Source organism: Erpetoichthys calabaricus, chromosome 4 (assembly GCF_900747795.2).
Source record: "Erpetoichthys calabaricus chromosome 4, fErpCal1.3, whole genome shotgun sequence".
Classification (NCBI taxonomy): Eukaryota; Metazoa; Chordata; class Cladistia; order Polypteriformes; family Polypteridae; genus Erpetoichthys; species Erpetoichthys calabaricus.
In genome coordinates this window covers 263,039,189-263,111,277 of record NC_041397.2, presented here as the reverse complement: position 1 = coordinate 263,111,277, position 72,089 = coordinate 263,039,189, and positions in this window count along the sequence as shown.

The following is a 72,089-nucleotide window of genomic DNA, read 5'->3' as shown; positions in this document are numbered from 1 at the left end:
AATAATTAGAGCAATGGGTGACCATAGTGGGGCAGTTGTAGCGCTGCTGCCTCCCCGGAGACCAAGGTATACATCTCGGGTTCTCTGTTCATGGAGCTTGCACGTTCTCCCTGTTTCTATGTAGGTTTCCTTTCGGTGCTCCAACTTGCTCATGTAGTCCAAAGGTTTGGTGAATGGTTGATGCTATATTTTACGCAAATATGTGTGTGTGTATAGGGGGTATTCTCTCAATCATAACCATATGCAGACATTTGCATTGTTACACATTCACAAAGTGTGGACGAAATCTTGGTCCCTACTTGGCAAAACCTTTAAAATATATTCAAACTATTGTTGAAACCTCATGGATAAGGTTTATCAAAATAACTTATTTTGAAAAAAAATAAACGTCGTCCAGGAGCAATTTTAAAAAGACTTTACTCTTTGGCCAAGAGGTGACCTGAGTGGTCCTAAGTGTGTGTTTTCTTTACTCCACATTGCCCCTGGAGACCGGTCAGAGTACTGCATCCATTTCACATGCAGATCATTCACACACTTTAGCTTTGGTCTGAACGTGTTCTTGAAAAAAGGTCCTTTACTTAATGTGTTAATTTCTTTTAAGAGAAGAAAACAATTCCCTGTAAGGTTCAAGTTTTTGCAAAATGAATGTTTGGACATTTAAAATTTGCTCTTTTCTACTGACACAGCAATGCAGAAGACAAAAAAATCTAAGACAAAATTTACAGTACATTTACAATTTAACTGTAAAATATCAAAAATAAAGTAATTAATAGGAAAAATATTTTATTTTTACAAGGCAGCATTGTATATGACTGGCAAGTGAATTTTTTTACATTCATTTCATTTGTGTTTATAGTCATACAGAGTAATAAAAGCTTACATAATAGATGCGGTATGAATAAAATAAGCACATAATTTTCACATTTAAATTTATTGTAAGACAGAAAATGCTACAACAGGCTGTACAGATTCACACTTATTTAGGTACACATCATTACAAAACATTAAAAAATGTATTTTTAAAACAAAATTTTCTACGAGATGCCTTGTTTCAAAAAAGTGTTTGGAAATTATGGTCCCCACTTTGCTTATGTAGAACGATAGTCCCTGTTTGGTATGGTAAATGTGTATGTGTTGTGGCACCCGGCTGGGGTTCATGCCCGGCCAGGATGCCCAGGAGGACCGGAGGAGGTCTTGTGCCTCCTCCAGAACACGAGGGGGCAACCACCCTGGTTGCTTTGGGGGCCACAGGTACAGAGCTGGGAAGCTCAACCCTGGACCTCAGCACTGCCACCACACCCGGAAGTGCTGGGGGGAAGAGGATTGGGGACACCCGGAGGACTTCCGGGTACACAGCTAGAGCTTCCGCCACACAGGGGTGTGTCAACGGAGGCTCCTCAGGAAGCACCTGGAGTCCATCCGGGGTGTATAAAAGGGGCCACCTCCCTCCATTCAGTGGCAAGAGTCGGATGGAAGTGGACGAAGCCCGGTGGAGAGGAGTGGAGGCGGACCAGAGACTTTGAAGGCATTGTGTTGTGTGGCCAGGACTGAAGGGGTGATTGGTGCTGCAGCTCTGGGTATTGTGCACTTTAAATTACTGTAAATATTGTAAATAAACGTGTGTGTGGTGAAACCATCATGTCTACCTGTCTTTGTCCGGGCTGTTCCCCACAGTGTGTTTGTGTGTTCATCCAGTGATGGGCTGGCACTCTGTTCAGGGATTGTTCCCACCTTGCACCCAGATCTTGCTGGGATTGGCTCTAACCCAACACAACCCTTCTCAGGATTAACCATGCTTAGAAAATTGTATGGCATAAACAATTGATTACAAAAAAATAAATAAGTAAATAAATGTTATTAATATAGCACCTTGTAGAATGTGCCTATGTAAGTTTTTCTTTGCCTATTTATAAAGTCTTAAAGAGTTTCCTTACAAAAAATACATAAAAATGTGATAAAAGGAACATACAGACAGCTATGACAGAACCAGCTCACTAAAATTATCTGTTTAAGAAAAAGCCCAAGAAAAAAAACCAAATAGGTGACAGACTGAAATTGTGCTTGAGAACTGCAAATCACAGCAGTTCAAACTTTTACTGGGAGTCAAGAAACTTAATTCCTAAAGATGAAACATCTAAATATGTTAGAACTTGGACAGTGAGTGTGTATTAGAGCAGTAATGGGCATGTAGCTTGTACTAAACCTCTTCGCAACAATGTTTTGGCACCATCCTCTGGTCATATTTATATTGCTTTCAGTGCAGCCAAATCAGATAACTGTATTGATACAGAAGGTTTAAATTACAAATATAATAACTTTAAACTTGTGCAGTGTGGTAAATCAATTTGCATTGCTATCTCACAGCTCCAGAGACCTTAATGGCAATCCCAGTCTAAACAATGTCTTTGTTAAGTTTACACATTTTACCATTGACCGAAGATACGTCAGGAACCTCAGGTGTTGGATTTTAAAACACAGTTGTGTCACTGCCCAAATACTTGTGGACCTAATTTTGATAATTCTGGCTTTGTACACCACCACCACAATGTCTTCAGCTTTAATCCAAAGCAGTTAACAATAATATAGTATAACCCATTTAGGAATGACAGCCATTTTTATAAATGGTCCCCTTATTTTCAGGGGCTCAAAATTATTCAGACAATTGAGTGACAAGCTGTTCCATAGCCAGGTGTGAATAGGTTCTTCATTATTTCATTAACTATTAAGCAGGCAGAAGGTCTATAGCTTGATTCCAAGTAGGGAATTTGCATTTGGGAGCTGTCACTGTGCATTCTCAATATGAGGTCAAAAGTGCTGTCCATGCAAGTAAAAACAGTCCATCATTAGGCAGAGAAAATAAAACAAACCCATCCGAGAGACACCAGAAACATGAGGAGTGGTCAAATCAACCATCTGGTACATTCGTAAAGAAAAGGAATTCACTGGTGAGTTCAGCAACACCAGAAGGCCTGGACAACCATGGAAGACAACTGTGCTAAATGACTGCAGACCATTTCACGACATTTAGCCAAACCAAGACCAATCTATGGAAGGTAGGCCTATCATTGCCAAAGTCTACAATCAAGAGAAGACATTCTAAAGTAAATATAGAGGGTTTACCAAGGTGCAAACCACTGCTAAATCTCAAACATAGTAAGGGCAGATTAGATTTTGCCAAAAAACATTCTTAAAAAACAGTCCAGTTTTGGAACAGTTTTCTTTGGATAAATGAAATTAAAAATAATATGTACCAAAATGATGGACAGAGAAGAACATGGAGAAGAGAAGGAACAGCTCATGATCTGTAGCTTACTATATCATTTATGAAATATGGTGGAGGCATTGTTAGGGCATTGGCATGCATGACTGCCAATGGAAGTCAGTCACTTGTGTTTATTAATGATATGACTGCTGGCAGAAGTGATCACGATGAATTTTGAAGTGTATGGGGCTATTCTCTCTGCTCAGATTCAGACAAATGCTGCAAAACAGAGAGGATGACGTTTCACAGTACAGAAGGACAATGAGCCAAAACATACTGTGACAGCAAACCAAGTGCTTTTCAAAGCAAAGAAGTCATGCATTTCATTTGCTGAAGACAAAACTCAAGGCAGAAAGTCCAACAAACAAACAGCAACTGAAGACAGCTGCGGTAAAGGCCTGGCAAAGTAATAATAGAATGGAAACCCAGCACTTGGAGATGGCCACGAGTTTCAGACTTCAGACAGTCATTGATTGTAAAGGTTTTTCAACCAGATATTGAAAATGATCATTACAGTTATAATTATGTTAGTTTGTCCAAATACTTTTGAGTCCCTGAAAATGGAGGGACCCATTTGGACTCACCATCAGACTTGACAATGTTTTGCGTAGCACCAGTACATCAGACCTTTTCACCTCCAACAACAAAAGCATTTATTTCTATATCACATTTTCATGCAAATGATGTAGTCCAAATTTCTTTACAAGACATTAAAATGTGTGATACAGATCGGTAAAGCTGCATATCATCTGCATAGCTGTGATACCTCACCTTGTTTTTTGTGATAATCTGGCCTAATGGGAGCATATAGTTTGGAAATAAATGTGGGTACAGAATAGTTGCCATATACAATTTCATGGATCTCTAATCTACAATCATCACAAGTAATAAAGAATCTTCTACCTCTTAAATAAACTGAACCCAATTTAAGACACTGCCTCAGAGATCCACCCATTGACTAAGACCACAATATTCTAATTAACTGACTATGGTGTCAAATGCTGCACTCAGGTCTAAAAGAAAAAGAACAGATATGTGACTTCAGTCTGCATTAACCTGTATGTCATTTACAACTTTAAACAGTGCAGTTTATGTACTATGATTTGCTCTAAAACCTAACTGAAAATTATCAAGAATATAAGTTTATTGAAATAGTCATTTAATTGCTAAAAGACTACTTTTTGTAGAATTTAATTTTTTAATGGCAGGTTAGAAATCAGTCTAAAATCGTCAAGCACAGAAGAGTCAAGATTATATTTCTTAAACGAGGGATTAACTATTGCAGTCTTTAGACAATCTGGGAAGACTCCCCTATATAATGATGAGTTAACTTTGTGAAGTACACTATCAATTAGCACATCTGTGACTTCTTTGAAAAATTCTTTAGGACTGGTGTGATGGTGCAGGTCGGCTCCATGCTACCAGGTGTCACTGGGGGCCTCTTGAACCTGACTCCGTTGATAACATGACCAGATGATCGTGGCAGATGAGGACAAACACTCACTCGCAAGGGGAAGGTACAAATTGCTCAGTGCTTTTATTAACAAGAAAAAAAACCTCCAAAGTGCAGTGCTTTAAACTCTCAATAATTAAATAAATCTATATATATAAAATTCTTTTTGCGTTTGAAACAGAAATTACATATGACCACGTGATATGGAAATTACATATGAAATGGAAATTACGTATGACCAGAGCTGTCCGCCACCAGGCATGTTCTGTCAGAGAAGTTTATTTATTCGTCCACGTGACTGTCGCAGAAACTGCCACATTGTAAATTTTTTTTAATTGGCAGTACTTTATAGTAGAAGAGATGAGGAAAACAGCTTTGCGTCTTTCTACTTTTTAACTGTGCCGAGCTGTAAACAATGTGAAGACGAGACCACCTTCAGCGGTGAGGGGTCGTGAGAACAAAGTGGATGCTGGGAGGCGCGGAATGTCGGGCTGCTCCGCTGCGTCGAGAGCGTCGCAATTTTGGGCAGCGTCCTCTCTTCTCGCACTGTTTGTGACACTTCAAGTGCCCCATCGGCTCCTGGGAGAGTGGAAATCTTTGCGAATGAGTGTAATCGGCACCATCGAAGCAGGACTCTGTTTGTAAATTGCTCTGCACAACTACTTACTGTCCCTTAAGGTGAGTTCGGGTCACTAAAACCCCGCAACATTCAAGGTTGCTTTTGTGATCAATTATTTTAAGAAGATGGAGAGTTTACATCTAAGAAAATGTGCAGACCTCTTCATGTAAAGTGTTGGACTTGTGAATTGTTTGGACCTTCTGCCCGTTAAGCACAGAAGGGCAGCGTCCACATTTATCAGAATTATTTTTCTCTTAAATCACAGGCACATAGTGCAACGTTGTCAGGCAGAAATTTGAACGATTACATAGAAAATGTAATTTCTATACCACAGCGGTCGTGTAGTACCTTTCAAAAGGGATCTACTACCGAGAGATGATCCAAATACATTTTAGCTGCTGTTAGTACTACTTACCTGTTGTGTTATACCGCCTTTAAAATGTAGTTTACCCGAAACCACTCCAGAAGTGCTCAATGTATCTTTACTTCTTAAAATGTTAATGTTTTACTGTTTAATAACTTACAGACTACATTTTTTTTTCCCCTTGCACTCAGTGAGCAAAGCCACTAGGTAATCAGCTAGTAATCCATAAAAACATCCAAGTGTTAGTGGAGGTTAAAAAAATCCAAATAAATAATCCAATAAAAATTAGATTAAAACAATGTCTTATTTAAAATTCTCAGTCCCCGGTGCTTCCCCTTATAAAAACCAATGCCTCTCTTATCCTACTTCTTGCAGCACGGACAGACATCAACCAACAGGAGCAGACACCCTTCAATCTTGGCCTTTGTCCCCGCCACCTAATCCATGGGATTCCACGGGGAGCCACCGGACCCTGCTCCTGTGCCCACCCCTGTCTTTCCATGCTTGACTCGGCGAAAACACGCTGCCCTCCCACCACTGCCAATCACTAGTTCGACCCAGCGAGACGACACTCCTGAGTGTAATGGTCACTCCTGCTGCCTGGTTGCTCAACACGCTACTTCCAGGAGCTCCATTCCCTACTTCTCTCTCTAAACACCGGCTAACTACTGCTCCTTCCTTTGTCTCCGTTTTATTAACCTCAGATCCTCTTTTCATGTCTTTCGTTTCTCTTTTTTTTTTCCTTTTTCTCTTGTGCCAACTCATTCTTATAAGGCATCTTGAGAAAGACTACACCCTCATGTGCCGTTGTGTCTCACCCCAGTTACTCCACCAATTCCCCACAGCTGCGTGAGTGCGCTCATGGAGAATGAGCCTGCCAATGGATTATATATTAAAATGGCCACTGACCCTCTGTACCACAACTGGGTCAAGGACACGAGTGGAAGGTTTCAGATGAGAAATTATTTTATGGAGCTCAGTAAAACCTCTCAGTGAAGGAATTTAATTCTCTAAAAAGACCATGCTGAGCTTCAACAGGATTCATTTTGGAGGGATGTAGTATAGTATTTCTAATAGAATCATTTTTTGTGTTTAAAAAATGTGACAAAAGGCCTCACAAGTTTCACTAGACGTTTCATTCACAAGTTTCACTTCATTAAATGAACTGGGTTTAGAAGACAATCATTAGTGGAGAATAAAAATCTTGGATTTCAATTATCTATCTATCTATCTATCTATCTATCTATCTATCTATCTATCTATCTATCTATCTATCTAATCTATCTATCTATCTATCTATCTATCTATCTATCTATCTATCTGTTGTGTATTTCTATATTCATTAACAAGTTACATTTATATTGATCTTGGTTGACATTCCTGTTGTTGGTAATTTCCATTAGAATATTAGTGGGTGGGATTTTAAAGGGGAAAAAAGAAGTTCTTAAAATATTTTTTTTCCTGTTATACAGAGAGAACTGTAAAACGTGTTAATGTTTGAAAATACTGTATTTAATGTGGTTAATGCATTTTGAATCAGTTATATAGCAATCAAGTCTTCCTTCTGAAGGTTTCGAATAGGGTCCTTGAAATGCATCTCAGGACATGTGGAATGTTCATTTACATGCAGATGTACCATGCAACATGAACAATACCTGTCATAAAATCTTTTTTGCACAACTAAAGAGATACAGATACAATCCTTAGAATCAAAACAATTTCTCTACTGTTGAAAAAAACTGAACTTCTCTTTTAATCATTAAATTAGGATGTAAACTGGAGGCACGTAAAAAATGTTTCAGTTTGTAGGTTTATGATATAATGAAAATACAATCACTTTTATTATATACCATCATATTCAGAACATGTACTGCAGAACAATTATAATCCATAGCGAATCTCAGATTATTATCACATTCATTAATGTATGTTATTAAGGCATTAAACATCAGTAATTCCTCTGTTGTGCCTAATCAAAGAATGAAAACATCATTAATTAATATGAAATTGTCAATTATGTTTGAAGAATTAAATATAAATAATTAGTTAAAATATTTAACATAAAACACTAAATGATGCCCTGATTGTTCCTCCTCATACCAATTGAGTTCAATTGACAGGTGACATCAATATATTTTGAATGCCATAACAGAGGGACTGGCATCCAAAAGGAGATGGATAGTGATTCCTTGCCTGGATGGGATTATATAATGGGAGGATGGTGATTGACATTGGCACTTTTTCCGGCCGGGAGGTCTTAATGGAAGGACAGAGGGAAACTGCTACCTGGGGCGATAAATTTCCTTTATAAACAGGGTGGCAGCATCCTTCTGGTGTAAATCCAGGGCATATTGGAGGCTATAGTCCTGTTGGGGTACTTGGGTGCCTCCAGGAGGAGCTACAGGGAAATGCTACCACATTTTTAAGTGGGCCTTGCCCAGAAGTGCTTCCAACGTGTAATGCTGTGTCACCAGAAGTACTCCCGGGTCCAGCATAAAAGAAGCTGCCTCCTCAGCATCAGGAAGTCAGAGTCGGGAGGCAGTGGGCAACGCTTGCAGAAGAAGAGTAGAAGGAGACGTGCTGTTTTGAATATTATACAGTGCTGGACTGACTTAAACCCTTTGAAGGTATTGTAAAATGAATACTTTTTTGATTAACCTCAAATCTGTGTTCATGTCAGTTTTGTCTGGTGTTTGAGGTTTGGGGGCTCCCCCCAGTGGCCACCATATATGTAAGAAAGTTGACTGTTAAGTTAAATCAGAACAAACAGTGAAAATGTCATTCATCAGAGTGATGCTCATATATAACAATTCAGTATTAAATGAAACAAATATACAATTTAAAGTGCCCATAATACAATTGAGCTTATTTAAAAAGTCAGTTTTGTCTTTGATATATGATATGGTTGTATTTTGTTTAAAAATCTAATCAATAAACTGTGTACTGCAGTAAGGAGCCATTGGTGTACACAGTGAGGTGGTGGGGTAGGGGGTTAACAAATTCTTATATATGTATCTTAAGTCGTAGATATAATACTGGAATATGAGAGTGCTTATTATACAAAAAAAGTGACCATCATTTATCAGTGATTTGCCTGGTAAGAATTGTGATTTTGATAATGTGAGCAATATGATTTGCAGCAACTAATATCAGATAATTGTGTAAGGATGTCATTCATATATTGCACTATTGTAAGTCCATAATAACAATGGCCCCTCCCTTATCTGCTGGGCGAATAATGATGATCCATACTTAACCTTTTAACTACATCACTATCATCTGTGGAAACTGTGGACAGAGGGACCAAACTGGGAAAGATGTGAAGCAGGTAGGGTATTAAAGGATAAAGATGTAAACATACAAGCAAGGAGGGTGTGTTGAGAAGATGGAAAGAGTAATTTGAGAGGCTGATGAATGAAGAAAATGAGAGAGAGAGAAGGCTGGATGATGCGGAGATAGTGAATCAGGAAGTGCAAAGGATTAGCAAGGAGGAAGTAAGGACAGCTATAAAGAGAATGAAAAATGGAAAGGCCATTTGTCCAAATGACATTCCTGTGGAAGCATGGAGGTGTTTAGGAGAGATGGCAGTGGCGTTTTTAACCAGATTGTTTAATGGAATCTTGGAAAGTGAGAGGATGCCTGAGGAGTGGAGAAGAAGTGTACCGGTGCCGATTTTTAAAAATAAAGGGGATGTGCAGAGCTGTAGTAACTACATGGGGATAAAATTGATGAGACATTGCATGAAATTATGGGAAAGAGTAGTGGAAGCTAGGTTAAGAAGTGAGGTGATGATTAGTGAGCAGCAGTATAGTTCCATGCCAAGAAAGAGCACCACAGATGCAATGTCTGCTCTGAGGGTGTTAATGGAGAAGTATAGAGAAGGCCAGAAGGAGCTGCATTGTGTCTTTGTGGACCTGGAGAAAGCATATGACAGGGTGCCTCAAGAGGAGTTGTGGTATTGTATGAGGAAGTCGGGAGAGGCAGAGAAGTATGTAAGAGTTGTACAGGATATGTATGAGGGAAGTGTGACAGTGGTGAGGTCTGCAGTAGGAGTGACGGATGCATTCAAGTTGGAGGTGGGATTACATCAGGGATCGGTCCTGAGCCCTTTCTTATTTGCAATGGTGATGGACAGACTGACAGATGAGATTTGACAGTAGTCCCCGTGGACTATGATGTTTGCTGATGACATTGTGATCTGTAGTGATAGTAGGGAGCAGGTTGAGGAGACCCTGGGGAGGTGGAGATATGCTCTAGAGAGCAGAGGAATGAAGGTCAGTAGGAACAAGACAGAATATACAGGTACCCTGTATGTGTGTGAATGAGAGGTAGGTCAGTGGAATGGTGAGGATGCAAGGAGTAGAGTTGGCGAAGGTGGATTAGTTTAAATACTTGGGATCAACAGTACAGAGTAATGGGGATTGAGGAAGAGAGGTAAAAAAAGAGTGCAGGCAGGGTGGAATGGGTGGAGAAGAGTGTCAGGAATAATTTGTGACAGATGGTTATCAGCGTCCTGCGGTGGGTTGGCACCCTGCCCAGGATTGGTTCCTGCCTTGTGCCCTGTGTTGGCTGGGATTGGCTCCAGCAGACCCCCGTGACCCTGTGTTCGGATTCAGCGGGTTGGAAAATGGATGGATGGATGGTTATCAGCAAGAGTGAAAGGAAAGATCTACAGGACAGTAGTGAGACCAGCTATGTTATATGGGTAGGAGACAGAGCTAGCAGAGTTAAAGATGCAAAAATTTGCATTGTGTGTGATGAGGATGGACAGGATTAGAAATGAGTACATTAGAGGGTCAGTTCAAGTTGGACTGTTGGGAGACAAAGTCAGAGAGGCAAGATTGCATTGGCTTGGACACATGCAGAGGAGAGATGTTGAGTATATTGGGAGAAATATGTTAAAGATAGAGCTGCCAGGCAAGAGGAAGGCCTAAGAGAAGGTTTACGGATGTGGTGAGAGAGGACATGCAGGTGGTGGGTGTGACAGAGCAAGATGTAGAGGACAGGAAGATATGGAACAAGATGGTCCGCTGTGGCGACCCCTAACAGGAGCAGCCAAAAGAAGAAGAAGAAGACTATCATCTGTGGAAACTGTTAGAGAAAATGGTAACAGGGCATGCTCATAACACCAGTTCCTATTCTTATTATGGTTCTCTTTATGTCAAGAAGTATAAATTATATTTAATGAAATGAGATTTCGGATACATCTGGGAACCATAATAATGATGTTAAAAACTCAGTTGAAAACTTTTATTAGTTGTTCTGAAAGGAGGACTAATGTAAGGGAAAACAAGTTCTGTAGTACTTGAACCTGTGCCTGCCTGTTTAACTATGTTAACCTAACATAACTTGTACCAGCACATTTATAAATATAGATGAGATGATATGGACCTTTAGAAAATATTTGGCCATAAGGGTGCTCAAAGAAATATATTGTTTATTTGTGTGATGACTGGTGTACATTAAAATATATTTTAATATGTTATGTAAATTACTGATAAAAGGAGATGTTCTGTTAAGTTCCTTATCAGGATAATGTGCCCTGCCACACTGCAAAAATTGTTCAAGAATGGTTTGAGGATTAAGTCAAAAGATTGAAAGTGTTGACTTGGCCTGCAAATTGCCTAGATCTCAGTCTGATTTAACATCTGTGGGATGTGCTGGAAAAAAAATCCAATCCATGGAGGCCCCACCTCACAAATTACAGGACTTAAAAGATCTATTGGGACACATTCAACAGAATATTTCAGATAGTTATGATCACCTCTAGTGTGCATATCGTCACAATCAGTCTACAGAGGACGCCATATCCCTTGAACTTCATACCATCCCAGCATATCTAGATGATACAAAAAGCAATACAAAGTTTCTTTTACCAAACAACAGCATTGCATTTGTATCATCAAAGATGACCACCAGGCTCCTCAATTTAGGACTTAGTGTGACCATCATCAAACAGATTTTGGCCTTCCTAACCAACAGACATCAGTGTGTGTGGATTGACAGTATTACATCCTCCACGTTAACTCTCAGCACAGGCACCCCATAACATAGTGTACACTCCTTGTTCAGCTATGGCCTTTCACAGATCCAACTCCCCTAAATTTGCTAATGAAACTACCACCATTGAAGGCTTGACCACAAACAATGATCAGATGGCTTACAGATAAGAGTCAGAACAAGAACCTCACCCTTAATGTCAGCTTAACCAAGGAAATGGTCATAGATTTAAGAAAACTGAAGGCAGATAACACTGACATCCAAACTGAAAGGGATGCTGTTGAAAGGGCGAGCAGCTCTCAATTTCTTGGTGTGACTATAACCATTAAATTGAAGAAGCTTGTCAAAGAAGCTCACCAGCATCGCTCCTCCTTCAGGTACGTAAGGACAGCTTGGATTTCTCAGTTTTTTTTCTCAGTAACTATGACATGTGAACAGTGGAGTCCATCCTCAATGGTTGAATCAGATCCTGGTAAGGTGTCTGCTTCGCTCAAGAATGTATAAGCCTGCAGTGCAGAGCATGATGGGGGTGACGCAAAATATTCCTGGCACCCAGTTGCCTCCTATTCAAGACAAATACAACACTTGCTGACTTAGAAAGTCAAACGGAATAATTAAAGACCTCAGCCATCCTACACATCCTTCACTCCTCCCTTCTGGCAAATGGTACAGTGGCATTGGCACTGGCATGAATATGTTCAGGGAAAGTTTCTCCTAAAGTTACTAAACAGTGAATCTTAAGCTTGAATATTGTAACGTAGCAGTGTTTATATAGAGTATATATGTTGATCTCTATCGATATTTTTTGTGTGTGTGTGCTTCTGTGTCTATTTCAGTGATATTGTATTAATGTCAAATTTTCTGAGGAGACAAGCAAGTAAGTATTTCTTTGGACCATGTACACATGACAAAAAACTTGGCTTGTCTTGTAGTATAATATAATCAAGAGCTGTTAACACATTATTTAGACTTCCCTGTTATTTTTTGACTCACGTTGAATATTTTGACAAGCTATAATTTGACTGCTCAAAACACCACTACCCTTTACCCATGGGAAGTAAACAAAAAATGTTTACAGCTGCCTCCAGATGCTTATTATACTCTACTGGAAACACATCTGGGCCTGAACTATCCAATTAAAAAAGTATTTCCGATAAACAATAAACCAAAAAATGACCCAATTTGAAACCACTGATGTTTGCTTCACAGGAATCATTTTGTACTTCAACTCGAAAATCAAAATAATAATCTGTAACACTTTATGATGTCTGAAGCACCTTCCAAGTGCACATTACGCTTAACTGCTGTAGGGGAAGAGTCTCACTGCCGTTTTGAGACTTTCACTGGAGAAAAAAGTTCTAAAATTATAGTTTTGAGCAATGCTGTCATTTCAGTGTGGTTTCTTGAGAAATGTTAATTTTAACTAAATTGTGCCCGCACTGGAGCAATTAAATGAAAAGCTAAACAATATTGGGATGGATAATCATCTAATTTTGAGACACGCTTGGTTTCTGTGCAGGCCTGTAGATATGACAGTTTTATCCGCACAGTTGTAGAGCTGTCTGGCTCAATAATTTGCCAATAATGGTCTGATGATACCTTTGCTTTTCCTGTGTTTGCTCTGTGTAGGACAATATGTTGGTGTATAATTGAATGTTTTATACTTGAATACTTTTAATTTATGTCTAATTTAGTAACTGGCCAAAGTAAGAGTGTATGAGGTGGGGTTTAAGCATTTTCAGACATGACAATACGTATATGAGACCTGTTTTAAAATAAGGAAGAAAACATCTATAAGGAAAAATATACATAATGCAAAAAAGAAAGAAATGTGAGGGTACAACAGGAAAATTAGACTGCAAAGAAGAAAATAAATTTGAATATAACAAAATGTCAATAAGTTAATACACATTCATAATATCATAACGTCTGCAAACCTTTTAGGGCCCCACAGTGATGTCATGTATTGCAGCAGGATCAGGTAAGACATATGAGAAAGCACTGCTCAGGGCAGCATTCCTCTGCAAGGCCCAATCAAGCACACATCTACACAGGGCCAGTCCATAATCTCTAGCTAAGCTTCACGTATGGTCATGGAAATCACTTCTGATCGTGTCATTAATGTATCAATCATTGTTCGAGCCTTTGAATCCCTAACAATTCTTTCTAAGTGTCAAGTTTTGGTTAATGTTTGGTTTTGATGAAAGAGAGGATTGATTTTCTGGTTTTGTTATCTGCATATATTTTCACTTGTTCATCTTCTGACCTATTCATTTTGGCCCTTGTGGCTTGCCTTATTCCATCCTTGCCAGTACACCTACTCACCCACCTCAATTCTACACCAAAGCACTCTTCCTTTCAACTGTTATTCCTCTCTCTGTCTGTCTCTCTCTCTGTCCTGGTTTGGGCTTCTCCTCCTTCTGCTAATGAGACTTTACCCCACCTTTCTAACACGTTGGTTTTCAGGTTTTGATTCTGGATTCCAGCAGCAATATACCCCATCATGTAAGTGCTCCCAGGTCTACCTCCAACTCACGTTGGCTGCTCTTTTGCCTCAAAAAGTAATGAACCAGGAGTGCATTCTGTGATGCAAGCACCCCTAAAATTTGGACTTTAGAAAATGATCTATCAATCATCACTCCATTTTCAATCTTGCTTAATTCAGGTCAGGGCAGAGGGGAGCCAAAGTCTATTCCACCAGCATTGGGAGCAAGACTGGAACCAAACCTGGTAGAGATGAGAGACGATCACAGGACCCACTCATGTACACACAATAGTTACACACAGCTTAAATGAACCAGTTAACCTGCAAAAATGAATCAGCAACACCAACCTTTGCATCCCCATGCTGCCCCTTTAGAAACACCAATTTGACAAATGACTTCTGTGTGTGAAGAGGTGGCCTTTTCATAAGTACCCCATTTTCCTTCCTCATCTCAAAGAGCTACATGTCACGTATATATACTCTGAATGGTGTATGATTGGGTATACAATTCAAACATAATTCACATTAAATCAATAACTTTTATTTTTATTTAATTCTTTGAATCTCTGCTTTTCCTTGACAAGTGTGTGCTTCCGATAGGTTTCCAACAGGGCTACTTTATGAATGGAAGGTGGAATGCAAGACAAATTCAGCAGGGGGTGCAAAAGGGTTACTTATGGATTGCAAATGTGACTCCTGGAGATACAGTATCTTAATTTCTCAGATCATATGAAATAAAACAAAAATATTTGGATGCTTTAATACAGTATGTTCAATCTTGTATAGATTTTGGGATAGCTTTATTAGTGATTACCATTTACATTTTTAAGTACATGACTCATTTCTAAGCATGTGTCTACATATTTTAGCGCATGTATAATTTGTATGTGACAAATAAAATTGGATTTGATTTGATAAAGACATACAAAGATGCTGCGTCAGTTAAGCCTATATTTCAAGTCTTCTTGGTATATCATATGTTAAAACTTAAAAGACGAAGCTCCCAAAAGTAATCCATATTGAAGTGCATGGTTTAAGCCAGCAACTATTGGAAATAAAATATTTCAGTGAATGTATATACATACAGTATATGTAAAAATACATCACAAAATATCAGTTTCAGTTTGTGCTTATGAAGCAAGAATAGCTTTTTGTGTCCATAATTCACCAGATGCAGATTACTGTGAAAAGAAAGCTGAAAGTTTCATTAGCTTGCAGACGTGTAAGAGAAGGTCACTTTTTCTTAGAGGGTTAAAATGAGCAGAGTCATAAGATACTTTTAAACATAACAAAGTAAACATGCAATGGATAGGCGTATAGCACATAAATAAACAGAATATGCAAAATGAGAGAGGACCCACTGAAGTGGTGGAGGCAGAGATACAGAAGGGAAAACCAAAGATCACAATCAGTCTGATCGGCCTGAGACCAGGATAACAGAGGGGCCCATCGCTCAGAGAAAGGGTCTTTCTTGTCTCGATGGCCTCAGAGCAGCAGGGCTGCGCCCATGTGGAGCTTATCGGATTTTTGTCGCTGTCAGAAGAATGAAAGTCAAAACTTTCACTGGGTGAGGACTTGGAGCATGGCTGTTAAAGAAAGGTCAAATCGAGGGGCCGGTCTAAGTTCTGCTAAGCCCTTAATTCTACAATGTTCATGGTGCCTTTCTTTTTGTGCCATGACTAAAATCCTCATCTGATATTTCTTTCAAATGAGCCTGTTAGTTGTGAAATTTCCTGCACAACATTAAATTAGGATTTCCGGTAATAGGCTATATATTCCTAATGACCTTCTAATTGAAAATTACTTATACGATTAGATTATTAAGTTTTTCATTATAATTCAATTACAATGTAATGTAATGGCTAAAATTGCTGGTTCAGTCTCATCTCCTAGCATGTTTTATGACTCTGACCAGCTTGCTTAACCTGCTGCTGCTCCAGCTCTAACTGCATTGGCGTGAGGTTTTCTAAAGAAAAGTGCTGTGTAAAATATTATATAATTGTCCTGCTAGCTATTGTATGACTTTTCCATTGTGATGGCACAATGTGAATGTGGATGTCAGCTCTGACAAACAATATGTGAAGTGTTGATAAAGAGAAGCCTGATCTATCTTGAAATTTTTTAGTCACCAAATGTTTCCCAATGTCAAATGATTGTGACAACAGGGGTGTGATGCCTTGTGCCCATGGCCAGTGGCACAAAACCCCTGTGGGGCATCTTGTAGTTATAAACAAACAGGTGAGAGAAAGAAGAACTTAGACAACAAAATATGGAAAAATATTTAAAAACTGTTTATTCCACTTTGTGCTCCAAGTTCATAGCCCTAGTGATAAACAGGGTGAAGATATATACTTGAAAAAGATAAAAAAAAAACAACAAAAACAATCTGATCACTTGTAACTCCCCCTTCTTGTATGCTCTAATCAGGTCCAAGGACCATGATACGAATCCCATCACAGGACCAGCGCCTCCCACTCCATACAGATCATCAAAGGATTTCAATGTAAAATCAAATGAGTTGCTCACCACACCAGTCTTAGATTTATGTCTCCTTACCCGGCTCCACAAGCAACTTTCTCTCCAACATGGAACAGTCAGCAGGCTCATATCCATAACCACAGCCTTCTCTCCAACACAGAGTCAGAGCTTCATATCTGCAGCCACATTCCTGCCTCCACTTCATTAACCTAGGAGGGTTCCTTATCAGGCACTGCACACACGGCCTTTTTTCCAATCGGTCAAAAGGTTCCTCTCTGCAGCTTCATTGAATAACTTGAAGATGAAGCAATGAGAAGATGGAAAACGAGACAATAAAGTGTCAAGAAGACAAGAAGATGAACTGACGAGAAAGCTAAATGAAGAGGATCACAAAACAAGCACACCCACCTTGATTCAGCAGTGCCACTTTAATTTATCATAGGATTGCTGCAGCCAATACCCAGACTCCACGCCCACCACCCCCCACCAACAGGTGAACACACTGTTACCTCCATGACACTATGTGCTTCACGAATGAACAGACTCCTAAATTAGGAACTCAGATCTGCATGCATGTGCACATGCAACACGTGAACAGATCCACAGCTCAGGTCACCTCAACTTCCTAAACTCAATTCAGGTGACCTTCCTGAATTAATCTCAGTTACCCTTACTATTAGTCCACAGCTTTTTCGTAGCCTTGACTTGTCAGCAACTAATCCTGCACTTCTTCTCCACAGCACTGAGAAAACTGCGCCTCAACTCTCTCACAGACACGTGCCTAGCATGACCAGATCCACCGGACCTCCACACGGCCGCTTGTATGTGCCTCCTTCCTGGAGTATGCCTCTGTGTAGATCATCTGCCATTTTTCTAAAAAGAAAGCGTAACACAATAAACAATAAACAACCCTCAGGCTTTAACAAAGACCCGTGACATGACTTGTCACAAGAGGGCTCTCTCAAAATGAGCAAAAGAAATCAAAGCAGTAAAATTGAAGAGTTCTTTATTGAACTCAGAATAAACACAAGAAAGGGTTAAATAAATGGTTGGATGAGAAGTATCCCACAAAAACATGAAGACAAAAATTCTTTCTCTCTGAGCCTTTCTACTTGAGCATTCAACCCCATTCTATCCTGTGGTGTGGCCTGCAGTTTTGCCTAGGTTATGAACAATACCAAATATTCCCTTTGACCTCTTTCCCCTTTTTCATTCATTCTGTGCTCATGTCTCTCTTATCCTCCTAGCCAGTCATAGTGCTTGATAAAGTTCTCAACCTAAATCCATACTCAAATGAGTAAAGTACACCACACTGCTTCTTCTTCTGGTAAAATCCTCAGAACTACGTCCAGCCTAAGCAATGTCTCCAGAAAGCGCGGAGGCCATTTCTTCAGAGCTCTTTCTGATGGCCACATCTATTTCTGCCTCTTCAGAGTTAAAGGGCCAGAAGCTGTTGGTGTCTTCAGCCTAATAGCTATCATGATTCAGGGTCACTTCAAGAAATCAGTAAGAACTAAGCTTGTGCTGTAGCTGCTTAGTCATACTAACTATGTAAAGAACATGTCCCAACATTTATGTGAAATATACAATTAACCATCTCCCATTTGTATCTGAAGAAATGATCTTAAAGTGACGGTACTTCTTTATCTCCATTTTATAATAGTTTATAGTTGGTGTAATGTACTGTAGTTACAATGAGAGTTAGCATCTTCAGCGTTGAGATCATGGATCTCGCCTGTGAAAGTGGCTTGTTCCAACTACCCCAAGTACCTCTGGGTCTTGTTAATGAGTGAGGGCTGAGGTGATCATGAATCAGGGCTTTAGTGGCTCTAGTGGCTTTAGTTTTGCAGGCATTGTTCTCTACCATGGTACTGAAGAAGGAGCTCCCAAGAAATCTTTTGATTTACCTAACAGTCTACATCTCAACAGTTTGTCACAAGCTCTGGGAAGTGACCAGATGAGCTTTCCAAATGAGGTTCCTGCATAGGATTTCTGGAGTCTTTCTGTGTGATAAGATGTGCAACTTTGAATGTGTGAGGATCTTGGAGTAGGACCATTGCTTTCTTGGATCTGGAGAAATACAAGTAAGATGGTTTGGAGAAGCAGTTCGGTTGCCCTCAGGGTGCCTCCCTTGTGAGGTGTACCAAGTATGTCTCACTGGGAGAAGATCCTGGATATGCTGGAGGAATTATATCTTTCCACAGGGTCTGGGAGCATCTGGGAGCTGGAGAAAGGTTGGCCTGGTCTGTTCATATTGCCATCATGACCCCCATTAGGAAGCTGAATGAAGCTTACATCCACCTTATTTACTCTTTGCAAATTTTTAGATACCTTTATCATGTTAACACCTTAACCTATTTGACATATGGGTTAAAAAGATTAACCTCCTTTACGCTTTCCTCATACCTTATGCCCCACAGTTTTGGATTCAGTCTAGGAGCTCTCCTCTGGTCTTTCTATAGCTTTTCTATATCTCTCTGGAAATATGGAGACCAAAACTGTAAGAAGTGTACCAGAGGTGCCCCCAGCCACATGTGTTAGCCTGTTTATGCATAATTAGGAGTCCTGGAGCACTACAATACGGTATGTAACCAAACATCCCATTGGCCTTTTTTGACTATCTGGCTGTGGCCAATCATGAGTTCACTAAAACTCCAACGTCATTCTTTTTACCTGAAACACCCACTAGTGTTGCGGGATGCTTAAGCGCACTCTGTTAAAGACTGGTACTCCACACAGGGTTGGTTATTGTCTTTGTACCTGAAGTTGGATGGGTAGGCTCTTGCACCACACAACAGTACAATAAATGGATGGATATAGAAGGCAGGGGTGTGGCTGCATACTCCCAAGTATTGTTTAATGATTAAACCCTTACTTTTAATGTCAATTTTGATTTTATTTTGTAGTGTGGCAGTGGCTCAGTCTCCTTATAGAGGGAGAATACAAAGACTCTTGCTCTCATGGTTTGGTACCACTCAAGTATTAACTGGGATCAGTACATAAAGGCATCTGTGTGACTACAATATCTTAATGTTAGAAAATGTTTAAACATTATATCAGCATTTGGGCTATGCAGTGTAAATTAAAGAATCAATATAGTCCATGGTCTGAAAGGTTGGTTTCTGGTTCACTTTCTCCAGGCTTAATCAAATAGAACTCACTCTTAGGTTTTAGGCCAACTTCTTCCCAACAAACATTTTGGCACTCATGAACCAGCAAATAATTGTTTTCATGCACTGCCTCGACTTGGGCATTCACTCCATTATCACATCAATGCTGGAAAAAAATAACACACCAATAGTAGAATATTTCCAATTTTAAGAAACATGAACCAAATAAGAGCTCTCATTTTAGCAAACAAGGAAAAACCAAAAAAAAGAAAAAATGACCTTTAAGATCTTCAAATTATGTAATGTTTGTCCACTGGAAAATGCTTCGATAGAATAATATTAAAATTTGGCTAGCTAACTGAAACACTGCCCAGCAGTATACGTGCGGCAGACATCAAAAACAACTTGCCACATATATACAGGAATATCGCAATGCAGTCAGAAGAAAGGACCCAAGATCTCTGATTTACACACATACAAGTTTGACTGGACACACATTTAAATGGGACTCAGTGCAAGTAAAATTCAAGGCTAATACTAAAAGTGCCAGAGAACTGGCTGAAATGTGGCTATCCAATGAATATGCCATTAACAGACATTTGAACATGAGCCCAGCATATGCAGACTTGAAAAGAAGAGCATACACATTGTAAGAAAGGCACTATATAGCGCCTGACCCGACACAGATTGACACGGAGGCACGGCTAAAATAAAATAAACTGTTTATTATTCTTCATCTGGAGGGCACATCTTTCCCGTAATCCCTCCAGCCACAACACAGTCCCAAGCACAGTACAGATACACCAAGCACCTTCTTCTCTCACCACCACTCCTCCTTAGCAAGCTTTGTCCTCCACCTCCCGACTCTGGCCGCTGAGTGGTGGTCGCTGGCTCCCTTTTATTGGGCACCCAGAAGTGCTCCAGGTGGTTCATTGGCGACATCCAGCTGCACTTCCGGGTAAGGTGAAACCAGTGCTTACAGGGACCAGCTGCTCCTGTTGCAGCACCCCCTGGCAGCGCCTGTGGAACCCCACAGAGCTGCACAGAACTCCAACCCCCATGAAGCCCTGGGGGAGTCCGAGGCACCGCTGCAACCCAGGGAGGCTGCCATCTAGCGTCCAGGGGGAAATACTGGGCTTCCCACCCTTGTCCCCCTGGCAGATGTGATGGAGGGGCATCCCAGCCAGGCATGGGCCCCGTCCATCCATCACAACATATAAATAAGACTTTATTACCAATGCCCTCCGAACCACACCTTATGAATCTACCCCAACATTCACATATCGTCCCCTCCTTATTTGCTATATATTGCCTTGGGCTCCTATAAGTTTAATTATTTTCCTCTGATGATGACTCCTGGTAGAAATCGAAAGCTTAGGAATGAAAATAAATATTTTAAGAGATGTGATTGATTTGCTCCCTTTGTGGATTTCCATCTACACACACACACACACAAACACACACATTTATATATATATATATATATATATGGAAGAGAAGGTCTGTGATACGGTTTGCATATTTGCAGTTGGAGACCCACAAAGGGAGAAAAAACGAATCACGTATCATAAAATAGTTTTATTCCTGAGCTTTCAACCCCTATCAGGGGTCTTCATCAGAGGATAATGCTTAGACTTACAAGAATCAAAGGCAATATATAGCAACACATTCAGTATGGAGGGGGGGGAATGGGGGGGTGGGTGGAGGTGACTAAGTCAGTATGATCAAGGGGGGGGGGGGGGGTTGTATAGTTTCATTATTGTTTACATGTCCGTCTTAAGTTGGCATATGCTGGGTTTATGTCCAAGTGTCTGTTGATGGCGTTTTCATCTGATAGCTAAGACTCTGCCAACTCTCTGTCACTTTTTGTACTGGCCTTAAATTTTACTTTTACGTTATCCCAGTTGAATGTGTGTCCTGTCGATTTAGTATGTGCATATATCAAAGATAGTGCGTCCTTTCTTCTGACGGCGTTGCGATGTTCCTGTACACGTGTTGAGATTTTTTTTGATGTTTGTCCTATGTATACCGCTGAGCAAGAATTGCATGGAATACTATAAACTGCGTTTCTTGTTTCGGCTGTCGATTTCTTGTTTTTAGCATTAAACAGGACCATGCGCAGATTGTTGGTGGGTTTATGTGCTATTCTGATGCCACACTTGGTCAGGGTGCGTACCGTGCCTTCTGACACATTATGGTGATACGGGAGTGAATGCCAGGTGGGGTGGGGGTTCTGATGTACGTCGCTTGTATGCTGATTCCTTTGGCGTCTGCTGTGTAGACTCCGATTAATGAATGATTTTGAGTATCCGTTCAAGGTGAAAAGTTGAAACAGATAGCATCTCTCATTAATTTTTGTTTCCTTGGTATTACAATGCGTGTGGACTCGTTTAAATAGGGTTTTCACGCAGCTCCGTTTATGAGATACCGGGTGGTTGCTGGCGTAGTGTAGGATCTTGTCTGCGCAGCATTGCTTGCGGTAAATACTTGTGGTCAGGGTGGCGTCACTATTTCTTTTGATGTAAATGTCCAGGAAGTTGATGTGTCGATTGTTTTCTTTTTCCATTGTGAACTGGATTGCCGGGAATATTGTGTTAATATGATTGAAGAACTCATTCAGCTGGTTCTTTCTTAATATGACGAATGTGTCGTCTACATAGCGTATCCAAATTTTGGGTGTAATCTGGGATAAAGCTATGTTTTCAAATCGTTGCATTACCAGTTCAGCTAGGAGTCCAGATAACGGTGATCCCATCGGCATGCCTTCTTTCTGTGTGTAATACTTGCCGTTGAAATGAAAGTGCGTTTTTTGGCAAAGTGATATTAGGTGCATTATGTCTTTGATGGACAGTTTAGTTCTTGTCTCTATGGTGGGGTCACTATCCAGTTTCATTAATAATGTTTCTGTGGCCAGTTGGATCGGGATCATGGTGTATAGCGATATAACATCAAACGAGACCATGATCTCGTCCTCGGCGATGGATACGTCATTCAAGCGCTGTAATGCCGACTCCACGCTGTTGACAGAATAATCTGAGTCGTCCGTTAAATGTTTAAGTAGTTGGAAAAGTCTTTTTGACAAGTTGTATGATGGTCCGCCTATTAGGCTAACCACTGGTCTGTATTTTAGTGGTGTTTTGTGTATTTTTGGGAGTCCATAAAATTCCGGGCAGTTAGCATCATTGAATTTCATTTTGTGAAAGTTCTGTACATCCAGGCGGTTACCATTTCGGAGTTTGGTCAGAGTATAGTTTATTTTATTCTGTGTGGTTTTTGTTGGGTCATTATTTAGCTGTTGATAAGTATTAGTGTCCGAAAGCATTTCTTCCAGAGCTGTGGAGTATTGTTCTCTGTCTAGGATAACAGTTGCGCCTCCTTTGTCAGCTGGTGTAATAATAATGCTGTTGTCATTCCGTAAAGATCTTAGAGCTTTCTGTTCACTTGCCAGAATACGTGTGGTTGGTTGTCTTGTGTGTAGCTGGCTGGCGACGTTGCATCTTATTTCTTGTGCCTGTTCTGTTGGTATTTTTTCAGTTGCTAAGATATGTTCTAACGAACCGAGGAAGTTCATGTTAGATGCGTCCTTATAATTGAATATTCACGCCACATAATTATGTATTGATGGGTGAACACTTCCTGAACGACACAGTTGTCCAAATGGGGTGGGTTTGTGGATACCACTGTGAGTGAATGAAAAGATAGACCTCTGGAGAGAGCAACATATAATTGTCTATGACTGAAACCAGGATCGTCTGTGACGAAGAAGGCCACGCTGGTGAAAGTTACTTCGTCGGTAGGGATAAGTGTCAGTACTTGTAGATTAAGGTGTAGCGAGTCTTCGTTGTTGACGCTTAATATAGCTTGCGTACTGAGATGTTCCGGAGTCACAGTTGAGAAACACTTTTTTAATGTCTTTTAAGCAAAGGGGAAAAAATGAACATGTGAAACATACGTAATGTAATAAGCCACCAAGAAAAGTAACATTGCAACAATGCTATCTATGACCCTATCTCTGTAAACAGAAGTGAAAACAAAATCGAGCCCGGTGTATTCTTTAACTGCCTTGTGGCGCTGTAGTAGTGCTGCTGCTTTGCAGTAAGGAGACTGTGGAAGATTGTGGTTTCGCTTCCCGGTTCCTCCCTGTGTGGATAGCGCTTTGAATACTGAGAACAGCGCTATATCAATGTAACGAAGTATTAACAGGAAATTGTCTTTGTGTAATAGTAAAAGGCAAATCCGCGACAAACAAACTGTTTTACATGCTGCATACCAACCTGCGGCATAGTATACGCCGCATAATCACGATGCTTTTTAAATGTTTTTTAAGCAGAGGGAAAAAAATGAACATTTGCAAAATCCGTAACGCTGCTTTCAGTAAGTACAATGCACACGCGTTTAATTTGTCGGCCACTTTTTGCCAGCCGTCTTTTCTGGTTTGGGATGCTTTTGCAGTGTTACCGCTTGTGCATATTAAATCTTGAAATCCTTCGAGTACCTAATTAACTAACTAACACCAACCCACCCACAAACACAGCTTGTGTGAAACAAATGCGCCCGTACTTTCATAATTTTGTTGCAGCCTATAGTGGAGTCAGGCACAGAGAAGGTCAGCTGCTGAGAGAGCTTCTTGATGCAGGGCCTGCATCGGTGAAGCAGGTGAGATACTAATGAAACAGAGGCACAGGGCATATTGGTTTTTAAAGACTGCTTCCTTCATTGTGTTTTAACCTCAGTTTTAAAGGATTGTTTTAAGGATCCCATGGGATACCCCTCGCAAACTGTTTTAGACGCTGCATTCAGCAATTCACATCCGCGACAAACATGCCTCTTCTTACATGGTCCTGCTTTGGTGGGCGGGGAAACATTTTCCGTGTTCCTGCAGGACCATCTAAGAAGTCGCATGTTTGTCGCGGATGTGAATTGCTGTATGTAGCGTGTAAAACAGTTTGCGATGTTGCACGCGGTCGTGCGTCGTAACCGAAAAGTCAACGTGGTTCAGAGCTGCATGTGGACTGTAGCACAGACAAACAGAAATGACGGCGTGTTTTCTGAGGCTTTGCATCTGAGTTAGTGGGCGTGGCTCTGCGAGTTTTCGTCATATCCAATGGTCTTAGAGTTGGTGGGCGTGGCTCCTTCCTGCGTGCTTTCATGGGTGTGGGCGTGGCTTCTTCCTGCGTGGTTTCATGGGTGTCTTGCCCGCTCTGGCGGCGGCTTAGAGAATTATATATATAGATGGTTGAAATAGTTTACTGTCAAATAATGCAAAGAGTACGCGACACGTATTTCGCCCTATTTCTGGGCTCATCAGGCGTACACACTCACTGCACCCCCCTCTTGTGGAATCCAACCTCGGACGTCAGCGCTAGTTGCACCATGGTGTGTGGTTTGTTCATTTGACAGCATGTAGATCAGGGTAATTACATTCATGGCATTCGTAGTCTGAATCACAATCTGATTGTATGGGTGGTACCACCCATACAATCAGATTGTGATACAGACTACGAATACCATGAATATATATATATATATATATATATATATATATATATATATATATATCTCCATCCATTTTCCAACCCGCTGAATCCTATCACAGGGTCACTGGGGTCTGCTGGAGCCAATCCCAGCCAACACAGGGCACAAGGCAGGAACCAATGTTAAAGGAGACACTGAGGGCTGCAAAAACAAATGCATAATATAAAAATAATGCTGTTAAAAGAAAAAATGTCTTGAGTTGTAAACAAAATCATCCATTCTTGAATTTTCTAAACCTCGGCTTTTGTACTATAAGATCTTAGCAAGCTAGAAGAACAGGCATAATGCAAGAAGTAACCTTAGATGGGATGCTTGTCCATTGCAAAGCACATTTACAGACTCACTCAATCAAGAGAGGCTAAAGTAAAGATGACAATTAGCCTAACCTACATCCTGAACGCCCCTCCTCGAACCGCCACCTTATCGTGGTGGAGGGGTTTGCGTGTCCCAATGATCCTAAGAGCTCTGTTGTCCGGGGCTTTATGCCCCTGGTAGGGCCACCCAAGGCAAACTGGTCCTAGGTGAGGGATGAGACAAAGTGCGGTTCAACAAAACCTCCATGATGAATACAAAATTTGGACAGCGTTTTCCCTCGCCCGGACGCAGGTCACCGGGGCCCCCCTTTGGAGCCAGGCCTGGAGGTGGGGCTCGATGGCGAGCGCCTGGTGGCCGGGCTTGCACCCATGGGGCTCGGCTGGGCACAGCCCGAAGAGGCAATGTGGGTCCCCCTTCCCATGGGCTCACCACCTATGGGAGGGGCCAAGGAGGTCATGTGCAGTGTGAGTTGGGTAGTGACCGAAGGCGGGGACCTTGGTGGTCCGATCCTCGGCTACAGAAGCTGGCTCTTGGGACGTGGAATGTCACCTCTCTGAAGGGGAAGGAGCCTGAGCTAGTGCGCAAGGTCGAGAGGTTCCGGCTAGATATAGTCAGACTCACCTCGACGCACAGCTTGGACTCTGGAACCAATCTCCTTGAGAGGGGCTGGACTCTGTACCACTCTGGAGTTGCCCCCGGTGAGAGGCTCCGAGCAGGTCTGGGCATACTTATTGCCCCCCGACTTGGAGCCTGTACATTGGGGTTTACCCCGGTGGACGAGAGGGTAGCCTCCCTTCGGGTGGGGGGACAGGTCCTAACTGTTGTTTGTGTGTATGCACCGAACAGCAGTTCGGAGTACCCACCCTTTTTGGAGTCCCTGGAGGGGGTGCTGGAGGGCGCACCTTCTGGGGACTCCCTCGTACTGCTGGGAGACTTCAATGCTCACGTGGGTAATGACAGTGAGACCTGGAAGGGCGTGATTGGGAGGAATGGCCCCCCCGATCTGAACCCGAGTGGTGTTTTGTTATTGGACTTCTGTGCTCGTCACGGATTGTCCATAACGAACACCATGTTCAAGCATAGGAGTGTTCATATGTTCACTTGGCACCAGAACACCCTAGGCCTCAGTTCGATGATCGACATTGTGGTCGTGTCGTCGGACTTGCGGCCACATGTCTTGGACACACGGGTGAAGAGAGGGGCGGAGCTGTCAACTGATCACCACCTGGTGGTGAGTTGGCTCCTATGGTGGGGGAGGATGCCGGTCAAGCCTGGTAGGCCCAAACGTGTTGTGAGGGTCTGCTGGGAACATCTGGCAGAGCCGCCTGTCAGAAGTAGCTTCAACTCCCACCTCCGGCAGAACTTCGACCATGTCCCGAGGGAGGTGGGGGACATTGAGTCCGAATGGGCCATGTTCCGTGCCTCTATTGTTGAGGCGGCTGACCGGAGCTGTGGCTGTAAGGTAGTCGGTGCCTGTCGTGGCGGCAATCCCCGAACCCGTTGGTGGACACCAGCGGTGAAGGATGCCGTCAAGCTGAAGAAGGAGTCCTACCGGTCACTTTTGTCCTGTGGGACTCTGGAGGCAGCTTATAGGTACCGGCAGGCCAAGCGGAATGCGGCTTCGGTAGTTGCTGAGGCAAAAACTCGGGCGTGGGAGGAGTTTGGGGAGGCCATGGAGAACGACTTTCGGACGGCTTTGAGGAGATTCTTGTCCATCGTCCGGCGTCTCAGGAAGGGGAAGCAGTGCAGTGTCAACACTGTGTATGGTGGGGATGGTGCGCTGCTGACCTCGACTCGAGATGTTGTGGGTCGGTGGGGGGAGTACTTCGAAGACCTCCTCAATCCCACTAACATGCCTTCCAATGAGGAAGCAGAGCCTGGGGACTCGGAGGTGGGCTCCCCCATCTCTGGGACTGAGGTCACCGAGGTGGTCAAAAAACTCCTTGGTGGCAGGGCCCCGGGGGTGGATGAGATACGCCCGGAGTTCCTCAAGGCTCTGGATGTTGTAGGGCTGTCTTGGTTGACACGTCTCTGCAACATCGCATGGACATCAGGGACAGTGCCTCTGGATTGGCAGACCGGGGTGGTGGTCCCCCTCTTTAAGAAGGGGGACAAGAGGGTGTGTTCCAACTACAGAGGGATCACACTCCTCTCAGCCTCCCTGGAAAAGTCTATTCTGGGGTTCTGGAGAGGAGGGTCCGTCGGATAGTCGAACCTCGGATTCAGGAGGAACAGTGTGGTTTTCGTCCTGGTCGCGGAACAGTGGACCAGCTCTACACCCTTAGCAGGGTCCTGGAGGGTGCATGGGAGTTTGCCCAACCAGTCTACATGTGTTTTGTGGACTTGGAAAAGGCGTTCGACCGTGTCCCTCGGGGAATCCTGTGGGGGGTGCTCTGAGAGTATGGGGTACCGGACCCCCTGATAAGAGCTGTTCGGTCCCTGTACGATCGGTGTCAGAGCTTGGTCCGCATTGCCGGCAGTAAGTCGAACCCGTTTCCAGTGAGAGTTGGACTCCGCCAGGGCTGCCCATTGTCACCGATTCTGTTCATAACTTTTATGGACAGAATTTCTAGGCGCAGCCAGGGTGTTGAGGGGGTCTGGTTTGGTGGACTCAGGATTGGGTCACTGCTTTTTGCAGATGAAGTTGTCCTGTTTGCTTCATCAGGCCGTGATCTTCAGCTCTCTCTGGATCAGTTCGCAGCTGAGTGTGAAGCGGCTGGGATGGGAATCAGCACCTCCAAATCCGAGACCATGGTCCTCAGCCGGAAAAGGGTGGAGTGCCCTCTCAGGGTTGGGAGCAAGATCCTGCCCCAAGTGGAGGAGTTCAAGTATCTCGGGGTCTCGTTCACGAGTGAGGGAAGAATGGAGCGTGAGATCGACAGGCGGATCGGTGCGGCATCCGCAGTAATGCGGGCTCTGCATCGGTCTGTCGTGGTGAAAAAGGAGCTGAGCCATAAGGCAAAGCTCTCAATTTACCAGTCGATCTATGTTCCTACCCTCATCTATGGTCATGCGCTATGGATAGTGACCGAAAGAACGAGATCGCGAATACAAGCGGCTGAAATGAGTTTCCTCTGCAGGGTGTCTGGGCTCTCCCTTAAAGATAGGGTGAGAAGCTCAATCATCCGGGAGGGGCTCAGAGTAGAGCCGCTGCTCCTCCGCATTGAAAGGAGTCAGATGAGGTGGCTTGGGCATCTGATCAGGATGCCTCCTGGACGCCTCCCTGGTGAGGTGTTCCGGGCACGTCCAACCGGGAGGAGGCCCCGGGAAAGACCCAGGACACGTTGGAGGGACTATGTCTCCCGGCTGGCCTGGGAACGCCTCAGGATTCCCCCGGAAGAGCTAGAAGAAGTGGCCGGGGAGAGGGAAGTCTGGGCATCTCTGCTCAAGCTGCTGCCCCCGCGACCCGACCTCGGATAAGCGGAAGAGGATGGATGGATGGATGGACATCCTGAACGTCTTTAGCACAAAAACAGAAACTGACATGCAAACAAAAAATCTACAGAAATGCATTAAGAATCAGCAAACTCCACACAGTCTGCCCTAAAAAATAATGAGGGACATGAGAGCAGCTAGGCAGAAGCATTAACCGCTACATAAATGTACTATCCCAGTTCAAATCACATTTATGGAAACTTGGGTAGAGTATCTTTCTAAAAACCCAGGGAGTTAAGATGGATGAGATAAGGTTGAAATTGTTTTTCTATGGTATGTTACTGAAAAGATACATGTAATCTCATGGTCTGCCTCCACCACATCCATATGAGAATTCTTGTGAATGAAGTTTTGGTAAGTCAGCACAAAATGTAGGTGCTCTGGGCTATCATATACAGAGATTTAAAATACTTTTTCCTACACACGATAAATAGAAGTTAATTAACTGTGTATTAATTAAAAATATAACTGAAAATTGTAATCAAATTATTCTGTATTCAGTTGGCATTTACGTCATATTGCAAGGATAAATAAAATGAGTAGAGAGTTTGACTTGTGTTCCATCCATCCATTTTCCAACCCGCTGAATCCAAACACAGGGTCACAGGGGTCTGCTGGAGCCAATCCCAGCCAACACAGGGCACAAGGCAGGAACCAATCCCGGGCAGGGTGCCAACCCACCGCAGGACACACACAAACACGTAGCACACACTAGGGCCAAATTAGAATCGCCAACCCACCTAACCTGCATGTCTTTGGACTGTGGGAGGAAACCGGAGCTCCCGGAGGAAACCCACGCAGACACGGGGAGAACATGCAAACTCCACGCAGGGAGGACCCGGGAAGCAAACCCGGGTCCCCAGGTCTCCCACCTGCGAGGCAGCAGCGCTACCCACTGCGCCACCGTGCCGCCTTGACTTGTGTTCTTAAAGGATATTTTTTTCAAGTCAAAGTTATTTCTTCACAATCATATGTTCTAAAGTTAGGCATTTTCTACAAACTTTTTTAGATATCTTGCCCAAACTGGTGCTTTATGATGGTGGTTAATGGGGCATGAGGTACTACCAGAAAAAAAAGGCTTAAAAACTTGCCAAATACATCCAAGACATTAGTCAAGTAATAATCTGCACTTTACGATTACACACATTTGGTTAAATAGTTTATACACGTCATTTTTGAATAAAAACACCAATATTAGACTCAGCCATTTTAAAAGACGACCAACTGTGCGTGTCACCTAAACATTTGTCTTCTACCCCCTAGGCATGAATTTCCTCTTGAAGGACCAAAGCACAGTAAACTTTTCATGGCTGGGTTTGTTTTGATTTACTTCCGTATTTACTGTATATGGGAACTTACACAAGAGAGTGGAACATTATTCCTTACCACAACAAAATTAATACCAGGAATGATTATTTCCAGATCCCTTTTGTTGTCACAAACATGTGTTGGAAACAAAGAAGGCATGTTTTCTTATAGCAAAACCTTTGCTGCTTCATCAGCAAGTTTTTAGGCTTTTATATTTCAAAAAAATGCATAATTAATACTTTAAGTTATTACATTCTCTCCTAGTAACATTTGAAATCTTCTATGTTAAATGACTATTATATGCCTTTAATGGGATTTAGAAATATATATACACAGACTGTACCTTATTATTACAAAATACAAAAATTCCCAAGGTAAATAAAGTTAAGAGGTAAGAGGTAGAGCTCTTTGTCCACTGGAGCCCTAACCCCTGTAATGGCCTCGCCTTACTGTAAGGATTACCCCATCAACTCTCCATTCTGCCTTGGCTGAAGACTTGCATTTTGAGTCGAGTGTATCAATAGACCTTCATCATACTAGAAGCAGCACCTGGCACTGCACGGTTAAATATTTTTAAGCTCTGGTTGATTTGTCTGCCGGTCTGGCTCCAGTCTGTTCTTGTGTTTAACATGCTGCGAGCAACCAGGTGACACTGTTGTTTAAACTGTAGTAAAAAGAAAAAAAAAACTCAAAGGTACACCCAGGGGCAAAAATTTTGGGGTCGACACATAGTCTATGGTCTTCCCCTGATCAGATGAGTGAAGTATGCAAATGTAGGCAGAGATTGATCAAAACGGAGCGGTATATAGTGGAATGATAGTCTCAAAACTTAGGTTTGAGACACCAACTGGGTCGTCCACCACACAAAATACATTGAATGAAACAATGAAAACAAAACGTGTAGCTTTGCGCTGCTCCCCAATCCAAAGTTTCTCATATATTCTGGTGCTGTCTTGAAAATGGGACAGTGCTCCATTCAGTGGCTTGCTCTGGTCTTAAAAGACAACTCTTTTTGGGACGCCTGTCCTTTATGGCGGTTGGATCAGAAGGGGAGGGGCTCAATGCCCTTATTGGGCAGCTCATCGGCATTGTGAGTGAAGAAGACAAGGAGGACAAAGTTAGCGGTTGCACCCCCTCTTGTCTCAGTGGGTTAATACATAAGTTTACTAAGCCCATCAAGGAGTCCTCTAACATGCATGCATGACAGTATATGCAGTATGTGTGTATATATATACTGTATATATCCATCCATCCATCCATCCTCTTCCGCTTATCCGAGGTCGGGTCGCGGGGGCAACAGCTTGAGCAGAGATGCCCAGACTTCCCTCTCCCCGGCCACTTCTTCTAGCTCTTCCGGGAGAATCCCGAGGCGTTCCCAGGCCAGCCGGGAGACATAGTCCCTCCAACGTGTCCTGGGTCTTCCCCGGGGCCTCCTCCCGGTTGGACGTGCCCGGAACACCTCACCAGAGAGGCGTCCAGGAGGCATCCTGATCAGATGCCCAAGCCACCTCATCTGACTCCTCTCGATGCGGAGGAGCGGCGGCTGTACTCTGAGCCTCTCCCGGATGACCGAGCTTCTCACCCTATCTTTAAGGGAGAGCCCAGACACCCTGCAGAGGAAACTCATTTCAGCCGCTTGTATTCGCGATCTCGTTCTTTCGGTCACTACCCATAGCTCATGACCATAGGTGAGGGTAGGAACATAGATCGACCGGTAAATTGAGAGCTTTGCCTTATGGCCGCACCGATCTGCCTGTCGATCTCACGCTCCATTCTTCCCTCACTCGTGAACAAGACCCCAAGATACTTGAACTCCTCCACTTGAGGCAGGATCTCGCTCCCAACCCTGAGAGGGCACTCCACCCCTTTTCCGGCTGAGGACCATGGTCTCGGATTTGGAGGTGCTGATTCCTATTCCAGCCGCTTCACACTCAGCTGCAAACCGATCCAGAGAGAGCTGAAGATCACGGCCTGATGAAGCAAACAGGACAACATCATCTGCAAAAAGCAGTGACCCAATCCTGAGTCCACCAAACCAGACCCCCTCAACACCCTGGCTGCGCCTAGAAATTCTGTCCATAAAAGTTATGAACAGAATCGGTGACAATGGGCAGCCCTGGCGGAGTCCAACTCTCACTGGAAACGGCGTTCGACTTACTGCCGGCAATGCGGACCAAGCTCTGACACCGGTTGTACAGGGACCGAACCACCCTTATCAGGGGGGTCCGGTACTCCATACTCCCGGAGCACACCCCCACAGGATTCCCCGAGGGACACGGTCGAGCGCCTTTTCCAAGTCCCACAAAACACATGTAGACTGGTTGGGCAAACTCCCATGCACCCTCCAGGACCCTGCTAAGGGTGTAGAGCTGGGTCCACTGTTCCGCGACCAGACGAAAACCACACTGTTCCTCCTGAATCCGAGGTTTGACTATCCGACGGACCCTCCTCTCCAGAACCCCCGAATAGACTTTTCCAGGGAGGCTGAGGAGTGTGATCCCTCTGTAGTTGGAACACACCCTCTTGTCCCCCTTCATGAGGGTTGGAGTTCTGTGCAGCTCTGTGGGGTTCCGCAGGCACTACCAGGGGGTGCTGCAGCAGGAGCAGCTGGCCCCTTTTGGGCACTGGTTTCACCTTACCTGGAAGTGCAGCCAGATGTTGCCAATCAAGCACCTGGAACACTTCCGGGTGCATGATGAAAGGGAGCCAGTGGCCACCACTCAGTGGCCAGAGTCGGGAGGTGGAGGACAAAGCTTGCTGAGGAGGAGGAGTGGTGGTGGAAGAGAGGAGAAGAAGAAGAGTGCTTGGTGACTGTACTGTGCTTTGGGACTGTGTTGTGGATGGAGGGATTACAGGGAAGACGTGCCCTCCAGCTGAAGAAAAATAAGTAATTTATTTGTTTTTACACATGCCTCCGTGTCAATCTATATATATACACCCCACTTAGGTGTAATTCCTGACTTGTACTCAATACTCCTGTGATAGACCATGACCTCCTGCATCCCTAAAATTGAATTAACTGGGTTTGAGAATGTTACTATATGGATCATTCAACCCAAGATATGTTCTGAAGTCAATAGATCTGGTTGTGCATAATGAAGAACATCTTAGAAGGCATCCTCAAGTGGGTCACTGTCAGAACACTCCAAGGTCTTTCTTATTTTCGGTTTTTAGGACTTCAGCTTTGCATAAAGGATTAACATTTATTAATTTCAGAATGATTTTCTTTCGTTGGAGGTTTGTTTTTTTACGCATATGTTTGATTTCTTTTTTTATTTTGAAAATTCTTTAAATTTAAAGAACATTGTTTTGTTATAGTGGTCCAGAGGTTTCATGGTTCCTTTTTCTCCCTTTGGAGGTTTGTTAGGTTTGCTGCTTGAGTTTTTTTAGGTCTTAGTAACTGTGCTATCTGTCTATGATGGGTTGAAATCTAATTGATCAATGTAGACCTCAGCATTAATGTTTGCAATGCACCAGAAAATGCATATGTCTCTGATATATGCCATTTGGTAGGGGTTCATAAAATCAGTGTTAATGTTTGTGATGATTCTTTACGAATGACAGAGACATAGCATTCGGATGGACACACAGACACTTACTCTTTCATTAAGGTGGACTTGACGCCTATATTTTGGAGACAAAGTCTTGTTTTACGTTTTTTGAACTGGGTAGAACAATAAAGAGTGCATGGAGCACAAATGAAATGCAGGAATTATATCTCATAGCTGGGCCTAGGAAATTGGACACTGTCATTAAGGAAAGAAAAATCTTGTCTTTCCAATTGATTTTTGTGACATAATAATTACAAAGAGTTAAAATGTTACAGAAAAGAATCACTGAACAAAGCATACATACACCCTTTACTTCACAAAGTATGTCTGACAATAGTGTCAATGACTAAAAAAATTCAATTAAATTATAAAATTTGAAACACAAGGAGGCTGAAAACAAATCCAATACTTAAAATAAGCTTAAAGGTATTTGTCATTCCTCTTTTTTGGGTTCATTTGAAACATGAATGAAATCTGTCAAGGTTTTGAAATTGAAATAAATATGAAGATGCAGGAAACAACAGTATAGTCATATCTAGTGAATCCCTGGACACATTTCAACCTTGGCTTAGTGGCTAAAGCAGTTAAGCAGAAGAAGTCTTTTTGATCATGTAGAGTGGAGAAGATACTTTGTATTAACTGCAGGCCACATTTGGATAAACAAGTTTTCTAAACTGAAAACACTTTATTTGCACCATTCAGATCTGCCCCTACTTTTCTGGCTGCTGTAAGCTAAGAATGATCTTGGAGCTTTTATATATATGCTGTATATTGTCTTGTAGCAGTACAGAAGAAGCCAACAGAAAGATGACTGACATGCTTCTGCTCCCTTTCTTAAATTTTAAAAAGGAAGAACTTCAAATGTGCCAGTTAGTCAGAACAGCTCAACAAAGATGGAAAAGGAAAGAGAGAACTGCATCTTTCTCAGAAATAGGTAATATGAGATGGGAATGAAAGAAGGGGCAGAACTTGGACTGAGAAAGAGTATTACAGGCAGTATATAGTATCAAAGAAGCCCCCACTGTGATAACTAAGAAGAAATACTTGAAACATAGCTTTCTTACTAGCATTTTGCTTATTCAAGAGATCCCCACAACAGGGTAGAGAGAAATTTCTCACTTCAGTTTTACACAATTCCAGAATAGCTGGAGTAAAGATTTATTTCATAGTATTGTCTCTAAGTTTGTCATTAAAGATATGTGACCTGCAGGGAAATGCATCGCTGGAGTGTCACAAGACACAAATGTTGCATCTTTCACTGCTTTTTCCATGAGACTCCGTTCCTGACTTTAACCTGGTTTCATTCACCTTTTCTTTATCCACCACCTTCACAAATTCGGAAACCTTCCTCTAGTAACACAAGTCTCCCCAAGTCCATAAGCCGATCCATGCCAGGATCCTTCTCAAGACTCGTTGAGAATCACAAACCAAAACAAGTTTTATTGGAGGATAACATCATAAATGGTTATGCTCTCTTTCTGCTCCCTTTCCACTCTCTATATAGGCCTTCACCACATGACTCCACTCCTTCTGACAGTCTATGGACACCCCGGCATGGCCTCTCTTTCTCTCTCTCTCTCTCTGTCTTAGGTCCAGTGTGAGGACATTACAAAGCTGCATTTTTAAGGAAGATATCACAATGGTGTGGTGAGTAGCTCTTCTGCATTTAAAGATTCAGTGTACTTGGTTAGAATCTTGCATCTAGATGTTGTCTGTATGAAGTCCGAAAGTTACCCAGTGTCGTCGTAGGCTTTCTTCTGGGCACTCTGGTTTTCTTCCCACTAGTCCAAAAGACAGGTTGAGTTAATTGGTGATTCCGATTTGTCCCTGTATGAGAATGGATGCATGTGTGAATAGACTCTGTAATTGACTGAAATCCATTCTAGGGCTGGTTGTTGCCTTGCTCCTAGTGTTGCCAAGATAGTCTTTTCTCCACCACGACCTTAAATTTGATTAAGAGAATATTATGACACTGTTTGTAATAACTGTATAGCATACTGGACTGATAAATTTAAGTTTGCTTAATTAGAACATGTTGAATTGAATATAATACTAATTCTAATAGCATGGCAGAAACTTGTGTTGACATTGTTAAAAAGTTTGTCCAAAGGGAAATTGTGTCTATGCACATGCACCTATTCAATCTAGCGTAAGTGTAAAAGATACTCTTTTGAACATGGAGGAAGCTGAGAGGTGGGTATTTATTTATCATATAGCAACAACAAGCTAAATTAAAGATTTACTTTGATAAGGGAACACAACATTTGCCACAACTGTACAAATGAGATAAAGAAAGATTTACGAACAGGACAAAGACAAGGACATAAAAAGTTGCTGTCATAGAACAAGTCCAGGATTGTCAGCCACATTTCCTAAAGGAAACTATTATAGATTAATTGGGTTTATAGGGTCATTATTGTCACAAGTACCGAGTACAGTGAAATTCTAAATTGCATGTGTTATTCAACATGTCACCAGTGTCCATCACCATGATTAATGAACTTCCCTACCTCAACATTTTCCTGTCTTCATTAGCTGAAAAATCCTAGAACATATTTGCCGTTACCGCAGAAAAAGAATAAGATTCTATACAAAACGTAATATAAATTTCCATTTCTCCAAAAAACAGTGGTCCTTAGGACATAAGAAGAGATTTTTTAGCTAAAACAGGCTCAATCTTGGTCTAATTTCATAATATCTAATTCTAAAATTGAAATGCAGCCTTATACATCTAAACATGCTTAAGTTGTTATTATGTTGACATACAAACAAAAAAAACAGTCACTACCAAAGCATTGAGACTTTGATTCCATGACCAGTTTGCTTACTGCCACAACCGGTCTACAAGGCATGCCATTTGTTCAACAATGTTACCCCAAGGCCATTTACATGTTCTATTTTGCCATAATCTTTCAGGTCCTTTTTTTGACAGTAAATATATAGTCTGAAAGGAAAAATCATTTATAAGGCAAAATTAAACCAAAAACAAACTATTATCTATCACCAGTCCTTCAAACTGATTTATTTCATGCTAGGCCAGAAACTGAAATTTGTAATAAAATTTGCTGGTTAGACATCCAACATACAAAAACCTTTGTGATTGCTTTTATCTCCGATGATCTGAATTTGTTTGGAAAATTCAATCACTTGGAATGGGCTGATTATAGTGATGTCTCCTTCTGTACCTGCAGCCATTTTTATTTCCCTTTCAAGCACCATGATCCTCTTATCCCAAAAGAACATGAGGATTAAAACATTTCCTACATGAGAAAAGAGTCTTAAAAGTCGAGACAATAATCTCAATACAAATTTTCTCCATCAATATACCAAGAAATAATTTGAAAGAAACATTTAATGGAATAGAAAACATAAAATGACATTAATATTACAAAGCTACAAGAAAACAAGCACTTACTATGAAATTAATCTGCAAATCTAGACGTTTATAGTCATGTCTGAGTTAAACGTATGAGAGTTACAAAATATTTTGCAGCATTTTCTATAGTCCAGCAAAATTAACTGAAAATGTATACAACTTATTCCGTGGTTAATTTGGAATTTGGTGCTTGCCCTAAAATGTTCAAAAACATGTCCACATTGGCATCCATGAAGACTAATTGTTAATCACAAAACTGTGCAGAAAGTGTTAGAACATTAGAATTATCCAGACGAGAACAGGCCATTCAGCCCAACAAAACTTGCGATTTCTACTTAATTCTTCCAAAATAACATCGAGTCGAGTTTTAAAAGTCCCAAAAGTCCTATTGTTTAATCAACACTACCTTGTAGATTATTCCACGTGTCTATGATTCTCTGTGTAAAGAAAAACTTCCAATGCTTATGGGAAATTAACATGTTTTCAACTGTGTCTCCATGTTCTTGATGAACTCATTTTAAAGTAACAGTCTCAATCCACTGGACTAAGAACATTCATAATTTTAAACACTTCAATCATGTCCCCTCTTAATCTTCTTTTACTTAAATTGAAAAGGCTCAGCTCTTTTAATCTGTCATAATTCATCCCTTGTAGTCCTGGGATCAGCCTAGTCACTCTTCTCTGGACTTTTTCTAGTGCTGCTATGTCTTTTTTGTAGCTTGGACACCAAAACTGCACACAATACTCCTGGTGAGGCCTCACCAGTGAAATATAAAGCTTCAGGATAACCTCCTTGGACTTGTACTCCACACATCAGAGTGCTATATAACCTAACATTCTGTTTCCCTTCTTAATGGCTTCTGAACACCATCTGGAAGTCCACTATGACTCCTAAATCCTTGTCATTAGGTGTATTTTCTATTTTCAGACCTCCCATTGTGTATTCAAACTTAACATTTTTACTTCCTACATATAATACTTTACATTTACTTACATTAAATTCATCTGACAAAAATCTTTCCAAACCTGTATGCTGACCAAATCCATCTTTAATGATTCAATGGGTTATACATTATCTGTCAAACCACCCAGCTTGGCATCATCTGCAAACTAAACCAGCTTGTTACTTATATTCCTATCTAATTCATTTATCTTATATTTAAATGTCTATGCGTAGAAGTGTGTCTGGCCCGGAAGTGAGAGGTGGAGTCGGGGTAAGGGCTCCACCTCCGACGAAACAGAAAACTAAACGTCTACATGTGGAAGTGTGTGTGTCTGTCTGTCCGGCCAGGAAGTGCGAGGCTACTACAGCATGAAGCTCAGAGAGCCGACAAGGTGGTCCCAAGTTAACGAGATGGAAGAATAAAGCGACTCTGCTGCCAAAGTAAAACCACTGAGAAAAGAGAGAATCTCTTACGCAAGCAAGAAGAGCACATCGGCAAAACGGTATCCCTTTTACTTTACCTCCCGCCGCTAATACACAAGCGTGGTGTATAGTGGAGATGGCTGGAAGTGACGTAATCGGCGGCCATCTTGAACCCGGAAGCAGAACAATTATTTTTCCTCTGGTTTTCTGTAAAGAGAAGAGATTTAGGTAAGCACTATGTGACACCCATATCTCGCGATATTTCACTCACCTTTAGGCTCTTTGACTGCCTCCTAATCGCACGTGTGTGACAATATATATATTTACATACACACATTCATTTATAGCTTGTTGCTTTTTGGATTTGCTGTCAGATTAAGAAACTGAGAGTGAAAATTTTTTATCATGGTTCAGTACTGCAGCTGAAACATCAGTCCATCACTTTGAACTGCAGACCCAAAGACAATCATTGGAGTATCATTAATCGACTTCTCTTTGGAAGAGAAACTATAATAAACATTATGTAATTTTCTCAAATATCTCACTTCTGTATATTTAAACTTTTGGGAATTTCCATCAACTTCACAACACATGCCTACACACGTTTGAAAACATATTAAGCAATCACAAACGTCGGATGAACTGTTTTTCCCCATCTACCCCACAGTCCAGATCTTGCTACCTTAAATTGCCATGTATTTATAGTGTTCAAAAATTACTAATATCAAAAAAGGTTTGAGAGTAATGATGAGGAAATGGAAGAATGAAGAAGTGGTGGCAGGTGCAAGACTGTTGAGGTTTACAAAGGAAAATGAGGAGGACTGTTGCGATTACATTAAAGCCAATGGGTTTTTCTCAGTATTCTCTGTTTTCCTCTCACATTCCACTGATGTACAGGTCAGTTTCATTAGCACCTCTAATTGGATAAATTTGACTGAGTTTAGATGTCTGACGAACTGTGCCCTGCTTTCAGCCTGCCCTGGACTCTGCAATCCTGGCTTTTACTGTTAGAAAAACTGAATAATGGATGATTCCTGCCATCTGCTTGTATCCTCGTGATCTTACACTGCTTGGTGTGTGGCTGCTGCTAAAGAATGATCTACACAACCACTCACCTCCTTTCAAACTGACAGCAAGATTGTCTGCAATCAATCCCTTCTCACAGCTTCACAGGCTAAATGTATAAAACAATAAAGACATTCATAAAAATAAAATCAGGCTTAGCATTAGCATGAATATGTTTTACTAATACAATGAAGCAAATAATTTAATAAGACAATCACCATACTCGTGTGTAATCAGGCAACAATCTAGAAAACCTCAGCTGTGCCACATAAACGTTTCAAAATGTAATTAGTTTCTATTTTTAGTCCTCCTTTTGGTATTGTTATTGCCATTCACAATGATGTTTGTTTCATGGGGCTATGCAAATTAACTTATGATTGATTGCCCTTTTCGGCAGGTTTCATTTACTCTGTAATTCTGTTGCTTAGCACCTTTTTAGTTCTTTGTATAGATTGATCTGTTAGAGATGCAGTAATACAATAAGGAATAAGTAATTACATTTAGAAGGCTCACATCCCAAACAAATGGATACATTTGTCTGTGTTTCAGTGTATAATTCAAGATAGAAAAGAACCACACTCTAAAAAACTATATTAGAAGTAAAGTAAGTTAATAATGTATTGCCATAACAAGGTCAGTTGCATAGAATTTGATTTGGTAAGACTCATACAAATAAAACATATGTACACAAATACAACATAAGGACAGGGAGCAAACCTGGATGGGACCAATTTACAGTCACCAATCAACCCAAGACACATGTCGTGGGAAAATGCAAAGTACCTGGGTGATAAATCCACGCGAACACAACCTCAAATTATTATAGATGATTTCTAAGGTCAAGATGTTAAATTCACGTTTGCAGGTCAGTACTTTTAAGAAATCTGACTCAAAGTGTTTATGATGTTGTTATAATGCTTCATTGTGATTGCGCTCTTATCATTATACAAGTTATTTTTTTCTTCTTTTTTGTAAAACTTTTTTGTTTACTGGGGTGGGGTTGATATTGTTGTTTTTATAAAGGTGAGTATCCCTAAATCGAAATGCCAGGTACCAGACGTATTTGAGTTATTTTTGAATTTTACAATATTTGTATATACACAATGAAGTTGCCATGAAACACTCTTGATCAAGTAGGGAAATGCAGCCAAACCAGCTAAATGACAACTCACTAATATAATATGTAGTTGTAATAAATTATATTACCAAGCTATTATTATCATAATGTATGTTGATGTGACAAACATATTAAACCTCAAAAGTGATGAATATGATACACTATTTTAGTTCCCTTTTAAAAGGGTTAATGCTACGTATTTACACTGAACAACGTTTTTGATTTTTCGTCAGTTTATATTGGCTGCCTGTTGTCACTTCTCTGAAGAATGGCTGACAGATCAGGAATATTTCAGTGAACATTCACTCCATCATACCTGCTGTGCTGGAAGTCATTAACTGACCAACGAGATGCTGTGGTATAGTGGGTCCACGTCTCAGATGAAAAGGCTAGTTTGTAAATAAATAATCGCCGCACTCGCGACTTATAGAGGTTGGTGTGGTAGTGTGGCCAGAGTGGTTCTCGGACACTATGTAATGTGGGCATTTCCTCGCTTAAGTGCACAAGTGGGGAATCGTCCGTATCCGTAATCGCCACACCTGTGCCATGTCCCCATAATAAATAGGAGAAGCACGAGTGCAGAGGGGGAGAATGATGATCAAAAGAATGCAGGTTAGAAGAGGTGAAAGAAGAAGATGCTGGAAGTGAAGGAATTGGTACATGTATGCGTGAGAGAGAGAGAGCGAATGAGCAAGAGGGCAGGCTCACTGATCAGAGAAAGCAGCTGGGAAGTGAGCCCTAGCGGGGTGTTTTAGCTGATATCCGGGGACAGCACAAAGTGATCGCTCCTGCTGAGTACTTTGGAGGACCAGGAGTGACCGGAAGGTGGTTGGCTCACCTCATAAGGTAGTGGGGGTCAGAAGGCTTGGGAGGTGGACGCTACAGCATGAGCGCCCTGGTCATTGGGGATCCCAAGTCAGTCTGGAGAGCCCTACCGAGCCAGGGACTGCAAAGCTACAGACTAGAATGAGAAGATCAGCTGCAGGTAGGGTGACACCCCTGGTGCATGGCTCGGATGGGAGTGGCAGGGGAGCCGCCACTAGAAGAAGACAACGGATTTTGTTTTAAAAGGACTGCTTCCAGCCATTGTTTTAACCTTGTTTTAAAATTATTTACTGGATTTTAACCTCCACATTCTTCACTGTTTTAATGGATTATTTATCTATTTGACATATTGAAACACTGCACTATTTATTTAAATACTGTTTGTTTTTGTTTTAATAAAAGCACTCTTGCACCTTGTTACATTACTGGTTACATTACAATAAAAGCACTCTTGTACCTTTTTTGCACCATCCCCTTGCTTCATTGGTGTCCTCGTCTGGTTACATTACCGACTGTGTCGGGTTCAAGAGCTCCTAAAAGCGAGATGGGAGCATGAAGCTGAACCTGCATCGTCACAGGTGCTACATTCAGTTTTTGTGTGGTATTGGTGTAGTTAGCACATTTTTACCAACATAAAAAGGCACTTTCCTAATATAATTGGAACAATTTACTGAACTCATATTGCAATAAGGGCACCTAGTGAGAATGAAGCTGCTTTTGTGAACCATAAGCAGTGCCATTCCATTAATGGACCTAAGTGATCTGCAGTTTTAACAGTGCCAGGCAGTGCTTTTGAACTGCCACACAGATTCTCATATGGGACAAAGCTCATCGACTGTATTATATTGCTTAGTGCCACCTGACACTTCATGGGGTATACAAGAGACTGTAAATCCTGTGTCATTTGTTTGCTGTGCTCGATGCTTTATGGAAAACTCCACCCCTCAACACCCAATCCAGAGATCATTTATAGTGTTTTGTTGTTGCTTCTCAGCACTCTACGCTTCACAGAGGATCCCAAAGCCCACCACATCCTACTCTAAATGAATAAATCCATTTTGAATTTGCACGTACTGTATGTTATCCACATCTACTTTATGGAGTATGCCGAGTTTCACACTGAAATCCAAGCAAAGATTTATAAAAGTGACCCGAGTTGTAGCATTACTAGTAGTGTCATTCTGGCACTCAAAAAGGTTCCAATTTTTGGATTACTTTGGATTTTGGAATTTTGGATTGCAGATTCTCAATCTGTAATATTTAATATTTCTTGAGTTAATGTAAAAGATACATTTCAATGTAGCTATTTAAAAATGAAAGGCATCTTTTGTTGCGTAGCTTTTATTAAAGTGTTTGGCACAAATTATTTGGAGCTACAGCCCCTCAAAATGTGTGGCTTAGTGTCAAGGTTGCTGGCTCAGTCCACACTTTTGATTCAATTTGTGTCCCAAAACACGTTCTTTAACTTGCATATGCTTAAACTTATGTAAACAATAATACTGAAACTCTATACTTGCAAAGCTCTTTGGAAAGATGTTTCTCTTTGGAAAAGGAGCTGTATACAGTAAATATAAAGGTTGTTAGCAATGTGTGGAAATATGGGTGGGTTCCAGGTGGTCTAATTTTATCCTTTGGATCCACTGAAAGCCTGAAAATTAAAAAATATTGTGAAGGGACCCTGAAAGAAATTTTACATGCATGCTATGGTGTTATAAATAACTCCACAGTGTCCATTACTGTGTTTCCAAAAGAGTATTGTGGCAGCCACCAAACAGCTGTTCCCTGCCTGGGCAGGGAGTCAGCCATCTGCTTGCACTTCACATGCTGGGTAGGGCTTGATACTTGAGTGGCATCAACCCATCTGGCAGAGATGGGAGGTGCATCCTTTTATGAAGGCTCAAGAGGATTGAGAAAGAAGATAGAGATACTTAGGGAAAAGTACAAATAGGAGCCCCACTCAGCAGTTATTGCTTGCCTCGGTGGTCTCAGTGATGCCAAAGAGTGTAATACAGGACAGCTGACAGTGTGCACGTTGCATGAGAACATTGCTTTACCCTCCAAACAAGATGTGCCTGCCTTAAGTCCTCTTAAATAACTAGAGCGGCAGCACTGACCTGTGTCAGGTTGGCAAATTTCTACATGGTTTGCAATTACCATCATCATGATGAAATAGCCATTATGGTGCTGCACACAATGTATGAAAACATATATGCTAAGAAAGGTGGCTGATGTGTGGGATACTGTTCAGAAGTACAAGGTGGCATGGCTTTTGTTTAGAGACTGTGTATTTGTATTAGATGTGGTTTGTCTACTTGATACTGTATATGCATATTATAATATATTTTAACTGATTACATTCCCTTTAGTTAATTTATTATATATTCGATAGTACCAAAGTATTATTTCACATGTTGGGTAAGACTAGATGCTTGAGTGGCAGCAACCAATGTGGCAGGGAATAGAGGTGCTCTCTTTGAGAAACATCAGGAGAATTCAAGAAAGATTGCAGAAAGTTTATGGAAAAGTGTAAATAGAAGCCCTACACAGCTGTTATTGCTTGCCTTGGTCTAAGTGATGCAGAAAAGTATTATCATGCACGACAGAGAACGACAGAGATTGCAGATAACATGACACTGATAGTGTGCATGTTGCGGGAGGACACTGGTTTACTCTCCAAATGATATGCATCTGCCTTATGTCCTCGGAAATAACTAGAGCTACAGCACTGGTCTGCGTCAGGGTGCTGAATGATTCATGACATGCAATTTCAGTTATTCCAGTTCTGGATTATAGAGGCTGAAACCAGTTCCAGTAGCATACAGTATAAGCCAGGAACCAAAACAGCTTATAGAATTCATTCACCCCTTGGATTTTTTCATATTTTATTGTTATACAACACTGAATCACTGTGTGGTAAAGTGAGGTCCATGGCTCATTGCCTTTTAAATAAATAATCACCGCACTTGAAGATTAAGGAGGGGCATGGTAGTGTGAATGGAGTGGTTCCCGGGCGCGATGCGGCACAGGCATTTCCATACTTACTGTAAGTGCACAGGTGAGGAATCATCCATATCTGTAATTGATGCCGGGAGTTACTAATCGCCACACCTGTGCAACGTCCCCACATATAAAAGGAGAAGATAGATAGATAGATAGATAGATAGATAGATAGATAGATAGATAGATAGATAGATAGATAGATAGATAGATAGATAGATAGATAGATAGATAGATAGATACTTTATTAATCCCAAGGGGAAATTCACATACTCCAGCAGCAGCATACTGATGCAAAAAACAATATTTATTAAAGAGTGATAAAAATGCAGTGCAAGTTAAAAAATGCAAGGTGGAGAGTGCGAGGCAGGTATAACAGTTAATAACTTTGTATAATGTTAACGTTTGCCCCCCGGTGGAACTGAAGAGTCGCATAGTGTGGGGGAGGAACGTCAGTGGAGCAGGAGAGTGACAGCAGTCTGGAGATGATACTGTTCAGTGGATGCAGTGGATTCTTCATGATTGACAGGAGCCTGCTCAGCGCCCGTTGCTCTGCCACAGATGTCAAACTGTCCAGCTCCGTGTCTACAACAGAGCCTGCCTTCTTCACCAGTTTGTCCAGGTGTGAGGCATCCTTCTTCTTTATGCTGCCTCCCCAGCACACCACCGTGTAGAAGAGGGCACTCGCCACAACTGTCTGACAGAACATCTGCAGCATCTTATTGCAGATGTTGAAGGACGCCAGCCTTCTAAGGAAGTATAACCAGCTCTGTCCTCTCTTGCACAGAGCATCAGTATTGGCAGTCCAGTCCAATTTATCATCCAGCTGAACTCCCAGGTTTTTATAGGTCTGTACCCTCTGCACACAGTGACCTCTGATAATCACGGAGTCCATGAGGGGCCTGGGCCTCCTAAAATCCACCACCAGCTCCTTGGTTTTGCTGGTGTTCAGTTGTAGGTGGTTTGAGTCACACCAGTAAACAAAGAGAAGCACGAGTGTGAGGGTTATAGATGGAAAGGATGTAATTTCCTTAATCCTCATAGCAAAAAAGCCATTTTAGTGTGGCACTGAAAGTATCTACGTAAATGCTTATGTACTTTAAAAGTGGCCATTCTGTGGGATGCTGGTCTGAAGTACAAGGCGGCATGGCTTTAGTTTACAAATTGTGTATTTGTACTGTATGTGTTGCAGTTATCTACTTGAAATATGCACCCATCCATCCATCCATTATCCAACCCGCTATATCCAAACTATACGGTCACGGGGGTGAAATATGCATATCATAATATATCCAAACTGATAGTATTCTCTCATAGCTAATTTATTATATATTTCATAACATAGTACTAAGGTAAGATCTCAGTGTTAAGCCAACACTGGAGCACTAACGGGACTTCCTGAATACCACAGACTATTTTACACAATGGTTGCTAGTAAACCTAACCCTGGCTTTGCTATTAATCACCACTTTCAGATTTTCCTGCACACTGTAATGAAAGATACAGTGTCTGCCCGGTAATGACATTAGAGCAGCCCAGTTCTTATAAGGACTTCACTTCATTTGAGATTACAGTCTGGGAGTCTGAAATAAACAGGGTTCTAAGATGGTTGATATAGTTGGATTAGTCAGCTAACATAGATGAATGACCTGCTCATGTTTCTAAAGTCCTTAAGTACACTTTTCCTGATTTAGTTTGTTGAGCTCTGCCTTTTTAGATCATTAAGATTTAACAACTTTACAATTGAAGGGTATATGAGATTATCAGGTTCAAAACATTAGTGCAGTCAGTCGATAGCAGAACACACTCACACATACCAAAACCCAGCGGATTTAGAGTTAGCAAGAGGTTAGGAACTGAATTCAGGTCCCGGGTACTGTGAGGCAATGGCATTAAATACTGTGTATCATAATACTCTTATTCATTTGTGCCCTGAGTGATCAGGCAACATCACATGGGAAACAATGCATCTAACAATGTTGTCATAGGTTGGAATGAGGTTATTTTTTAAAATGAATGGTCAAAAGAAGACACACAGCTCTGTCTTATGCTGCCCTTTCTCTTGCTGTTAAATAAAAAATGACATGCAGGCCAGGACTGCAGCATAAAATTATTTTTGAATTGTAACACTAAGGACAACACTCCTGGGTTTCTTTAACTACCTAAAAAATGTCCATTTTGTTTGGACTTAAGCACACAATCATGAACTTTGGTCTCTCACGATCCTCTAGTGGTTGCTAATTTGCAGGAAGGCAGTCTGATTGTGTGTGACACTTAAGATCCACTTCAGTTGAATTTCAGATGATCGAGATCAGGAGTGTCACACTCAGTGCATGAAAGATGACTGAATCATCAAGTTTTATTTTATTCAAATTCTTCAGAAGTGTGTTACTAAACTGCTGGAGATTTTAAAATCATAATTTCCTCTGAAAATACATTGTTAGGTTCCCATATGTGTTTCATTTAACAAAAACGGGTATATTGTGTTTTGGTTTTCTGGATGCCAATGCACTGCCTTTAGTGGTAAGCCTATTGAGTAGTTTCAGCTGTGGAGTGGTTTTTGCCTGGTAAGACATTGCCAGAAGGAGGGACATCACCAGATCAGCACAGTGCAGTCTGAATTGGAGAAGGAGTAGTCAGTTTATGAGTATTTGTTAAATATTGGCACAGCTGAGGTGTTCCCTTTGTGGTAAAACAGACTTCTGTAACCAATTTGGCATATCAGCCAAGGATTACCATCTGTATACCTTCGAACTGGGTAGAATAATGGCATAGTGATTAGGACTGGGTTTGAATCTCAGCTTACACACTGTGGAGTTTGCATATTACCCTCATTCCCATTTGGATATTTAATGAGTATTTTATTTTTTATGCTGGAGATGTGTGTTAGATTAAATAGCCACATTACATCATGTGTGACCATGCTCAGAGTAGCGTCCTGCATGCGGTCAGTTTTCATCAAAACCCTTGCCAGCATCTATTAAACCACACCCCAAAAAAAAAAAACAAATCCTAAAGTTATCTGATGCCCACAAGTAAACCTCAGCCCAGTAACAGTCCAGCTCATCTTCCAGGGTAAGAACCGTACATTGTGTCTGAAACTGCTGTACACGACTGAACTTTATGAAGAGTATTTCAGAATGAATGTTTGACTAAGTTTTGTTATATGCATATCTGTTGACCGACATGATGGCTAATTTATAAATGATAATGCAATTTCTCTCAGTATTTTCTTCACCCAGACATCTGCTAGAGGACTTATTTATAATTCTTTATTTATTTGTCACATACACAGTTATACAGCACAGCACGCAGTGAAATTCATCTTTTCGCATACCCCTTCGGGTCAGAGTGCAGGGTCAGCCATTGTACAGCACCCCTGGAGCAATTGAAAGTTAAGGGCCTTGCTCAAGGACCCAGCAGAGTAGCATCTCTTTTGGCTGTGACGGGGATTCGAACCGGCAATCTTTGGGATGCCAGCGCAGATCCTTAGCCTCAGAGCCACCACTCTGCCCCCATAATCACTCCGCCCCCATAAATTTAGGTCAGTTTATTAATATTTGTTCTTCTTCCTCTGTATTTTTAATTGTTTTACTGTAACTATACTTTTTAGAAATCTTTTGTGAATGCCATTCTATATATTCTCAATGTGTATTCTACTTACTTTTAGATCTTCAGTTTGCAAGTAGAATGTGTTCCATTAGGTAGCAATGTTTTTTTGCTTCTTGATTTGCTTCTGCTCAAACAGGATAGTGCAGTGATGGAATGGGTAGCAATGCCACCTCAAGAACCCTGTGTTTTGGGTGTGAATCTTGTGCTCAGATATTTTCCGAGTAGAGTTTGCATGTTCTCACCAGATTTTTGTGGGTTTTCCTCAGAGTACTCAGGCTTATTGAGTTCATTGTCGTTTCCAAATAGGCCCCTGTGACTGTGGTTGTGTGCATGAGTAGGCCCAGTGATGGACTAGTGTCCCATACAGGGCTGTTTCCTGCCTCACACAATCCTCTACTGGATTAACTGGGTTTGACAGTGTTATGCTATTTTTATTTCATTAGCTAACAGTCAGTATTGCCTTGAAAGCATTTAAAAAAACACTTTACCCCAAAAGACAATTAAATCCTAATTTATTTTATAACTATTAAAAAATCCATCTGTCAGTTATTTCAACCACTTATTCCAGTTCTGGATTATAGAGGCCGCAACCTGTTCCAGCAGCATACAGTACCAGTCAGGAACCAAAACAGCTTATAGAAATTATTCACCTCTTGGATTTTTTCACATTTTACTGTTATACAACACTGGATCACTGTGTGGTAAAGTGAGGTCCGAGGCTCATTGCCTTTTAAAATAAATAATCGCCGCACTTGCGGCTTAAGTAAAGGAAGTGATAGTGTGGCTGGAGAGGTTCCCGTGTGTGATGTGGCATAGGTGTTTCCGCACTTAATTGCACATGTGAGGAATTGTCCGTGTCCGTAATTGATTCCAGGAGCTGCTAATCACCACACCTGTGCCACATCCCCATATATAAAAGGAGAAATACGACTGCGAGGGAAGGGGGAAATAGATGGAAAGGATGGAGAACAGGAATGGTGGTTAAAAGGCGGCTGAAGAGCACTGTCAAGGAGGATGATCCGGACACCTAGAGAGGAAAGGCAGCACAAACGGGGCCCTGCGAAAGAGTATAGGTTGTGGCTCTCTAGTGGCCGGTTCGCCCCACTGAACAATGGCATGGAGTGGGTCAAGCATGACAGATGACCTTACCAGGGATTCGATGTATGACTGCGGGTGCATAAAGGATGACGGGAGGAGTGCTGACTTTGGATGGTCAGGCAGTGCTGCGATGAGGCAGCCTAGACAGAGGTTGGGGGATGAAGTTTGTGGCTGCTGAGTCTCCGCCGGGTACACGAGTTATGGATGAGCCAGGGAGACAAAGAAGAAGGTGGGCTGGGATCTGTAGGAGCCAGTGACTGCATTTTTATTTTCTACTTTTAATGGATTTAATTATTGTGTTTTAATTCCTTACTATTCACTTTTTTCTATGGATCCTTTTTAATTAAACAACACTTTTTACACCATCCTCTTGCTCCATATGTGATTTGCCCCCATCAGCCAGCTCATTCGGTCATAACTATCGACAGTGTTGGGTTCGAGAAGCTCCCAAATGTGAAGAAGGAGTTTAGGTGGACCAGCATTTCACACACAGTGTATTTAATTTGGCTTTTTTGACACTGATCCACAGAAAAATCTATTTAATGTGAAAGTGAACACAGATTTCTCCAAAGTGCTCTAAATAAATTACAGATCTAAAACACAAAATAATTGACTGCCCACTGTAAGTGTTCATCCCCTTCAAGTCAGTATTTAGTAAATGCATCTTTGGCAGCCATGACAGCCTTGAGCCTGTGGGCACAGATCTCTGATAGTTTTCACAAATCTGAACATTGCAATTTTTTGTCTTTCTTCTTTGTAAAACTGCTCAAGCTCTGTCAGATTGCACAGGGATCATGACTGAAGAGACTCTTTCAAGTACAGCCACAAATTGTTAATTGGTTTAAGATTTGAACTATGACTTGGCCATTGCAGGACATCCAAAACATTGTTGTTTTAAGCCATTTCTGTGTAACTTTGGCTTTATGCTTGAGGTCATTCTCTTACTGGAAAACAAATCTTCTTCCAAGGTGCAGGGCACTTGAAGGCTACATCAGGTTTTCCTTCAGGATTTTTCTGTATTTTGCTGCATTCAATTTATCCTCTACCCTCACATGTCTTCAAGGACTGCTGTAAAGAAGCATCCCCACAGCATGATGCTGCCACTACCATACTTCATGGTGGGCTTTGTGGGTTGTTGATAAAGTGCAGGGTTCAACCTTGGTGTTTAGTCTGTAGCCAAAGAGCTCAAAGTTGGTCTCATCAGACTGTAAAACCTTCTTCCAGCTTGCATCACAGTGCCCCATGTGCCTTCGGCCAATCTCTAGCCAAGTGGTCATATGTGTTTTTTTTAACAGAAACTTTCTCTTTGCCACTCTCCCATAAAGCTGTGACTTTTGAAGCACCTTGGCAATCCACCCGCTGTAGCTTTATCTCTTTTAGATGGTCTTAATGGTCTCACTCATTAGTCTTCTTTTTGAACAATCACTCAGTTTCTGTGGATGGACTGCTCTAGTTCCATCTACTCAGATTTATTTTCCATTTACTAATAGCTAGCCATCCCCCGTGGCTTTGCCCGTATATTAGTGACACAGGACAGTGAGGAGGGCCCGGCCCGGCCCAGCTCTCTACTCCTGACATCACTCTTCCCCCTCCCCTCAGCCCACAGCCTCTGTCTCAGATTAGCGCAAATATATCGCTCCTGCAAGCAAACTATGATTCTTAGCCTAATGAGAGAAGTCACAAAAAGAACCGGAATGTTCAAGCAAATTATAGAAAAAAAAAGACCTAAATCCATTAAGTAGTTCTCTCGTTCGTTAACTAAGCGGAGTTAAGGTTACGCCCCGAGCCCTATGAGTCTCTCTCGGATTCATGCTAATAGACTATGAAACTTAGTGTGATGAGAAAGCCGCAAAATCAATGGATTGTTCAAGCAGATTATAGAAAATAACCCGATCTAAATCCGTTAAGTAGTTCTCTTGTGGAAAGTGGACAGACATACAAATGGGTCTAAAAAAGTATAAGAAATTTCACGCTTGGACCACGAAATTTTTAAGACCATTTCTTAGCAAGCACCTAAGGGCCAAGGGTAACCTACATTCCAAATCCTCATGGAGATTTTATAATGAGTGAGTCAGTGGTGTTTGGCTTTTACATATATAGATTGAATTAACTGAACTCCAAAGGATATTCAGTGACTGACTTGAGTATTTCTTGTCTCTATCCTCTGACTTGTGCTTTTCAATCACCTTTTCACAGAGTTACTTGGAGTGTTCTTTAGCCTTCATTGTGTAAGTTAGACTGCCATACTCACTCATTTCTGGACCACCAAATAAGGTGCATTTATACAACAATCAATTGAAACTCCAGACAGGTGATGTCCGTTGAACTAATTTTGTGACATCTTAAACCATTTGGCTACACGAGTGATGATTTAGGTATGTCTTATGAAGGGAGTGAATACTTAAGTGATCGATTATTTTGTTTTATATTTGTAATTCTTTTAAACCACTTTGCAAAGGTCTGTTTTCACTTTGCCATTAAAGACTGTTTTTCTGTGATCAGTGTCAACTCAAATTAAATCTTCTGTTATTGAGTGTTGTATAATAATAAAGTATAAAAACTTCAAAGTGAGTGAACTGTTTTTGGTTCCACACTTGCACTGTATGCTGTTGGGAAAGGTTTCAGTCCCTGTAACCCAAAACAGAAATAAGTGTGTTCAATAACAGACATATGGGTTTTTCACTGTGATACTTATCACAAAGAAATTAGGATTTAATTGCCCTTTGGATTAAAGTATTTTTAATGTTGTATAATAATAAAGTTTAAAAATTTCAAAGTAGGATAATACTTTTATAGGCATTTCATTTAGTTCCAGCTCATCAGTGTGTAAGTTTAAGTCATGAATTAGCTAAACTACTGACTTTGGGGTGTGCTAGGAAATCTCATTCACATACACACAAAACACATGACGAGAACACATATAATCCACACAGGCAGTAACCAGGTCATCAGCTGACAGCAGCTCTAACTGCTGCCCTAAACCTACAATATCTGAGCCACAGTTTTGGTATTCTAACTATTCCATAGGTATAGTCAACAAGGGAGGCTTAGTTTCTGTTATTAGTTTTGGAGGACTTAAATAAACTCTTGAATGTAAAACGAAGGTAGTACAGAAATCTGAATGTTAAAGATGCTTGAAAGAATTTTTACTATAAAGCAATATTTTAAAGAATATAGAATTCCCTGTCAGCCCTGAGTGAGTTGTGAACTCTTGCCAGATTTGGTAGGATTTAGATTAGAAGTGTTAGAACGTATAAGCAAAAAACAAGCAACCAAGCAAACAAACAAACCCACACACTAAGGAGATGTCTCTACTGCGTTTACTTATTTGAATGCTTTGTCAATTCTTCTTTGCAAAATTATTTAGGCTCTCTCAGGATGAATAGGGTTAACTCAGTGAATTGTAGTTTTTAAATTTCTGCTGTATATGTCCAATAAGGTTGAATTTTTTTATTTAGGCCACTCAAATTTTACATTTGTTCTATGTTTTGGATTGCTGCCTGGTTTGAAGATTAATTTCTTCTCAGTTCCCCATTTACTTCAACCATGATATCTCTCTTCAGGAGTGGTGTTCTTGAAGCATTGTGTGGTGTAATTATTGTACCAAACATAATAATAATAATAGTAACAATAATAATACATTTTATTTATATAGCACCTTTCCCATGCTCCAAACATTGCTCTTATATGTGAGACAAACATAGTTTGGTCTCAGCGTTTCTAATAGGCATGTCATTAAATATATGAAGTTTGTATGTTTGCCAGCTTTAGCTTGGTCTTTCTTCAGGAGTAGTGATGATGGATATAGTTTGTGTAAAATTGAATTTTCAGTGAAATTAAGTCAGGAATAAAGGCATTTAGTCCCCATATTTAAGATTTTTCCTTTGTTAAGTCTGCATATGCATGTCTATCATTTATTGTTTATATAAAGTTCTCTACAGAGAAAAGAAGAGAAAATCATGAGGCTCACTTTCAGCTACAGTGTATGTGCAGAAATTTTGAGCTGTGCATGCTTTCTGTGGTTGTTCTAGTAGTACAATGCCTGCTTTGTCAATTATAATGACAATCTTGGTGCCCTCAATCCTGAAGATGTACCGGTGACTGAAAAAATACTTAAAGCCCCACAACATTTGCGGCATAGATATTCTCAACCTCAGCTGTAGGAATCAAGAAACAGGGCAAAGACAGCTGCTAGGTTGTATGTATGTATGTGTGGAGGGTTTTGGGGTGAGGGAAGCACTTTTGATTTTTGTCCTCCACCATGCACCTCATTGGTAATATGAAGAGAAAGAAAATAGGATTAATTTGACTGGTATGTTGTGGATTACCTGCATTACGCAGCTGCTAGAAAAATGAACATAAACATAGAAGTGTGAACGAGGTTTGTATTTTCCTCTATGTGAATAAAACAATGCAGTGATGTCAGAGTGTTAGGGTCCATGCTGGGAATCCCCATTTCATTGCTGTTGGCAAAAGAAAGTAAAGGATATCATTTTGTTTGGGATCAATGCTTTTGGGTGTGTCGTAGTTCATATAATAAAAATTACCCTGTCATCATTTTCTTTTATTGTGATGGAACAGAGAGAAAAACACTCAAGGGGGTGGTCCAGTCATGAAGTACATGGACATTTCCTCCAGTCTAGAGAAAGGAGCAGGAATTATGTTAAAGACTCTCTACCCTCCTGTTACCCTTTTTAGATCATTCCATATAAAACATCCAGCTCATGTATTTGACATCCCACATCATACAGATGTGTAAGATACAGTATATTGACTGGCATCATTAATTAAGACGAGTGAGTGTTCTCTTTAATGGACTGACTGTTAGGAATACCTTTTGAATGGAAAGGTGCCCAGTGGCTTTGGAAGAAAAATAGTGGAAGAAGACAAATCATATTTTAAAAATAGATAAGGGTCAGAATACAAAAGGAGATGGAAGGGATCAATTATCAAAGCCAGAAATTTTAAAAATCATAGTCAAATAACCATTGCAAAAGCTCATCTTTATTTTATTTGCTCTTAACTAATACCAAATAGATGTTATTTTCATTGTGAATCTGAATGCCAGAAGTTTTATTCCATTATCCTAAAAAGTGGGACATTGTAACATAAAATGTCATGTGATTTCTGCCTAATAACATGGACACGGTCATGTATGACAGGTGTCTAGGTAACACTTATAGGTAATCTAACCTAAACTCAGTTAAAATATCCAACTATACCACTCGGTTTTACTAAGAGTCTGGGAACTCTTGAAATTTAAAGATAATAGTACACAGATTTTTTAAAATTGGGCGGTGAGCAAATACACAATGAAAGATATGACAGCAAATTCAAGAAAAACAACAGTAACTTGTATTACACCAGTGTGAATTTGATGCTATATACAGATTCACACTGAGGCACGTGTAAAAAGACACAGGATTTTATTTTTGTTCAGCTGGAGGGCACGTCTTCCCCGTGAACGCTCCAGCCACAACACAGTCCCAAAAGCACTTAATATATACAGACCAAACACTCTTCCTCTGGCACCACCACTCCTCCCAGGCAACCTCATCCTCTTCCTCCCGATTCTGGCCCCGAGTGGTGGTTGCCGGTCCTTTTTATAGCCCACCCAGAAGTGTTTCAGGTGCTTGACCACCTGGTTCCAATTGCACTTCTGGGTGGGGCTGAAGAGTTGTCCAGCTGGGCTGTGGAATCCATGCAGCAACCCCTGGCGGCTTGCAGTTTGATCTTCAAAACAGGTGACTCTTTTGCAAGACAGGTAAATATCCATGTCCTGTAGACAGCCATCGACTTACCATCATTACTTAAGCCATCGACTTGTAACAGAATTATTCAGGAAATTTGCCTTTTCACTTATCATCCATGTCTCATACAAAGAATGCCTATTGCCCCTTCATCTGTTGGCTTTAACATTTATTATTCACATATTTTTTTGCCTAAGGGAAAAAGAAAACCACCCAGTGTACAAAAAATGTTCCCTTCTGACACTTGCAAAATGACTTCACCAGAATAATTGTAAAATAATAAACAACTGTGACAATAACAGTAATAAGTCAAAAATTGTAACAAATTTAACTGTAATGGTGACCTATATTATGGCTTCATTCTAGCCTTGTAGCAAATGCTGCCAGGAGAAAAACTCCACATCAACATAACCCTGACCTGGGTTTAGAAAATGGATAAATGGCTGATTTGTTTACATACATAGCCACCTGTTCCTATCCTTATCTATCATAATAGCAAATTTTCGTCAATGCATAGTAATTGAAATAGAAATTATAAACTGTTTTCCTTTCATATGTTTTGTCCTTGTAGATTTAACTGAGAAAACAAATTTCATGCTATCTTGTTTAAACATAACTACAATGTCTCCATAACTATGTAGAAACTTTGACCCATTCCTTTTAAGGAAAATAAAGGTTTTCAAGCATGAAGAGCTAGTTTCATGTTGCTGCCCCTTACATTTCTCAGATTAATGTTAAGCATTTTATTTTCATGTCATTTTACATACTATAAACTGACTGATAAGTGTTTACCCAGAATGTATTAAATAAATGAAGTCACCCAAACATCAGCTACAATTTTTGATGGCTTACTTACCAGGCACATTAACATGTTAGATAGATATTGTTTTTATGTGTGATTTAGAAGAGATTCTATGGAGTTGCACAGTTTATTGTTGAGAATAATTCTTTTGCATCATTGCAGATGTCAAACAGCTGCAAGTTAATATTTAGCTGGAGCACTTTTCTCAGATTTGAGCTTTCATTGACAGCAGATTCCTGCGTAATATGAGAAAAAATGTTATTTTTGGGACTATCATGTCACCACACTTTCAGTCCCATGCACCAAAAGAAGAGTGTGAAATATTAACAGTCTTGGAGATCAGTCTCAGTGAATACGATTAGAATGAACACACGTGATGGTTAATGAAAACTGAAGCAGGCTACTCCATTTTCAACCATCTGCTTATTTAAAACTCAAAGCCATCATGGCACTGTTCCCAAGCGTTATTTTCTTTATTTCTTTAAAACTTATTGTTGATAGCATCATGGCACACCAAGTATTGCAGCTGTCTCATGAATCCAGTGTCCTGAAGTTCAATCCCACACCTGCCTTGTATCTGTTTCTAGCATGAGTTGTACAGAGTCCAGTGAAACCTTTATGTGAATGTTCAACCAACACATTGCCATGAAAATTAAATGTGTAATTACATTTAATGAGTAGAAACAAAATTCAGCTTAGCTGATGTAGTCCTTCTCCCTTTTCAGTCACAGCCTTGGAAACTTTATGGAAAGAACTCTGAGAAAAATGTAACTAAGGTCAATGTACAGAAATGCAAATGGGTGTGATTGTGTGTAGGCCCAGGGATAAACTGCACCCTGTTGAAAGGCCTGTTTCCCATCCTGGGCCTGATGCTGCTGGATAGAAGCCACTCCCATAACTCATATTTGGATTAATCAAGTTTTAGAATGTAATGCTGTATCAACTAAAATGTTTTTCCCTGAAAAATAGTTTCTTTTCACAAGCTTATAAGTAACAAAATTAAAGGAAGCTCAACTTGTGTTTTTGGGCTGTCTTTTCCTGGTTGTAAGAGGACAAGTGCCCCAGTATGTACCATAGAAAATGTTCATCTTTGTAGGAACAGGGTGAGGATATTGATAGTTGGCAGGAGGAAACCCTACCTCTACCCTCCTGATTGATAAAGGACAGGAGATGCAGAACAGGTGGGAGATCAAGTTCTTCACTCTAACCTGCCAACTGGCAGCACACTGTCTCGGAGCAAAAGTAGTAGTAATGTGTGTGTTTTGTTTTTAAATAAGAAGTTGAGGAGCCACTTGGAAGGGCAATAGAAAACTCAGCAGTGCAGTGGTCACAAACTAGACATCAGCAGGTCTTGATAGCTCTAACCTCAGCAGCAAATCAAAGATGATGTTTGAAGCCACCCCAAGATATCAGCCCATTTAACTGTGCATTGGAAAATGAGTTGGGATGAATTCTCCTTGAAGGGAGAAAGAAGGCTGAGGATTGAGCTTGAATAACAATGAGACAGAAATTAGACAAAGAGAAGAGATTGCTTTGTGGTAGATGACCCATCTCATGTCATAGCTGCAAGTAGAGAAACAGCGTGCTTGTTTTCTGTTTCCTTACTTTGCTTTTTTTACATTCTCCTAGTATTAAGATTTTTTTTTTTTACAATAAATGAACTTTATTCCAATGGTGGAATCTTGAATCAAGTGACTTGGACTTGAGTTAACTCAAGTCACAATTTTAATGACTTGTGATTTGACTTGAAGTTGACAGTGAAAAACCTGAAACTTGAATTGACTTGCAGAAGTATGACTTAAAAAAAAATAAAAAACAACAACTCAGCTCACTTTTTCCTCTTTGTTTGTTCCTGGACCTCCTGTGGAATACAACACATTCAGAGCAATCAGTAACATTTTATGTTTCATTCACATGGAGCGGTGCATCGGCCAGTAGGAATGGCTGAGATACATAATCTATGTGATAAACATAAACGTCAGAAATCTAATGCCCAGTGAAGTATTTAATGTAAACACCAACCATACTGGAAATGAGTATTAAAGAACATTATGGCTGTGCCTAAAACAACAGTCTATGGCTTTTTAAATTTTACAACAGAAGACAAACAACGAACCCAGCCATGGGTGGCCAGGTATTTCTTCATGCCTGTCCCAAGCCCAGATAAATGGGGACGGTTACGTCAGGAAGGGCATCCGGTGTAAAATTGTGCAGACAATAATATAGATGTACATACCAGATCAGCTGAGGCTAGGTTAACAACGAGTGTCACACAGTACTGTTAGCCAATAGCAGGGGGAAATTAGGCTACTGTTGGCTGAAGGAGAAGAAGATAGGAAAGGCATGTCTGGAGGCAGGAGGAGAGAAGAAAGAGTAGGAACTTTGAATGTTGACAATATGACTGGTAAAGGGAGAGAGTTAGCCAATATGACAGAGAAAAGGAAGTTGATATATTGTGCATGGAAGAGACTAGCTTGAAATGGTGTAAGGCCAGGTGTATCAGAGGCAAGTTCAAATTGCTCAGGTGTGGATGGGAAGAGAAATGGGGAAGGGGTTATCCTGAAGGAACAGTATGTCAAGAGTGTTTTGGAGATGAAAAGTGTGTTGGACAGAGTGTTGATTGTGAAGCTGGAAACTGAAGGTGTGATAATGAGTTATTAGTACATATATCCTGCAATCTGTGTGTGCGATAGATGAGAAAGAATATTTCTGGAGTGAGCTGGATGAAGTGGTGGAGAGTGTACCCAAGGGAGATGGAGTGATGACTGGAACAGATTTCAATGAACATGCTGGTGAAGGGTACAGAGGGAATGAAGAGCTGATGGGTAGGTATGGTGTCAAGGAGAGGAATGAAGAAGGTTAGATGGTAGTGGATTTTGCAGAAAGGATGGACATGGCAGTGGTGAATAAATATTTAAAGAAGGGAGAGGAACAGCGGGTGACAGACAAGAGTGGAGGAAGATGCACTCAGGTGCATTATTTCCTATGCAGGAGGAAATTGGAGACTGCAAAGTGGTGACAGAGAAAAGCGTAGCTGGGTACCACAGGATGGTGGTCTGTAGGATGATTTTGGAGATCAAGAAGAGGAGGAGAGTGAGAATAGAGCCAATGAAGTTTTGGGAAAGAGAGGTGGAAGCTAGGTTAAGAATGGAGGTGATGATTAATGAGCAGCTGTATGGTTTCATGCTGGGAAAGAGCACGACAGATGTGATGTTTGCTCTGAGGATGTTGATGGAGAAGCATAGAGAAGGCCAGAATGAGTTGTGTTGTGTCTTTGTGGACCTACAGAAAGCATATGACAGGGTGGCTAGACAGGAGTTGTAGTATTGTATGAAGAAGTCTTGGAGTGGCCAAGAAGTATGTAAGAGTGATACAGGATATGTACGAGGTAACAGTAGTGAGGTCTGAGGTAGGAGTGATGGATGTATTTAACGTTGAGCTGGGATTAAATTATGGATCAGTTCTGAGCCCATTCTTATTTGAATTGGTGATGGACAGGTTGACAGAGGAGATTAGACAGGAGTCCCCGTGGACTATGATGTATGGGGATGACATAGTGATCTGTATTTAGAGTAGGGAGCAGGTTGATGAGACCCTGGAGAGGTGGAGATATGCTCTAGAGAGGAGAGGAATGAAGGTCAGAAGGAACAAGACAGAAAACATGTGTGTGAATGAGAATAAGGTCAGAGGAATGGTGAGAATGCAGGGAGTAGAGTTGGTGAAGGTGGATGAGTTTACATACTTGGGATCAACAATAGAGGGTAATGGGGAGTGTGGAAGACAGGTGAAGAAGAAAGTGCAGGCAGGGTGGATTTGTTGGAGAAGAGCGTCAGGAGTGATTTGTGAAAGGTGGATACTAGCAACAATGAAAGGGAAGGTCTACAATATGACAGTGTGACCAGCTACTGTATGTCAAATGGGTTGGAGACAGTGGCACTGACAAAAAGACAGGAGACAGAACTGGAGGTGATAGAGTTAAAGATGTTAAGATTTGCATTAGGTATGATGAGGATGGACAGGATTAGACATGAGTACATTAGAGGGTCGGCTCAGATTGGACGGTTGGGAGACAAAGTCAGAGAGGTGAGATTGCATTGGTTTGGACATGTGCAGAGGAGAGATGCTGGGTATATTGGTAGAAGGATGCTAGGGATGGAGCTGCCAGGCAAGAGTAAAAGTGGGAGGCCTAAGAGGAGGTTTATGGATGTGGTGAGAAAGGACATGCAGGTGATGGGTGTCACAGAGCAAGATGCAGAGGACAGGAAGATATGGAAAAAGATGATGCGCTGTGACGACCCCTAACAAGGGCAGCCAAAAGAACAAAAAGGAAGAAGTACAAAATAAACACTAAACCGACATTTGTAAAAGATGTGGAGCTATAATTACTGATGGGATGGATACAAATTTCAATTTCATGAGAAATTACTGAAATAAGCCTATAAGCATAGTAAGCTGATGCTGTCTGAATTGTAAAATGAGCAACCTGGTGCAAGAGAAACATGCAGCCATATGTTTTATTAAAAGTTGCAGTTTTTTTTTTTCTCAGGGTTGGGTTGTACTGAATATAAGCACTTGTGTTGCATATTCAGGACACAAAAATAAGTATTCATGATTCAGCTTGTGGTACGTTTCTGAAAATGTATTCAAGAATACAATTACTTTATGAAATTTAATACTGAATACTTTTAAACTACTCTCCATATCCATGGAATCAATCAACTGCGGTTGGAAACTATTAACAAAAAATTCCAGAAAGTTTCAAAAACCAAAACCTGAATATTCTGTGCAGTGAACACTATTCTGAATCATTGTGAATGAAGTGATGTGTAGGTAATGCCATACCCTGCTGTAGTCTCCCTGATTTTCCGGATCTTCAGTCTGTTCCCAGCACTCAATGATTGAGCATTGTTCACCTTGCATCTTACTCATTCGCTACTTGTGTTGTATGTGTATGACTGATTAAATTAATGTTCAAACGCTGAGGGATTTCGTTCTAAATGTTTTCTATTGGGACTCCTGGCACTTGCTCTCCTGCTCTCTTTCTATCTCATATGCTGTGGATACGCCACTAATTCTAGAAGTTTCTGTTTGCTTTTTAGGTGAGCTAAAGTCTTTCATAAATGTATTCTCTTTACCCAGTTTTCTAAAAGTGTTTCTTGTTGCTTTATATTTATTTATTTTTTAATAAGTAGCAGTTAAGTAATAATTTGATGTTTTAGGCAGCAGTGCTATTGACGCAAAGGAAACGTACAACATAGAATGTAATGCATACGAGGTGAGACACAAAAATTACCGGATAGGAAAAAAAAAAAAAAATATTGATGAATTACAGCATTCTAAACTTTGTCACCTTCTACATACTACCCCTCCCATTTTCTACACCCTTCCATACGTATCTTCCATTAATTGAAACAGTGCTGGAAGTCTTCTTGTTTGTGACTCTCAACAGGCTTGACGATTCTGTCTTCACTTCATCCATTGAAGAAAAATGTGTTCTTTTATTGTCACTTTTGATTTTCAGGACCAAGTAAAAATCACAGGGAGCTAAACTGGGCGAATAGGAAGGATGATCGAGGACAGGAATGTTATTGTCAGTCAAAAACTGCTTTACGGAAAAAGCATTGTGTTCGGGAGCATTGTGTTGGTGAAACACCCACCCCCCTCTAGACCTGGGCATTGAACATCTTCCACATTATCTTGTCCTTCTTTGAAATGTTTGTGCCACTCAAAAACTTGTGTGCGAGAAAAACTGTTATCACTGTACATTGTTTTTATCATTTCATACGTTTCTGTGGCCATTTTGTTCAATTCCATTAAAAATTTGATGTTGATTCGCTGTTCGATTTGTTCAGCCGGCATTATAGCCGGAACTTATGTAGCAATTGCTGTGCAAATACTGACTGGGCTATTCACAGGATATACCTAGCCGGTCGACGGTTTTAGAGGGCGTGTAGGAGGGGATATAGTTCTATGATTCATGTTCAGCCAACCTCCAGACAGTTTTCCAGAAAAGCCCCAAGCCCAGTCTGGTTATTTTTGTGTCTCACCTCGTACTACTGATGTCATTTTTACAATGTTTTTTACATTCCTCTTCTAATGCATGGTCTTGGAGTTTATCAACTAAGAATTTCCTTATTTATTGTACTGGGTGTATAATTGCAGGTGACAAATAAAATTTGATTTATTAATGGAAGAAGAGTGAAAAAAAAAACTCCAGTGAACAGCACTACTAGAGAAAATGATCCTCGGTGGGGATGGGGGTTAATGGTTGTTTAGCAGATACAGAGGTCACCCTTCAACTCCTGTGATTCCACAATATCATGAACAAAAGCAGAAATACACATCTGCATAAACTGAGGTATATGGAAAAGAAGACTGAATCCTCTTGAATCTCAAATCTTCTAATATTTGGTGTCATTTTCCACAGGCAGAAGTAGTAGTCGGGCCATGAAGCTGACGCCCAAAGTATTACAGAAGGATATTGAAACGAGAAGCAGAACGCAGAAGGGTCACTGACAGTTCAACTGATTGCCAAGCTTTTGTTTTTGAGTAAATTACTAACAAACAGAGTTGCACAATCACAGTGTTGCATGGCTGTGCAATTATGTTCCTCATTTGTATTTTTAACTTCTTTGTAAATACCTCGAGCCTCTTTCTGTGAAAAATGACTTTTAAGAATTAACTAAATTCAATTACAGTAGGTTGGCCCCATGCAGAATAATGGTGAAATAAACTGTAAGATATCGTAACAAAAAAGGAAAAAAAATTAGATCAGTACTGATGATAATAAAAGAAATATTTTCATTGCCTTCTCAACTGCTTTGTTAAATCTGCTTGTCACGGTCATCAGAATATTTTTGAATATGCTGCTAAAGTCAAATGAATTAGACACATCGAAGTTTTCTCTCCTGAACACTCCCACTTATACTGTAATGCTGTATTTTTGGAGATGTGGTATAAATAATAAAAGAGGGAACCTGGCAGTTGCCGCTGCTGAGAGTGCAAGACTTTAGAAAGAGCTGGTAGCTTGTCTCATGATCATTAAAAAGTTGGTTGCATTATACTTGGACAAGTTAGACAGCTGCAGATATCTTATCAGCCACTACACTGGAGGTGGAGTAGTCTGCCTGAAAGAGATAAAGAAGCCTTTTTTGGCATGCCACATTCTTCAAAGCCAGAGAGACAATGCACTTAATAAATGAAGAAGAGTGTCACACTGCCACTCAGTCATTATTATATTCCAAAGTATAGGCAGCAATTTGCTCTGTTCCTTTATTTCAGTCGTTTATTGCTGCATCAGCAACAGATATGTGCTTAAATCCCTGTTTTAAATGTTTTTTCACTGACTTCAAGGTTTCATTACAATGCAGATAATATAAATCAGTTAAATGAACAGTATTCTATTTTAAAGGATCCATTTAATAACTATATTCAGACCCTCCATTCCCCTGACATTTAAGTAATGAAATCCTGAACAATCCTGAACAAATAACTCTGAAGAGTTTATATATAGTAATAAAGGAAAAAGTAATATCTAAGAAAGCAATGCAATACACCGAATGATCAATATGTCTAATTTCTTAAATGTGATTAATTGTTAAAATGTTTTTCATTTTAACAATTCTCAAATTGAGTTTTTATTGTTACACATTAATACATTATGCTATGTATACAATATACAATCCATATATTTTCTGCTTTTGATTTTTCCAATAATACTCTACCTTTTTGCACCTTAAAAAAAGTAGCAAACAAAGAACAAAATATTAGCTTATATTTTAAGTCTCCTCTGGGAACTAGAAATGAACAACATAATAAAATTAAACACAACTGATAGCTCAGAACATATAACATGCCATTCTGTAAGTAAACTCAGTCCATTGTGACAGGATATCAGAAGCATTAGGCACAAGCCAGGGCCCATTTAAACTCACCCACTTACACTCATTTTGAGCTGATTTAGGATTTACAATTATAGCAATTATATACAATTATACAATTAGGCACATCTTTGGTATGTGGGGACAAAAAACTGAGTCATTTTCTTATCCACTTAGTCCTGAACAGGGTCGTGGGGGTCTGCTGGAGCCTATCCCAGCTAGCACAGGGCAGAAGGCAGGAGCAAACCTTAGACAGGGCACAAGTCACACACCCATATATACACCTCAATCATGCACTAGGGCCAAATTAGGATCGCCAATTCACCTTATCTACTGTACATGTCTTTTTAATGTGAGGTATCAGTTCTACCACTCTGTCACTGTATCACCCCCAAAATCAAAATACCTGGAGAAAACCCTCATGGACACTTGGGGGAACATACCAGAGATCAGGTTTAGGATTGAAACACAAAAAGTAGGAGTGTAGCCCAGTACTGTTTTTGGTTTGAAATTCTGGTGGGGGTCACATAGACCTGGGAGAAAGACGTTGAGAACTCGGCCATGTGTGTGACAGAAAGTAAGAAAATAAGATGATCAAGCACTTACAGAACAGCCCTTAAGAGATTTCGTCCTCTGCTTAAATTTATTGTAGTGGATATATGGCTTCCATCTAGTCTTAGGAACAATCCTGGCTTGGATCAGTCTTTGACGCCAAGTGTAAGGAGGAGCAAGCAGTATGAAGATGCATTCAGTCAACAAGACAAAGAAAGAATCATTGGGACTGCATGTAAAAAGCCGAGAAATATCGGAACTGTGGCAGCTGCATGGGGGGGGGGCGGGTGATGATGTCCTCCACTAAACCTTGTATGAGAGAATAAAAGAGACAGAGAGAGAGAGGCTGTGTTTCACAATGTATTAGGCGACTAGCACCAGTGATGATAAAGTGATTAAAGTGATCAGTCCTGTAATGGCATAAAAACACACACACAAAGTGGAACTCTGTCAACATATTATCTTGTAAGGCAATACAACCATCAAATTACAATATTAAAAGATATCTCAGTATTAACATCAAATACTCCACACTGAACACAGAAAAGAAAATGAATGTTCATAAGCTTCCCATTTTGGTTCAGCAAAGTGCTACAGTATAATCAATGTGATTCATGATAGTGATGTGGACTATTTTAAAATAACTAGTGGTGCAAGTTCACACACCCTTTAGATTTTATCCTACCACTTCATTTTCCTGTACTTTCAGTTTTTCCATGACCTTTTCCAGAACTGCTACAATAATAGCAGGGAAGCAGGATCTCTTTCTCTGCTGCCATGCTCCTACACATTTATTCAAACCTTCATTAGTATTAACAGTCATCACACACATTTCATCCAGGCTTTTTAGTGTGGATGCAAAATAATGTTCAAGATTCGAGTGCTATCTCAACCATATTCTATAGTTATCATCACATGTCATGTTTGACAATATTAATACTTTTTATCATGATGTAATTCATTTACTACATTGCAATTTTCTTTGTAGTTTTTGATTAGTTGTGCTGCCATTTTGCCTGCTATATTTTAGTAAATGCTTCATGGTTCATAGGTAATGGAAGTACATTGTGTGACTTTACCTTTGTTACTGGCACACAACCTTTCTCTTCCAAGCTTCCAGAAGATTTTGCGGAAGAATTCTTGCGCATGTTCTTCTGGCAAAAATCTTTTTAGGAAGTCAGGATTTTGTTTGGTATAGCACTTTAATTTTTGTTTCAAATATTGGCTTATGACCTTTACCCGTCACCAAGTACAATTCTTTCTTACATTTCTTCATCCTTTTGATCAGATGTTTGTATCTGTTTTCTCCACAGGGGCAGAAAAGCATGTTTAGGGTGGATAACAACTGATCAACAACTGAACAGATTGGTTTCTCTGTATTTTCCAAGATGAGATAAAGCTAGTGGAGAATCTGAAGTTACTAAGCCTTCTCCTGCTGCTTTCTATTCTGCTCCCTCATCCTTAGCATTTCACTGCAAGGCTTCTTACCACAGTATGTGATAACGGCAAAATGTGTCCAATTTATGTATTAATTTAGGATGGCACAAAAATAATCTCAAAGTGCCCTGCAAGGGAAGAAACCACCTGGGCTGTGAGACTGGCCATTTAGCTTAGAAGACTAAAACTAATTTGTCATTTATAGTTGGGTATGGATATGCTTTGTGATAGAATGAGCTTGCAATTCCCCTTCTGCGAGTACAATCTGTTAGTTAGTTGTGACAACTAATTAGAAATCCTCTTTAAATTAAGGTCATGGCCCCTTGTCAACTTCAAGTAGTAATAATAATAATAATAATAATATGTTTTATTTATATAATCTTTTTCATGGTTTTTTTTTGTTTAGTTTTTGTAGTATCATATATTAATGGCATCATTAGTTTCCATATTTTTGCAGTCCTTGTCTGCTGGTGTTGCAGCCATCTTCTTCAAAGGGTGAGTGACGCATTAGAGGCTTGTCTGAACTTAGTTTAGATAGGAAGGCTGGCAACTATGAGCAATAATAAGATAAAGAATTCCAGGTATTGTCTTTTGGACTGTCAAGTAATTTTGAGCTTTGTTTCTCCCTTTTGTTGTGAAGCAGAGTCAGGGACATGGAGAAAAGGATGTGTGAGGCCTTCGAAAGACCCATAAAGCACAACTTTCACTGACAATCAGCCAGTCCAAACTACTACTTTTTGGCTTCAGCCTATAAAGGCCGAACAAGAGGAGCTGGCTTTAAAAATTCAGAATATAAATAAAGTCTTTAAAATTTCACTCAAAAATTCCTCTCAACGTGAGAGAATTGTCAAACTCTAGTTTATAGGGACAAATCAAACAAAATATCTTTAAAAATTAAATATTTATTTAAAAAAAGTGAAAGATAGGGATTCAATGCTCAAGAGAGCAAAAAAAAAAAAATTCCTAAAAGGCAGTCCAGTGGATATGATCCAAAATGCTATTTAAAATCAGAATCCAATAAACAGGTAATAAAATCCAGAAACCAGCAAGACAAGAAATAGTAATACTTACTTTAAACTCCATTATAACCTTGATGCTTGACTTCTGTGTCTTACTTTTCACTTGGAATATAAAGCAAAAAGGAGGACACAGCATCACATTTGAAGTCATAGAACACAGCTAATAAGGAAAAATGACAGTAATAATGTTAACCTATGAAATGCAATAATTCAAGAATAATAAAAAAAGAAAATACACATAAGATCTTGGCTGTAACATAACTGAGTGCAGTCATGGTGAAAATGGAATGAGAATTCTAAAATATCAATGAAACAGGCCAGGGGCCCTCACTAACTTGCCCAGAGAAATCCTCACCTAAGGCATCCCGACCCCAGTAGTCTACTGGCTGGCTTTCACCTACCCTGGCCTAAATGGGATTTTGGTATCAGAAGTTAAAATCTATCTGTAATGTCCAACAATATACCAAAATGCACACAAATAATCATGTAGGGAAAGAAACCATAAAAAACCTCTGGCTGGAAGGGACAGGATCAAGACAAAAATTTTTATAAACAAAGATATTTCTTTTAAACTACAGAAAGAATTATAAAAATGAGAAAAAAAGAATTTACCTAAAAGGTAATTTAGGTTAAACATGTCCCAAAATATAATCCAATAGTTAAATCCTAGGAAAGAAGCAAATAAATACAAGAAGCACAAAATATGAAATACAATCAAATATGAAAAACTCACAATTGCACTCTACAAACTTCAATGAACCCTTTAAGGAATCAGTCTCAGCTTCAGAATATAAAGGATGAGGGTAGTCCTACAGCGGTGACCTCAGGATGGCCTCGCCTCTTGGTGTTCCACCCACACAGCACAAGGAACATAGGAGAACTATACACAACAAACAGAAACTAAACAGTAAACACACACGACAAAAAATAACAAAAACATATACAACATATAAAAAAAGTAATAAAAAAGGCACAAAAAAGAAAAATAAACAAAAACCAGGAATCATAACAGATTTGAGAGATGCTTACTGCTGCCTTGTAACTATCAATTGTCTAAATACCTGTTATGTTTCAGGGTTTCATCCCAGCATTAAATGTATTTTCTTTAGTTATTTTGTTATTAATTGTTTTGTAAATAGCACTGATTTTGTTTTTCTGTTATATACATTGTTTCTTGATGAACATTTTGTTCATTAATTTTATCTATAAGGTTAGTTATGACACATTTTCAATTCATGTTCTTTGTATGCTTTATATCCACAACATTTCAGGGGGAAACCCATTCACTCACAGTTGCCGTAATACTGAATCTCTCCTATCCTGTCATACTTGGGCAGGACTGGTACTACAACAAAATCAGAAAAGTGATACACTCACCTTTGGTGAAGATGCCTTGCAGTGGAGTGGATGGGGACGCCTTGTTTGCACACCATGAAGTAACCCAGACCAAAAAAGTTATGGGGCTATCCACCTAATGGGAGGTGGCCGACACTGCAATATTGCATACGGATACAGTTGATGTCACTCCAGATCCACTTTCCAAAATACATTTTCAGTTTATTCAACTACCAAACTCATTTATTCAACTACCAAACTTATTTAAACAGGAACAGTTGAATGATAATTCAATAAAAATTTGCAAAATATGCAGTAGTTCTGGTAGAAGGGCAATATACTGCACATTCCATGTCCAAGGGCTGCATTTCGTATTACAAAATTACTTATTGTATTGTGTGGCAGAACAAGACGGACAGGTAAGGTCGCTCTTGCTTGTCCCAATAGCCTGTTATCTGCAGGTTTGCAAGGTGCACTTAGGTGTCCATCTCAGGTCCGATAAAACATTAGAAAGGATTGAACTCTGTTTTCCTGGCCCAATATAAATAAGGACATTCATCGTTTTTATACCTCTTGCCCAGAGTGTCAAATTCCTAGTAAGGACCAAGATCTTCTCATAACGATGTCTCTAATAGATATACTTTTTGAGCAGATAGGAGTGGACATAATAGCTCTGCTTGAACCCTTGGCACAAGGACATAAATATATTCTGATCCTCATGGATTATGCTATATGATATCCAGAGTTTATTCCTTTGAGAAAAGCCAATTCAAAGAATACTTCCCAGGAATTAGTGTTGGCATCCCTAAAGAAGTGCTCACGGATCAAGGAATGCCTCTTAGCTCGGACATATCCAGGGAAGTTGCCAAGTTACTCTACATAAAACACCTAAAGATCTTGGTGTACCATCCTCAAACTGATAGTCTAGTTGAGTGGTTCAATCCAATGCTCAAACAAATGTCACATAAGAAATTCAGCAAGGATAGAAGGAATTGATTACTCCCCCTTGAAGTCCCTCAAACCTCCATGGGCTTCTCACCGTTTGATCAATTATATGGAAAACAGTCCCACAGTTTAATGGACATTCTGAAAGAAGGTTGAGAGGATGAGGCACTCCCTTCCTCCAATATCCCTGAATATCTTGCGCAATTACGTGATAGATTCAACAAAATCTGGCAAATCTTAAAAGAAAACATAGAATGTGTGCAGGCAGCAGAGGCCTATCTGTATAACCGATCCTCCATTAATTTCATCCTGAAGCTCATGTCATGGTCCTTTTCCCTACCTCACACTCTAAATTGCTAGCTCATTGGCAAGACCCAATTAGATAAAAGAAAGAAAAGGTTTGGTAGATTATTTGGTGAAAACAGCCAAATTGTTGAGCGACCAAGCATGTTTATTATGTCAACCTGTCAACCCTTACTCTGGAAAGCCACACACACTCTTTATCCATAGGAAAATTAAATTTTGGTTCTAATTTGACAACCCAACAACAACTGGAGCTCGAAGAAGCTATTTAGTCCGTTCTGAAGGTAGTCAATAAACAAACAGGCAGGACCTATCTGATTGCACGCAACATTGTTACTGTCCCAGGAGTAGTTTTGAGAGAACACCCGTATCGACTCACAGGGGCCTCATGTATAAATGGTGCATACACACAAAAATGTTGCGTACTCCCGTTTCCACGCTCAAATCGCGATGTATAAAATCTAAACTTGGCGTAAAGCCATGCACATTTTCACGCTAGCTCAATCCTTGGAGTACGCAAGTTCTCCACTTGGTTTTGCAAACTGGCGGCACCCAGCGTCAAAGCAGTGCTTTTGTTTCAGTGTGGTTTCCCTTTCCTTTTTAGATCCACATCCCAGATGCAGCTTTATCATATTCACTGAAAATAACCGCATATTGTTTATTAGCTTAAGGCATCTGGTTGTAATTAACCTGTACCAAAATAATGGTCCACGAAATGGCCAAACTATTCCAAATACCACAGCTGCTTTAGCGTTGTTACTCTCACTGCACCTTCTTCTTCTTTCAGCTGCTCCCATTAGGGGTTGCCACAGTGGATCATCTTTTTCCATATTACTCTCACTGCACCACTCAGAGTATTTATATCACTACGGCAGCTGATTTGAAAGGGAATTACCGGTATACAGCATCAAGCACATGCTGCCTCAGCTATGCTGTCTATTGAACTGCTCTCATTCAGCATACGCTTCAGAGCCTTTCCTGTACTGACCTCGCCATTCAGAAACAGTTTCATCCCAAGAACTATAAACGCACTCAATCAGTCCATCAAGTGCTCCTTGTAGAACTGTTTGTACTTATTAGTACAATCACCTCACTGTAAACTTGCGATACAATTATAATATTGCACAACCTGAGCCACTTTATAAAGCGCATATTTACATATGATGACATTATCATTTTTAAGATGAAATTCAACAAAATATGTTTATTACATTATACAGATAAAATGTTAACATCATTTAAATAATCTATATTTTTAATAATTAAACACCGGTGACACAGTGGCACAGCGCTAGCTAGTTCAGGGAATGTTCCTGCCTCATGCTGTATTCTTGCTGGGGCTGGCGCGACACTGGAAGGATAGATGAATAGAATAATTAAACATGTACTACGAAGATCGGTTACTTAGAGAAAGAAAAGGAGGACAGGAATTGGAGATTAGTACGTTTGAAAGAGACAGTACTGCTGCAATAAATTATTTCATCGAAGGTTGTGCACGGCGCAGCAAGTATCTTGTAGGAGGCATGAACAGTCTATGGACAGGGCACTAGCTCATCACTATCACTGCATCACCATGTTCCTATGTTTAATAACACGCTTTAACTCATATCATCATGAAAATGATATCAAGTATACATCTCAGTATTTTAATTATTCAGAGAGCTGTAATATCACGAATGTAATGGATTCTGTGTTCTATCGGAGGAAGAGAAAGCCCGTTTAGTGATTCACACACATAGAGCACATAGAAGAACATATACAAAACAAAGCATTTAAGGTGCTACTTTAGTTACGATGGGATTTAAGAAACTATTAAATTAAACGATTTAAAGATGAAGTTTATGGTGTTCTACTTTAATGGCAAAATAAACTACGTGATTAAAGTGGAAATTTTGAGATTAAAGTTGACATTTCAAGCTTTTTTCTCACTGTGTCGCTATTTTTTTTTCTTTTCTCTGTACCCTAATAAGCTTTCATATGACATTCAGATGGTGGGCTACGACTCGCCTTTTCATGGCGACTTTGATATCTGACAACTCTTTTTTTATTTTGGGCACTGTGTGACTTTGTGAACTTGAGCTTTCGAGTTTCTCCAACACTCTATGTTACTCAATCAACTTTCTTTTGTTGTTTATACCACTGTTTAAACCAACAAATAGTATGTTTTTCCTTGCCTCCACTTGGCATTCGCTGAAATTCTTCTATTTTCCCCTGTGCTTTTGCCATTGCCTTTTCACAAAACACTGAGCTTAAGGGCTATTTATATTGATTTGCATATTCAATTTGGCATAATTCTGGGAGGAGTGCATGTGCATTACTTTTCATGCTGACCGGGATTTATGGAGCGGAAGAACATGAAAGTTGGTGAACGCACAGATTTATGCATCTGGATTTTTTTGTGTGTACACACATTTCTGCTTTTGTACTTACACCATGTTTTAGTGTGAATTCTACACACGAGGTTATGCATGAGGCCCCTGGAAACAAAAAGAGTCAAAGTGGAATTTGAGATCAAACGAATGTTAGACCTTGGTGTAATTAAGGAAAGTTTTAGACCTTGGTCTAGCCCTATCACTTTGGTCCCAAAGCCGTATATGTGGCAGTTGGTACTTTTGCAACAACTTCCATTGGCTTAATCAAGTCTCGCAGTTTGATGCACACCTGATGCCGCAAGTGGACAAACTCCTCGAATCAT